General features: G+C 41.0%; 1 protein-coding gene across 1 annotated transcript; it reads left to right on the plus strand.

Annotated features, from left to right (window-relative positions):
• The first annotated feature begins 7213 nt into the window (after window positions 1-7213).
• Window positions 7214-49948, plus strand: LOC134205264 (uncharacterized). Its single transcript, XM_062680359.1, has 3 exons — window positions 7214-7875; window positions 41781-42004; window positions 48337-49948. Exons 1-3 carry the CDS (start codon window positions 7599-7601, stop codon window positions 48892-48894), a joined length of 1059 nt encoding a protein of 352 aa, XP_062536343.1. The 5' UTR covers window positions 7214-7598; the 3' UTR covers window positions 48895-49948.
• Window positions 49949-72089: the final 22141 nt, after the last annotated feature.

Consider the following 72089-nt stretch of genomic DNA (forward strand, 5'->3'; position numbering starts at 1 on the left):
CCCATGCGACTAACATTTATTCCCGAACTAAATGATTAATTATTAAATTAAGCTAAACACCAGGATCCGCGTTCAATACGTAAATACAAATTCCGAACATGATTCATATTCCAAAAATTGGGGTATTTGCGCCTCGATACTAAAATTCCCATCGGGTTTTCGAATGGAGGATGAAGATTGCAAACAAAGTCAATATCCCATGGGAAGAACCACGCAAATAAGGTTGAAATAGCCATTTAATGTGAGTTATCGGGATATGAGTCATGTTTGAGATTTTAGTCAAAACGGTATTACTCTTGAAAAGCATACCACAAATCGCCACAGATTTGTCAGAAGAAGCTCCGTCTGGTGGTAGTTCTCTCTTCGGTTGACTCTAACGATGTCTTAGAATGTGTTAGTTTTGTAATATGCACAATAAGAATATAATTATAGCAAATCTTTACTAGTTTTCTGCAAAACTGTGCCGGTTAATCATGAAAATGCGATTTTGAACGATCAACGTCAGGAAATATACACCTGCATAATACGTGTGTAAATATTTGTGTTTTGTAGATTTTTTTAGATTTCGACATCCGCCATTACGCATTTCTGTCATATGTACCTCCTAAGACCAGCAAAGGTACCCCCACGGGTGCATGTACCCCAGGTTGAGAACCGGTGTCTAACCACTTACTAACACTTTGATTTCATAGATAAATGAAAACTTTAGAGATGAAGATAGGTTTTAAGGTTTTGAAGTATTTTCTTATTAGACTAGAAGTGGAAATTAATAGCGTTTTAGCATGCATAGTTCTTCCACTATTTGGTTATTTACCCCTGCGATATTATAAAATTGTGCATTGTAAAGGTGAGACTTTTAAATGCGTTTTTGAAACATCAGAATAAAAAAGCTCTCTATCCCAAAACGTAGTTTGTTGTTCACCCTTTTAACGCATCAAACTTACAGCTCGAATATAAAATAATTATGTTACGAATCCAGTCAGCGCTCAAAGGATGCAGCGATGTTCAGGGGACAGGTTTGGTTCTTGGCTCTTCTGCCTACAATCGCATATTTGTCTTATTTGAAAAGATTGGACTGATATGCGATTACAGGCAGTACTAGTACTTGGGTATTGACAATTACTCGAAAATAAAATTACCATCCTATATAGGGGAACTCCTTCGGGAACTCATCTCATGGCTCCGATATTCACCCCGTCAAAAACAAAGCAATGGAAACCAATTTAATTGTTTCTTATTTTTGTGTTTTTTCAGCAGTGAGCACGCATGTTGACAAAAAGAAGCGACGAAATTGGTGCTGTTTTTTTTTGTTTTTTTTTGCTTCGTGATGAGATGAATATATGTTCATTGAGATGGAAATCGGAACAGTTCCTCTAGCTGTATCACACTATGGGTCCCTAGACCTTCTATTAAAAGGAAAAACATTGTTTCAAAGTTGAATTTGACTCGTTGCGATACAGGAAGATGAATTACTTCGACTACATCATATATTCTCGATAATATTATAGTACAGCCAGAATAAAGAACATCCGGAGAAATTTTGTAGTAAAAGCTACTTCATCACCGATTAAATGTGACGATCATATGACGTCCGTTTCGTTTCATATTTATCAATGGATTATTATTCGCGTAGCAGTTCATCAATGAAGCATGCCGCGCGATTGAGAGGAAGAGAGAGAGAGTGCTTGTGCACTTGTCGTAGGGACTGTAAGCTAGGGTGGATATAAATCGGCGGACAACACGTCACGTAGTATATGACGAAGAATGTTATGTACAATTAAGCACTGATTAATCCATCTACGGTTTATAACGCTTCTCTATAGTGTCTTTTTAAGCCTGGCTCTGAAATCAAACTTTTTATAGAAGGTCCGGATACCCATATTGTTATAGTTCGCTATCGCCTTTTTGTGTGACCGAATTGATATTTGGGTGAACGAAAGGAAAGAGGAAGGGACATTCATAGATAGGTATAATAGAAACATGGAAAATATAAGAACATTTTACTTCTAGTATTGAGCCTTACAAAATTCTTTATTTTACAATGGTATCAATTATTTTAATTCGATGCCTACATACACATATCAAACGTGCAACTATAGTTAAAGATATTTTTTGTTTACACGTAAAAGGTGTATTTTAACCAGTTATAGACCGTTCCGATAATTTTAAATACACTTTGTTCATTGAATAAATTCATTGGTTGTATATCGTTTTATGATTACATAGCTTAATATTCTATTTACTTTTATATGGCATCGAGTTTTCCAGAATGTTTTGAAAATTCTTGAGCTGTTGTCCTTCATTGGTAAATAATTATTGCGGTAATACCAAAACATTTTTTTTTGTCAAAAAATAGAATTTTAAATATTTTTGCTGAATAAGTCATCAGACAACAACCTATAGAATTAATTTTCGGCCAAAAAATCTTTTTGGTATTACCGAGATTATTTTTTACCATGTGGTAAAATGCAATTTATATCTGAGCTATGGTCAAATTTTCAGCAAAATTGGTTCACACGCAGCCGAGGTCTAGATCTCCAACGTTGATAATTTTGTATGTTAAACGGCACATAGGCTTCTTATTATGCCGGTCACTGTACGTGTTCCAAATGACTTCATATTGTTAATTGTATAATTATAAGTTACACATTTTACATGGATCAAAACTATTTTCAGGCAAATGTTGGGGCAATTATTATTTCACCATTGCTACTTAAGAACACTTTCAACTAAATTTTTGATTTAAACCCCTTCGATGTAAAAACGACCCACGACTTGGAACTTTACAATAAGTGCGAACATGATTGTGTTGACTTCCTCTTTGATTTTCCTTGACTTTCTTCTGCGTCTTTCATAAAATCTTTACGTCGCCTTAAGCTGTTTTAAACATTTTCTTGAACCTCACGACAGTTGCTTACTTCTTGGCAAAGTCATATGTATCTTATATTATCATGCCGAAAACATTTCAAAGATAATTTAGGTCAAAACAACGCTGCGCTTGTCAAATCTCCCAATTAAAACTGGCCTTTTCTGACAGGCAAATGGTTTCAAAAAGGGACAGTGAGATGTCTTATCTCATCTAAGGTTGGAACGTTAAGATTGCAGTACCAAAATATCGACGCGGCTACAAAGCAATACCATGCTGAGGGTGGCTGGGTTCGATTCCCGGTGTCGGTCTATGCAATTTTCGGATTGGAAATTGTCTCGAATCCCTGGGCATAAAAGTATCATCATGCTAGCCTCATGATATACGAATGCAAAAATGGTAACCTGGCTAAGAAACCTCGCAGTTAATAACTGTGAAAGTGCTTAATGAACACTAAATAAGCTGCGAGGCGGCTCTGTCCCAGTGTGGGGATGTAATGCCTATAAGAAGAAGATTTCATAAAAGATCTGTAACCAATGTTCCATTGTCCCATGTTGAAGAAATGTTGTGCTTTTTCGATATTCCATCGACGAGCGAAATGGCGAAAAATTAAATTAAATGGGGAGTCCTGAAAAACGGGATATTTGTTTCTCTGTAGAAAACTAAATTCAACCAAGCGTAATTTGTAATTTGAGTCAAAACAGACATTTTGAAGCAAGTGCTCGTAAAATTAATCAAAAGGTGTCTGTAAGGGTGAGATATATTAGGAGTTGGGCAATCCACTTTTAGATATAAAGTAAATAAATAGCAGGCCATGACTTCGCCTCTTCCCTCGTGGGTCAACGAACGGAGTCGCACGAGCGATTAGACAGCACACCCCGTGATAGCCCGTGATAGCAGAACTAGGCCGCACATTTGGCGATCCTGCCAGTTTGTTCCTGGTTGGAAATAATTGTTTTGTAAGTATCCTGTGGGCGTGATTGGGACATTTTTTCATCGGTTTCGACTTGTCTAAGACGCTCTGGAAAAGCGTCGGATTGAAAAATTTGCTCATCAGTTTCAACTTGTAGTGTCAAAGACGCTCTGGAAGAGCGTCGGATTAAATTATTTGCACATCGGTTTCGGCTTGTGATGGCGAAGACACTCTGGAAGAGCGTCGGATTGATAAATTTGCTTATCGATTTCGACTTGTAGTGTCGAAGACGCTCTGGAAGAGCGTCGGATAAAATGATTTGCACATCGGTTTCGACTTCTGATGTCGAAGACGCTGGATTGACAAATGTGTTATTTCTCAACGTTTTTGAGCTGGGAACCGGCTTCGAAGTGCTGGGAAAGATGCGCCAACGCGTGATTGGGTGGCAGCCAATCAACGCAAGGATGTGCAAGCTTAGGATAAAAGGCCGTTTCTTCAACTATAGCATCATCAACGTGCACTGCCCACACGAAGGGAGATCCGACGACGAGAAAGAAGCGTTCTATGCGCAGCTGGAGCAGACATACGATGGATGCCCACTGCGGGACGTCAAAATCGTCATCGGTGACATAAACGCTCAGGTAGGAAGAGAGGAAATGTATAGACCGGTCATCGGACCGGATAGTCTGCATACCGTATCGAACGACAACGGCCATCGATGCATAAACTTTGCAGCCTCCCACAGAATGGTAGTCCGAAGCACTTTCTTCCCCCGCAAGAATATCCACAAGGCCACTTGGAAATCACCTAATCAAGAAACGGAAAACCAAATCGACCACGTTCTAATCGACGGTAAATTCTTCTCCGACATCACGGACGTACGCACTTACCGCAGTGCGAATATTGAACCCGACAACTACCTCGTTGCAGTATGTCTGCGCTCAAAACTCTCGACGGTGTACAACACGCGTCGGAGTCGTCCGCCGGGACTATACATTGGGCGGCTACAAGACGGTAGACTAGCCCAAGACTACGCGCAGCAGCTGGAAGTGGTACTCCCAACGGAAGAGCAGCTGGGCGCAGCGTCTCTTGAAGATTACTGGAGAGATATTCGATCCGCCATTGGAAGCACCGCAGCCGCTGCACTAGGCACGGTGCCCCCAGAGACGGAACATCTGTACCGCGCTAATAACGCACGAAAGTTCTATGAAAAGTTAAATCATTCACGTAAAGGCCACGTGCCACAGCCCGATATGTGAAAGGACATAAACGGGAACCTTTGGCTAGAGAGCTGCACTGGGTAATTACCAAGGTTCGGGAGGATGAGGTTCTGCCACAGATGTCGTGTGTCCCATCTACAAAAATGGCGATAAGCTGGATTGTAGCAACTACCGCGCAATCACATTGTTGAACGCTGCCTACAAGGTACTTTCCCAACTAACCGACTAACACCAATTGCAAGATAGTTCGTGGAGGACCAACGCGCACTGGGAGTTTTCGAAAGGAAAGCGTTGCGTACCATCTATGGTGGGGTGCAAATGGCGGACGGTATGTGGAGGAGGCGAATGAACCACGAGTTGCATCAGCTGTTGGGAGAAACATCCATCGTTCACACCGCGAAAATTGGATGACTGCGGTGGGCCAGGCACGTAGCCAGAATGTCGGACAGTAATCCGGTGAAAATGGTTCTCGACAACGGTCCGACGGGAACAAGAAGGCGAGGAGCACAGCGAGCAAGGTGGATCGATCAGGTGGAGGACGACTAGCGGGCCCTCCGTAGACTGCGTGGTTGGCGACGTGCAGCCGAGCTGAATGGAGAAAACTTTTTTGTACTTGTGTCTTGTATCTGTGGAAAAGGGGCCTATTTGGCCTAAGGTAATTCGACATGAAGGGCATTTGGGATAATTATGAACAGCATCAGAAAGCAAGCTTTTGCTGGGTACAAAACAATGATAATTGTTACCCTTCATCGGAATAATGGTTTGCCCAGTGAGCAATGATTAATGTGTTTCCTTCTGGATGGTGCATGTGATTGCTTCTTTAAAAATATGCGTTTGCCCGGAGTAAGGCATCGGTGGATGTTTTTCCTTGTTTAGAAATAGACGTTTGCCCGGAATAAGGCTATTCAAACTCACGACCCCTTCAATGTTTCGAAAACTCACGATCAGTCAATGTTTCCAAAAGCCTTCTTTTAATAAAATGATGAAGTATCAAAAAGTAAACACAATTACCCTGTTGACCAATTGGTTTTATCATTTTCCGATTGTCAAAAAAACTGCGAAACAAACTGACAGCAAGGCCGTGTACATAAAGCTAGTGGTTGATAAACCAGTGTTTCAACCTTAAAGCTTGGGTCCAAGAAGGTATATTTGAACAAATTTAAATAAAGTTTTTGAATAGGAAAAAATCATTTTTAAACTAATTCTTTTGTTCGATGCATACTATGCACTTGAGTAAACATTTTGATTACTAAAAATAAAACAAAATTTTTCCACCGAAAAATCATCAATGCCCCTCAAAGATGATTAAAATTGGGTTCCATTTCACTTTTCATTTCGAAATTGAGAAATATCAACATATTTTTACAACATAAATATATAAGAAAAATGAGTATCTTAATGTTATAATTTTGAACATTTAAAAATTGGAAATGATTGGTTTAAAATACCTACGATGCAAGATCAACTCATATTCTTTTTATCGAGCTAACAATACCCGAAATCGGATGTAAGACGGTGAAAATAAATACGAAAAATATAAATATGAAAATACGACCAATAACTTTTGCCTATTTTGTTCGAGGGCGAACCCAAACTTTTGGCTGGCAGAGTACATAATTTCCTAATCACATCTTTTCAAAATAACATTATTTCAAAAACCTTCATAAGCTTCGAAATCTTATTATGAAAATTAGCCATTTAACAAAAATGTCGTAAACTACGGAAAAACTACGACGCCCTGGAATTTCATAAGATTTTCAATTTCAATTTTCTTCTTCTGGATATCGTCAGGTAGCAATTATACATCTTGGGAAATCCATTAATTTGTATTAATTATGACGAAAGTTGATGAAATTTAATCCACATCCGTTCATTTCAATCCACACGCCAAGCCCTTTCCACGATCATGATTTGATTTTTATTTTTAACCCTACCAGCGACACCGTGATAACACATATAAAGACATTGCACTGGGCAGTACTCGATTGATCATGAATCAACACCATCGGCATGGTCAACAGTGTCGATCCGTAGAGTAAATTTATCCTTCTTTGCTCGCGCTTCTCTCTCACTAATGCTGCCAGTGGAGCTTCGGCTTTTCCACCGCGCGCCGCTATCATAGTGGGGTGTGTTGTGTGTTGGTAGTCAATGAATGGGACATAAAAGAACATGGTGCAAATATTCTAACAATCATTAACTGTTAAGGAAGAACAAGATACACACATCGATAAAAAAGCACCCGAGTGAAGCATTGCGCTGGAGGAAGAGTATCGGTAGATAGTGGTGTGAATGGAAATTGGTTGAACTGCAGAGACATGAGCGATGATTACCTTACGGAAGGAGTTATTCACCAAACCCATATTAGTGGTTGGATGTGCGAATTAGTTTAGTATTAATCTGCTTGTCACCGCGTGCAGATCAGCCGGTGAGGATTCTCCAATGGCTTCGTGTATCGGAATTCTGTCTATTGTCAGTTGCCTATGTGAAAGTTAGTGTCCTGTGTTTGGCAATTAAAAGAAAAGTGAAAACTTACTGATTTAGCTGCTGTGATATCTATCTGTTGAAAAGTGCAATAGTTTTGTACAACTTTGTTTTGTTTATGTTCTATATTGAAAAAGAAAAATTGTTTAGTGAAATTCAAATTATGCATCAAATCATGTACACGTGCACTAGTGCTCAGAATGGGCATGGTACAAGTGACGCAATGTACAGATTAACGGACACTTCCCAAAACAGCAGCAAATTAATTAAAAAGTGCGATTGTCTAGCAATCGAACACATCGTGAGGCCGATGCGATCTTCCCGAAAGCGTGCTGCAATGAATCACATCAAGAAAAACCAAAACTCGATTCACCGAGTAACACGTATGACTCCCGGTAAGCAGTGGCAATCGTTTATGGTGGCGGTGTTTTTCTTATTCATATGGCCGTATTCTTCATATGAATTGCATAATATTTGCTTCTATTCTGTAGTAGCTCAGTAGATTTGCAAAAACAAAACAGCTGCAGCAAAATCGTCGAATATTAACGTTTTGCTCGTGTACCAAATAAATTTAGTGGAAATATTTGTCAAAATTGACTTTCTGTAGGGATTACTGTTAAACAGAGGCTAAATATTATTACTCGTATTATATTGACTTTCAATACAAAATATGTGCAATTGCGAAGAAGATCACATATACTCTTTTACAATGGGTAACATTATGAAATGCACCGGAATTTGTTCTCTTTCTTATGCAGTAGGATGCCGCTTGTCATTGCCAAAGATCCTGAGCATGATCGTAAATCTAACTCGTCGTCTCCGGATATCTAACGCTTTTACGCACAATGCTTTTTTAATCTTTCGTTTTAATTGGGCGCATTTGCCACATTTTGGAGCTGGAAACAATTGAATGGTTTTCTTTAAATATTTAAAAATTGATGTCATATTACAGTTTTGATAATTCGAAGGGATTTCAATTTCAAACATATACAATAGGAAAAGAAGGTGTATCAACATTCTTAGATTATTGGTTGTGTTGTGTAGACTTGTTTTGGTGTGAAATTTCGATTCGGCGTGCTCCATATTTTATAATTATTGTCTTTATTAACTAGATTTTCGGCCCTAGGCCGGTTCACCTCGAGATGCTCGATATTTTGATATTTGCAAACACAGAGCTTGCTGACCGAAAGCTCTATTCGAAACATTCATGCATTTGGCGTGTAGATTGAACATCTTCCGACAGAAGATTCAAATAAAATTTCATCTCACGTTCAATCCTTTGCACTATGTCCTCTTCAATAGATCAACCAATTCGTCGCAGCGGGAAATGTACCAAACAGGAAAACATGTCCTCAAAAATAACTGCATAAGAATTAGAGTGCAAATCCATACTGTCTAGAGGACAGTTTCCCATTACGGTCAGGGGAATTTCCTCAACAACGCTGAGAACTCCGCACAAGCCACATAATATATGAATGTGAAAATGGTAACTATGGGTTATATCAGGTAATATTGAGTAACATGATGTCATAGTTTACACACCTTATTCACTCTAGGAAAAGTGTATGTGACGTTTTACGTCCAAATACTCTTACATGATGTAACACATAGTCTGACATGGTTCAAATATAGTAGTTGATAACAGTGTTCTTATTGAAAACTTTGCTCTTCAGCACAATTTCGTTGTACATATGTACAACGTTGTAGGATATGTTTTATGACCATCGATAATAGCTGATAATAATTCGAGGGAGGATAATGAATGACTGCTGCTGCTGCTGACAATAACACAGAATTTTCTGAATGGATAGTTGATAACAAATTGGGGATTAGTAACCATGAAGCGTGAATTGAATTTGACTTCAGCAATAATAACTATAAATCGTTTAACATAGTTAAACTATTAATTATGTAATAATAATAATAATAGTCGATAATTGCTTATTTGTTACTTTATAAAGATGCATCCCTTCGCATGAAGGTCGTTTGGCAAAATCTATGTATGAAAATTAATTGGTTTGTGTTCGTATCCGCATAACTAGAAAACGGTTGAATAGATTTTCTTCATTCTTCATCAGTTTTATCGTCTATCATCATGATAGCTTATCATTATCAGCGCGCAAATGATTCTTTCGGGCTTTTGATCTATTCTAAAAATATAGACATTTGTTACATAATTCGTTCGAATTGATTTGTCTTTCTAATGACAAAATAGAATTCGATTTTTTTTTTATAGAATCGTCTGAAATAATTTACTTGATATTTGATGGGCTGCAGCTCCTTCCCGATGAGCTTATGCCGAATAGAGTGCCCTGCACTCGATCTTGAGCCAATTGTATACATGTCCTAGCACGAAGCTCACGGCCTCTCCCGGTTCTCTGCTGAATATTATCTTCGCTTGACGCTCTTCTGGCATACGAACAATGTAACCAGCCCACCGCAGTCTGCCGTGTTGTATTAGCTTAACAATTCCCATCCGTTTATGCACCTGGTATAATTCGTGATTCATCCGACGGCTCCATCAACCTCCTCCAGCGCCCATGTTTCATGGCCGTATAAAACCACTGTCTTTTCAACTCGCGGGTAACATCATTATCGCACGTCACTAATGTTCCAAGATACACAAATTCTTCTACCACATCAAATTTTTCACCATCCAGTGCCATTTTACTACCACCATCACTAATGAACCCACGTAGATTGTCAGCGATCATGTAGGGGAACTGTTCCGATCTCAATCTCACTGTACATATATCCATCTCATCGCTAAACAAAGAAATACGGCATCAAATTCGTCGCTTCCTTTTGTCAACATGCGTGCTCACTGCTGAAAGAAATCACAAAAATAATAAACAACCCCAATTCCTTTCCATTGCTTTGTTTTTGATGGGATGGCAATAGGAGCTATGAGATGAAGTGGCGAACCGTTCCCCTACTTTTGCTTGTATTGATCGTGAGTCCAATCCTCGCTGTCTCCCTCTTAAAAGGCGCAAAAGCCTCTTCCACGCCACGGCGATCAATCCCGCTAATATCGATATCGTCCGCAAATCCCAGGAGCATATGCGATCTTGTGATAATGGTACCGCTTCTTTGCACACCAGCTCTCCTAATCGCTCCCACAAGTGCTATATTGAACAGTAGATTCGAGAGTGCATCACCCTGCTTCAATCCATCTATGGTAACAAATGATGTCGATATTTCATCCGCAACCCTTACACTTGATTTTGATCCGTCCAACGTTATACGAATCAGCCGCATCAGTTTCGCCGGAAAACCATGTTCTAGCATAATTTGCCATAATTCATTCCGTTTCACTGAGTCATACGCTGCCATGAAATCAATAAGCAGATGATGTGTCTGCAAGTTGTACTCCCGAAATTTATCAAGTATTTGCTTAAGGGTAAACATTTGATCCGTCGTTGATCGGCCCTCACGAAAACCTGCTTGGTATTCGCCGACGAAGGACTCTTCAAGTGGTCTTGTCAATATGTTGAACAGAATACGGGACATAATATCGTACGCCGAATTAAGGAGGGTTATTCCTCGGTAATTGGCGCACTCCAGTCTGTGTCTCCGTCTCCGTCACTTCCACTATTCAACAAACTTTCGAAATGTTGCTTCGCCATTTCGATTTTATCTGTCAGCCACTTCGGTTTTATCTGTCCCTTCTTGGTCGTTGCACATGACGGGAGATGGCGCTGTCTTTCTCCGCACGCCATTGACAGTCTCATAAAACCTCCGCATATCATTCTGCTACATTTTATCCTGCGAGCGTCGCTAATCACTTGTTCTTCATAGTCCTTTTTCTTCCTGCGGTGGGTTCGTGGGCTGCTCTAGCTTCCTTGTACCGATCTCTATCCGATCGGGTACCCGACACCAACATCCGGCTTCTGGCAACGTTCTTCTCGTCTTCTCTCTGACGCTCCACATCGTACCAACCCGTCCTGGATCGCCTCTGTGCAGTGCCTACCACATCTCGTGCTGTTGTGCTCACCGCTCCATGGATCGAGTCCCATAGATCGTTGATGTTGTCGCTAACGTTGACTGCACTTATCCGTTCGTCGAGCTTCTGGCGGTACTCAGCCGATACTCCTTCCGCCGACAATCGCTGGATATTGTAACGCATCGTTCGCTGTGATTTTTCGTTCGATACAGTTGACAACCGTGATCGAATTTTACTGGAAATGAGGTAGTGATCAGAGTCAATGCTCGGACCTGAATGCCCGCACATCAATAACATCCGGGAAGTGGCGCCCATCCACCACAACATGGTCTATTTGGTTGCAAGTTTTACCATTTGGGTGTCTTCAGGTGTGCTTTCGGATGTTCTTTCGTGCAAAGTAGGTGCTATTGATGGCCATCCTTCTGGCCGCAGCGAAATTTACTAGCCTTAGGCCGTTGTCATTGGTAGCGGAGTGAAGGCTCGACTATGGGACGGAAAAGTCCTCTTTACCGAGCGTTAGCGTCTCCGATAACAATTTTCACGTCATGCTTTGGGCACTCACCATAGGCTTTATCAAGACATTCACGTCGTCGGATTTATCGTTTGTCCGTGCGTAAATGTAGATTAGGCTGTAATTGAAGAATTTGCCCCGTATCATCAACACAGAGATTCGTTCGCTAATGGGTTTTCACCGAATCACTCGCTTCATCTGCTCGCCCATCACTACGAAACCAACTCCATGCTCAGTAAGCTACCTCACTGGGGTCGCGTTACCTACATCTCCCTGGTGAGGCTGCCATATTAGGTATAGCTGACGCGATACAGCTTTTCGTTAATCAGCCGCTGGGTACCAGGCAGACGCTGTTTGCAGTCCCCCCCCCTTTCTGGTTAATAGACACTCGAGACGTACCTTCTCACTCTAGCTGATGTCAGAAGGACAACAGTGCCCAGGCTGCACTACGAGCTAAGTGACAACCTAACAACCCTTAGCTGGCGGTCTTTTGTCATCGGACGACCCGTGGAAGAGTGATATTGACGATTAAAGGTTGCATGAAGAAGAAGAAGTCGAAGGGTGATATTTGAAAAATATTGCATGGGGAAGCATACGGGAAGTTTTTTAAAACTCTTCTCAAAAATTCTAGGAGCAATTTAATTAAAAACGGTTAGCAGTACGGGGTTGGACTATCCTTCTACTGCATAATAAACGCAATTTTTCGATTTCAAATTTTATTTTATGATATCACCCTTGATACACAGTATAAGAAAAGTCCAACCCCGTACTGCTTTCCGTTTTTAATTAAATCGCTTCTAGGATTTTTGAGAAGAGTTTTAAAAAAATTTCCGTATGCTTCCCCATGCAATATTTTTCTAATATCATCCTTCGACTTCTTCTTCTTCATACAACCTTTAATCGCCAATAGGAGACACTGTTTTTTTCTTCCTGCGGTGGGTTCATTGTTTGACAGCTCTTGCTTCCATGTACCGATCTTTTTTCAACCGGTACCCGACACCGACTTCCGCCTTCTGGAAATTTTCTTCTCGTCTGTCAATCTCTGACACTCTACATCGAACCAACTTGCCCTGGATCGCTTTTGTGCTTTTGTGAATCTCATAGACTGTGACTCTCATAGATCGTTGATGTTGTACCGATACTCCGTCCGCCGCTGGATTTCGTAACGCGTCGTTTACTATGATCTTTCGTTCGATTCAGTTCCGTGCAAGAATTTTACTGACAACGAGGAAGTGATCAGAACCGACACATCGATAACATCTGAGAAATGCCGCCCATCTACAATAATGGGCCAAACACAATTGGTACGTTTGCGTGCGTTTTGACAGTTTTTCCATGGGAAAACTGTCAAAACGCACGCAAACGTATCAATTGTGTTTGGCCCATAAAGAACATGGTCTATCTGATTGCAAGTTTTACCATTGGGGTGTCCCCAAGTTTGCTTTCGGATATTTACTAGCCGTACATCATTGTCATTGGTAGCGGAGTGAAGGCTCTTCCTACCGATTGTGGGATGGAAAAGTACTCTCTACCGCCCTAAGCTTATGCGTCTCCGATAACAATTTTCTTGCTTCGGGCACTCTCGATAGACTTCATCAAGCCATTTATAAAACGTGAACTTTAAATCATCAGATTTATCGTTCGTTGGTGCGTCCTTGGAAGCGTGAGATAGGAGTGAGGACCACATTTGTACTGGACATTCCATCCTTGATGTCAACATCGTCTGGAAAATGATACACAGAGCAGTAACGCAATGTGAAAGGAAGGGCGTTGATAAACAAAGAGGCCTAGTACTGATCCATGGGGGTCACCAGATACTATCTCTTAAACATGATAAATTTGTATTACTGAAAACAGCTTGAGAACGATTGGACAAGTATGAACGAAACAGTTTAACAGCTTCGTGAGAAATAAAATACAGATTACTTACCTTGGACAATAGCTTATGATGTGAAACACGATCAGAAGCTTTTGCAAAATCAATCAGTAACAAAATCGCTACACTTTTTTCTATCGATTACTTTGACAGTGTCCTCGTGAGCTTTCATTGGAGCTGTACCCGGGCAGAAGCCATGAACAGAATAACAAAACATGATATGGACTTGATTGATATAAGAGATAAAAGAACAGGCAACAATATCAAAAATTTGCACCGAAATATCATTTAAATATCAAAATATGCTATGGATAAGAACAAACTAATTACACTTGATATCGATCACTTATTACAAATAATATATCTTGATATCCTCATGATATTTTAGTGCAAAATATTGATATTGTCGTCTGATCTTTTATCTCTTATATCAATCATGTCCATATCTCATTTTGCTATCTTATCATTATTTGATATTATTGAGCTATTTTCGTCTACTCGGGTATTAGTAAAGTGACCAGACGTCCAGACCAGACCTGCATTTTCAACTTGATTTTTTAATATAATGTAATATAGTGCTAGTGGTTACTTATTGGGTTTCCTTTAAGTTATAAATGGTAAAATAGTTAAAACGCCAGAAATTACGCGGCGTGTGCAGAGGTGTTTGCTGAGCGTGGATATATTGGCCGCCATTTTTATTTTTTATCTTTGAAACAAAATGAAGATTATAGAGCACGACTTAATTGACATTTTGTAAGAAAAATCAGATCACTAGTTCTGTGAATGAATGAATCCAACATTTGGGTCAAAATTACCGGACTCTTCCCTTAAGTAGTTTATAGTAGAGGCCTGAATAAGAGAAACGCGGATAGGTATGTGCCGCCAATCGAACCGTCAAAAAACAGCAGCCAATCGAGCAGGAGACCTGTCAAGCAGCCAAAATGTTGGCTCAAATACTAATAACGGTCAAATTCGATTTTATGCCATTTTTTAAATAAACAAAATTGAATGTATTTTACATTAGTTTGCAATAATATATGCAAGTCATTTATAGATTATGAAATGAAATTCCATTGTTTATTGGATTCTATTGTTATGTGATGTGGACACATAAAATAGCGGATTGTGAGATTTTATCTACATAAACCATTTCTTCCTTTTCATGTGTTGTTCTTTGATGAAGAAGATTGAATGCAGTGTTGGCAGAGACATATTTTCTATCCGCGTTTCTCTTATTCAGGCCTCTAGTTTATAGGATATATTCTACACCCGTGGAAAGCTTGAAAATTTTCCATACTAGAATCGAGCTCTCTTCATTATGGTCTGTGTTGTAGCGCACGCCTTCTTGACGTTATTGCCTTCTCGCACACTAAGTGTACGTAAAGGCTATAGGATCACTCCAGAAACTAACTTTTTATAAGAGGCTCTGGGATTTTTTGACACTTACTCTCAACCGATTTTCTCGCCACAAGTCGCAATCCACAGGGAATCCTAACCCATTTTCAGTATTTAGAAAATGAGCTAAATCGTAGGTTTAAAAATTAAGACCTAATAACTATTTTTTGAAAATAATTTGCGAGAAAGGTAGCGTTACTGATAGGTGGAACATTAAGTTTTTTTAATCCAAATTCTAGAAACCTAATAATCTTAGTTTTACTCATTACTGATTAAGTATTTGACAAGTAGATAAATTATTAGCAGAGAACCAGCTAGGCCCATTAAATGTGCACCTAGCTAGACAACGGACATAAACATAAAAGAAATAATCACGAGACTAGGTCTAGGAGAGAGGAAGTAAGTCAAAAATACCTAGTTTTGACGTCATACAGTTTTTATGGCTGTAGTTTTTATGACCTATTTTGGTCTTTTAGTCAATTTTGCCTCTTTCGTACTTGTACCGAAAGGCTATTAGATTACGCATGTATCTGTAACAATACAATAAAAAAAAATTGGAGTGTAAATTTATTTGCTTTTATTTTTTGTGATTTTTTCAGCAGTGAGCACATATGATAACAATCACAAATAGCTCAGATCGAGCCGAAATTGCAAAATCAATTTTGCGAATATTATTAATATATGAGCATGTTATAATTGATGGAACAAAGAATCGACGAATTGATCAAATTTTTATCTGTCTGTATATATGTGTGTATATGCGAGTAACCGGCGTACAGTTATTCTTAACCGATTTTCCTGCATTATGTTTTCAACGGAAAAGGTTAGTTTGGATTGGTAATTTTGTTCAAAACTTATTACGAAAACGAAATTTTAGCCAATAGTTAGGCTAAGCCAAGTGGACAAATAAAATTTGGACAAAATCATCTGGCGGTTGTATCCGGTATGTTGCGGTCGGTGGCTGCGTGAGTTCCTCCCAGTTTACCATTCAAGAGGTAGAAAACATTAGCACTTATCATTTCGGCTTTGAAAAGCATGGAAAAATATTTGTAAATAAATTAAGCATTAAAACCATTTTATTATTCGCTTTTCGAAGACAATTATGAAATGATGGGATATTGATCTCATTTAGTATCCGTAAATGAAATACAATGTTCGTCATGAAGAAACATTGTTTCATAAACCCCTTTCGCAATGTGAGTTAAACTTGAACTGCCCTGAGTATCAGGATACTCAAATGATAAATATCTTTTCAGATCTTTCAGGGCAGTGTTTCCCAACCGGTGGTCCGCGACCCCCTAGGGGCCTGGATAAGACATTTTTTGATGGTCAATCTCAATGCAGGTGAATGGCTGAAACGTCTCGCTCACTTAAACTCGCTGAACTTGAAGTTACAGGGCAGTAAAATCAATCTGATTCAGTTCAGAAACAATTAGCAAGCAAAGGATAAAAACTGACAACGCAAAGTCAGTTTAGGAAATATTACAATGTTCGATGAACTGTGAATTTTGATTGAAAAGGATTAACTAATTTAGTTGCAGATCTCAAATTGGAAATTATGGCTCATCTTGACTCACTGAAGCAACAGTTTGATCGATATTTTCCTGAGCTGGCTCAAGAAGATACTTCCTTAGTTCGCAGTCCGTTTTTGTTTACATTGGACGTGGCTAGCTTTGCCGATGAAATGCAGACTGAATATTTGAATTTGGAATATTTGGCGGAATAGTTTGTCATCTCCTGATTTATTCAGTGTAAAAAAACTTGAGCCAGTATTGATGAAGACCAAAGCGAGAAACAGATTGAACATTGATTCGAGATCGGCTTTATCCGACATGCAAACTCGTATGCTGGAGCTGGTATCACAAATGCATGTACAAAAATCATACTGAATGAATTACTGCTGAAGAATGTCATATTAGATATTGAAATAAAATGACTTGAATATATGGGTATGTCCTTGATTCAATCATAGCATATCCAGGAGGCCGTGGGTCACTTGGCTTATCATAAAAGGATCGCGATCCTGAAAAGGTTAGGAACCACTGTTTTAGAGATAATATCTTGCACAATGCATAGACAAAGTTAAACATTAGAAGCATAAGAACTAGAATGCTACTGGAACTGTTAGCATTAAACATGCTTTCCCAATTCAAGCTTCAATAGGTTAAATAAGACACTTCAAGTATCGGTACTTTGGCTGCCAGGCCGTGGCAAACTAGATGTTGGTCACGCGACTTAAAGCGATATTAGCAATCTTATATTGTGCCTTGTAGTAAAATGAACAACTTTCGTAATCATTTTCCAAGGCTTTCATAGATGTGGAAAATTTATTGCCAGAACAAATAGCACGTGCTATCAAAGTATTCCTCGCCACGATCCACCGCGTGGCTGCCGAATTTTCAAAAATATCAAAGTATGTAGCTTTTTTTCTGGAGGTATGTTTTTTTCTAGCGACTTTCTGTCGCTCATTTCTTGTTGCGATTTAAAATAAACAGAGCAGATTGTATTGCAATGCCTGTTATAAATAGATGTCAAACAACACCTAAAGTTTGAAAACACATTTACACCCAATAGTTTTTACTTACTTAATAGTTTTTACATGGTTGGTATTTATTAATTTCTCGGGTAACCTAAACTTTCACAGACTTCTAAATAGGGGAACTGTTCCGTTTTCCATCTCACTGAACATATATTCATCTCATCTCAAAACAAAGAAATACAGCACCAATCTCGTCGCTTCTTTCTGCTAACGAGTGTTCACTTGTGAAAAAAATCACAAAAATAAGAAACAAATCAAATTCCTTTTCATCGCTTTGATTTTGATGGGATTGAATTAGGAACTATTGGATGAAGTGCTGAACCGTTCACCTAACACCTGAATTTTCTTCAATTTATTGTGATTTTTTTTCGTGGTGTTAACTTATAGTTGCATTACCCCAAGGGTCTTAAGCGACTAAAACCCAACCGTGTAAAAAAAGAACTGGGTGATTTAATTCAATATATTTCTCAAAAACAAATAATTGTTTTAATTTATCTTAGGTAACATGTGATCTCATCAATGAAAGATAAAAAGATAAAAAGAATTTCATGCTCAATATTTTGTATGAGACATAGAAGGAATATTCTTACATTCTACAGTGGCAATTCAAACCCACGCATTCTAAAAAAAATCAATATCGGAATATAAAATAGTTTTCCGAATATAGTTCATTGTTACTGAATTAATCTAACTTAATTCACCACTAGACTATTCAGTTGAAGTTTCCTAAAAAACAATTGTTGAATTTGTCATTCGAAATACTTAAATGGAGAAATTTCGAGTAATCGGAATATTGTGCTTTATTATGCAATTGAATACTCTTGTACTTGTAAAATTATTTGAAGTGTTTTTGATTTCTTTTGTAAAAAATGATAAATCACTCTGTGGCCTCATTTCATAATTTTTACATTCACAAATCAATTAAATAGTCAGAGCTTTACTACAATCTTGCATTAATTGCACTTACAGTTTGTCAAAATTTGCGACAAATGCACAGATTGCATTAAGATTAAGTTAATCGCAAGGTTCCCGGTCACATGAAAACATGAACAGAGTATGTGTTGGTGTCTACGTTGAATCTATATTTGCAACACCAAAGAGGACAGAGATTCACTGCATATATCGCCAACTTTCATTTGTTTACAAAAAAATATATATATTTAAATACAAAAAAAGACGAGCATTGTCTTAGCGCTTCTTGACTGACGCGCTAGTCATCTGGACTAAATACCAGGTGAGAGAATCAGTGACCAAAGACTATCATAATCCACGTACTGTGTTATATGAATGTGATAATTATATTATCTAATCTCAAGTTGATGGGTAACCTCTTGAATGTCAAAAATAAACTTTTCGGAACTGGCTAGGTCGCCATTATCAAGCGCAAAATGGCTCGTATTCTATAAAAAATAAAAAGTCGGTCAAAAGAAAGATAACACGTCTATTATCTACAATCCTGCATCTTTTGAGTACCAGGGAGCATGCTAATGTGGATGAATATATATTTGATTAATATTCAATCAAAACAAATTCGATGCTCTATATTCATGTTGGCATATCCGGAATGCCATATCCTTGCTTGATTGATAATAGAGTGTTACTCACATTACGAACCAAATCCAGTACGCTTAATCTAGGTGGAGTACATCTATTGGCCATGTCATTTTCTAAGAAGCTGTTGGTGAAACCAAAATTCTAAATTCAATACTCCAGCGGTTCTCAACCTTTTCCTTCGGTGGTACCCCTTCAATCGTTTGCATAGCTGGAGATACTTCACGGATTTTTTTTGAAAATTTATCTGGAGGAATGTTAAAGTAATAATTTCGTATTCGATTCTCAAATGCCTTATATCAAAGCGATTGAATTTTCAAAAAATAATTTTGGGCTTCCGAAGAATTTACGTAATTCGACTTCGCTATTTTGAACTTTGCTAACACTAAAAATTGTCTTAATTGAGTCAACTTTAAATTGTTTAGGTTTAGATCTCACTCTCCACATGTTCCATCGTTCATCTTTTTAACGGTGGATTCAATATTTGAAGGTGGTCGATCGGCCACCGATAGCGCATCTATCGGTTTTGCTTGTGTTGAAGTTTGCTCACTACCGCCACCTGGTTACTGCTTGTCCTCATACAGTGCATTTAGCATTGGGCAAGAATGTTTCCGTGACGATGATTTTGATTGCATTTTGTTCTAAGTGAGACGTCTGTTTTACTGTGCTAGTCTTCTGATGCAATACCATAGTGAAGGGTTCGATTCTCGGTTCGCTCTTTATTTTTTAACCATTTACTTGTGCATATGAGTTTCATCGTGCTAGCATTCCAATTCCAAAAATAATAACTTGGTTTTGAAACATCGCAATTAATTATGCCGATGATGATGAATAAATTATATTCCGGAATGATATTGAAATTATGACCTTTCAATATTTATTAGTTCAATATAATATATTAGTACAATATTTGAATTTTTTAGAATATTTTTAAAATATGGGATTCTGAGTAAAACATTGCAATTCTGATCGATACTCCAGGATATTGGAGGATATGACTAGGAGTCAGCTTCTGAGAAATTTGATTTCCTGTTCTCAGCAATGTGATAGAATTTGTTGATAGAGCTTTTGAGAATGAATTATTGGCAGCAGCTGGTTTTCTACCCGCCGCTGCCACCATCAAAGCGCTATCGTATATGTGTAAATCGCCGGCATGAGTTAACCGCAAGAGATTTGTATGGCGAAAGACATCTAGCGCAGGTTTCCTCAAAATTAGGAACTTTCCATGAAAAACTATTTGGTACCTGTTATGTAGGAAGGTGTCCGCTACTACGCCTATCAAATCTTTTTTCGATGAAGGTGCTTAATTTAGAGAAATCGAACCTTAGATGCATTTCGCCATACTGATTTCAAAAAGTTAACTCCTTGTGTGCCGCTGTAAGCACGCTCAAAGTAGGCGATTCATTGAGGATCCTGGAATTTAAATTGAGAAACAGAAATTATAATGCTGTGATGTCCATGCGAAGCTATGCAGTCCATAGCTCACCAAAATTATACATTGCTACAAAGCAGATCATGCTGAGGTTGACTGGCTTCGAGACCAGACCCGGTTTGGGCTAGTAATTTTGCCTAGGGGTTGGACAAAAAAGGTGAGATATGCAAAAATTTAAGGAAACTCAATACCATCGAACGTAGAAACTCTTCTATTTTTCCTATCCTTTACCTAAATCATCGATTTACGAGCATTGGATATTTTCCAGGTTTTTCGAGTGTTAGAAATGCATTTTTTTGTTTATCATTGTGACGTGAACCTTCATAGTAATTTATGATTTATCATGAATCTTAAAACTAATTTTCCGGCTAATGGTAGCTCTATGTCAAAAATCCATTCTCAAAAATGTTTCTGTAATCATCTCGCAACTTTGATATTCGGACTTGAGGAATTTCTGCGTTTGAGTATTCCAGCTTCATTAACATCGGATTGTCAACCTTTTTGTCTTATTCCTGTACATTAGAGTTTCCATTTCCCGGCCATTTTTGTTGTCCCGGGATTCGGGATGAACTTACTCGTTTATCCCGGGAAATCCCGGGATCCCGGGATTTTTCGATGTTTTCTTAGAAAATTTATGTTTTGATTTAAAAACGATTTGATTCAATGTTCAGGGGTATAGTTCATATTTTAAAAAGGCCAGATAATACAGAGTTCAAATTGATATATTAAATCAACGAGTACTCGATAACGATAACGTTAAATCAACGCTCACTTTATCGTCAACGAAACATCATCGTACAACCGTTATCGTTATCGAAGATGGCGTTAAATTAACGACGATAATTTATCGATTAACAACCCTGGAACAGATTCCAGGAAGTCCAGGAAGATTTCGGATCTTAAACATAGTGTCGATGGATTATCTACAGAAACGTAATCGCAGTCCGGGATTCATGGATCGGGCGCATAAGTCTCATGACATACTGGGATCATGCTTCTTCTTCTTATTGGCATTACATCCCCACACTGTGACAGAGCCGCCTCGCAGCTTAGTGTTCATTAAGCACTTCCACAGTTATTAACTGCGAGGTTTCTAAGCCAAGTTACCTTTTTTTTGCATTCATATATCATGAGGCTAACACGATGATGCTTTTATGCTCAGGGAACTTGAGACAATTTCCTATCCGAAAATTGCCTAGACCGGCACCGGGAATCGAACTTTGGGAGTGGGAGGTGGGAGGTTCGAACTTTCGGTAGCTTTCTGGTTGGTCAGTAGGAGTCCAAGCGAAGCTTTGGTCAGGAGCTGGTCAGCAGCAAGAACCAAAAAAAGTAAGCAGACCATCGGGGTCGGACTACTTGTACTTGCGCATGTGCTGGAAAGTTTGTTGTACGAACGTCGATTGGAAGGACATTGGATCAAGAATTGTTTTTAAAGCAAGAAGCTCAGGAAGACTGACTCAATGTTGGGCGGCGCGAGGAGTTTAGCAAGGCGAATATCAGCTAGTGTACACAACCCCGCTGTAGACGTGAGATGAGTAGGGAGCAGGCACCATATAGATGTAGCTGATCTTGTACTGTAGATACTTGTCGTTTGATTAATAGAGAGCTGTTGCTGCTGGAAAAAATATCAGTCAGTAGCCATTGAGTGGTATAGGGGAATCTTATATTTTTTGTGAAGGTGTTCACTAACTATCTCCGATATTTTCATGTCTGTTCCTCTCTTACTAATTTAATAATAATAAGATGATATCGACTGTGCATCACAAAGAACCTTGGCTCCGTATGCATGCATGATCCTACCAAATAAACAAACTTGGAAACTAAATCATGTCTGATGGGAGGTTAAAAATGTGATATGAGTTTATCACCTAAGTTGGGTTTCGCGTTCAAAACAAATAACTTTTGCAAGAAGAAAAATTACACTATTTTTGCGAACCAGGAATGAAACAGTATTTTTTGTCCCGGGTATCCCGGGATATTCGGGATTTAAAAAATAATATCCCGGGAATCGGGAAATCCCGAATTTTCCCAAATCCCGGGATTATTTGTCCCGGGATGTCCCGGGATGGAAACTCTACTGTACATCGATTGCTTATTGTTTTGCCTCCACAGACCGATGTGGCTAGTAGAATTCGTAATTAGTGTGCAGCATCTGAGAGCTCTTGAGATATTATGGACTTCTTGAAAACCGTCATCCATGTGGCCAAATGTGACGATGTTTCAATTTTGAAGGAAACTCGCGCTGCACTCCTCTCTAATTGGCGCTCTGATGTTGCATGAAGAAGAAGAAGAAGAAGCAGAAAGATGATAATCGAAAAAATCTCCACGGGAAAGCATATGAAGAAGTTTTTAAAACTCTTCTCAAAAATTCTAAAAACAATTTAATTAAAAACGGTTAAATGTAACGGTTGTACTGTGTATTAAGTGTAATATCACAAAACAAAATTGCGAATAGAAATATTGTGTTTATTATACAGTAGAAAAAGTCCAACTGCTTACCGTTTTTCATTAAATTGCTTTTAGAATTTTTGAGAAAAGTTTTAAAAACTATACGAAGAAGTTTTCCTGTAAAGATTTTTTCGATTATCATCTTTCTACCTCTTCTTCTTCAGACAACGTCAAAGCGCCAACAGTGTATTGAAATGGACGTCCAGTTGTCACAAGCAGACCCATAGCTAGTTCCTTTTTGGCCATAAGGACGTGATGCTTGTTATAGAATCTGCCTCAAACTCTACTGAGCGGAACTAGTTAAGAAAATATGATTTAGTAAACATGCTTGTTACGTTTGAAAACAAATATATCAATTGATGGACCTTTTCCAAATGGGCGTAATCTATATTGGCCATAGGCTTTTAAAGAGCGATTCTAGAATCTCTCCAAATCCCAAACCCTAGGATTGTGCTCTTTATTCAGGACGGCAAATTTCCTCAGTAGAACAAAAAGCTTCCGTTATATCTGGTATTTAGTAAATAAACAAAATAGACTGAATAAATGAGTACCTACTAGTCGTTTGAAATTTCGAGGTCAATCATGAAATTAGTTTTTTTTGCAATTATAATATAATATCCGCCATTACGCATCTTTGTCTCAGGTACCCTCAGAGACCAGCGAAGGTACCCCTAGGGGTGCATGTACCCCAGGTTGAGAACCGCTGCAATACTCTATATAACGTCAAAGAATTAGTCAATTATGGATGTTATCATGTGGATAATCTCATAAAGAGGGTTTAAGAAGTTGGGGGTGGGGTAGTTCATCATAACAAAACACGTTCATGAAAACGCACAGTAAGTTGGAAAATATTCAATACTAGCAGACCCGACGAGCTTCGCTCACTAAAATTTATAAAAAAATTCTAAAATTTGTTTTATATTCGCAATTTACATAGAAGACAATTAGGGGATGGGTCTCGAACTACTATAGAAACAATTCTTGTCTTTAAAAACCTTCATATACTAAATTCGGTTCAATTTTGTCGAGTTACATATGTAGAAATTTGTGTTTCATTTGTATAGGAGCCCTCTTTTCCAAATGGGAGAAGGGACACGAGACACGAGTCATCAAAAGAATCTTCGGCGGTTGCAAAAACTTTTTTTCACGCTGATCGTTTCAGTAGTTTCCGACTCTACAAGGGTCAGACAGACAGATAATGAAGGAAAAATGTTCACTGAGCACCTTTATTCTTTCATCAAACAAGCTATTGGAAATAGATTAATTCCCCTCGAATAGATCAAAACTAATACATTTAAAAAGGGGGATCAAGTCCACCCATCTTTTCTAACATCAATTGTTTGGTTTGGTTGAACATTTTTTATTTCAAACTATAGAGATAAGCCAGCCTAGCAAGTATCCTAAATAAAGACAATAAATCAATTAATCTATTCCAAATAAATGTTGTACAAAGTATCTTAAAATGGATTTTCCGCCTACACAATGGTACATGTATGCATGGCGAGAAAGTTGTCATCGCTCACACCGGATTCTAATAATACGGATCCTCAAAATTAAGTTATACACCCTACCAGCTGTACTATACTCAAAACGAGATGTTGCCGAGTAGTCTGAGGATCTCACCCTCATTAAAGGTTACTTGTGATGCTGTGTCACGATGACTCGTCCACGAGCAAGTACACATGACTCAAACTGTAGCACTTTTTTTTATCTACAAACGACCGGAACTTTTCTAAATTCCAATCAATACTCGTTACTTAATATGACGTACAACGTCATGGTTGCAAGGTTGTTCGGCCAACCGGCCAAAGTTGAGAAAGCGCTGATTTATACGCCAATACGCAAACCGATTCGGCAGATCCAGTGATTCATAGAACTGAATGAAAATGTTGCGTTCACGAAACATGCACAACCAAGACGCTTGACTCATGCTTATCAAAGATGATGAAATTGTAAAGAGCGAAATTTAAGGGTCCTAACTCTAAAATTACAAAGTCCAAACCGCCGTACCGGGGGGAATCTAACAAAACGAAGTAACTGGTAGAATACTATCGAGCTTTTTTTGTTAAGATACATCTTTGCATTGAGTAAGGTTCACAGCTCGTTTCTCGTGGATCATGCTGTGTTTTATCAGGAATCTAGTCTCTAGTTGAACCCAACACCTCAAAGCTCCGCGCGCTGCAGACATGGGAAACGATATTTTATATGCCTTACCTCCTCGTTTGAATTTGGCGACTGCTTCTTTATTTTTACCAACATGTGTCGCTCCAGCACAGACTGCCTGTTCATTGGCGTTGCAAGGAAATTATTTTTATTTATTTGGAAATATTATATAATAAGTTTAATGTCAAGTTGCTTCAAGATTTTGCTTATTAGGTATGAGACTTTTGTTGCCATGACTAATAATTCAATTTGAGTGAATGTAAGAACCTATTTCTATATGAAAACTCGTAGCTTAGGTTTTCAGATCGGGTTATTTCAGCAGCTGCTCATCCGGTCATTTGCCATCAAGGACGGTGTGGCGTCGTCCTCGAGGTATGGTTCAATTGGGAACATCTTTCCGATGGCCAGCACTACTGAGTTCTACGGAACAGAAAGGCGGATAGATGGCGCATGGCTGCGATATAGATACGCATTACTCGAGATGCAGTTGTGGCATCCGCAAATGGGAGGAAATTATATTGTCGTTAGAGCTCACTCTGAATTAACTTGAACTATAATAGTCGTAAGTCCAGCGTTACAGAACAACTCACAGTGGCCACGGGGAAGATCAAACCCTTGGAAATCCTTACTGCCCCCTAGTTTATGTCTATATGTGCGTGTATGTAGGTATGTATTTTTTTTATTTATATGAATTTGGATTTTTTTTTATCGGTTCTTCACTTGTCGAAGGGAGCCAGGGCAAATGAAACCTCTGGCAATGGAAACGGCCAAAAAAAGCAACCATCAGGTCCAATCTAGAGACTAGAGGTGTGTGCTGGTCCAGAACTAATCGGCGGCGGCGTTTGCCGTGATTCTGCTCGACGGAGACGGCATTTGATTCTAGTCGGCGTGGTAATATTTTATTTCATTTGATTTCGGGGAATTTTTTAAAGATTTTATGAAAAACCTTCGACATTTCTTCGACAAATCCTTAGGGAAATCCTGCAGAAGTTTCTCGGCAAATTCTTCGGAATTTTCTCGGGACATTTTTCAGAAGTCTCTTAGTATATTATTTTAAATTTTTCGTTTTTCCGAAATTTCCTCTGCAAATTTTTCGAAATTTCCTCAACAAATTCTATTTCATTTTTTATAAACTACCTCGGCAATTTTTTCGGGATTTCTTTAACAAATTCGTCAAAATATACAATTGGTTCCTCCTTGGTTCCTTTTTAAGGAAAATTCTTTAAAGTTCCATTGGAAAATTCTTCGGAAATTGTAAATAATAACCTAAATTATTGGTAATAACCTAGAGAAATTCTTCGGAATTTCTTTAGGAAATTCTTGAGAGTTTCCTCAGGAGCTTTATCTACATTCAATTCCTCTGGAATGTTTTCAGAAATTTCCTCGGACATCCACGAGAAACTTTATTTGACTTTATTGAGCCCTTCCATAGATAACATAATATAAATTAATTAACAATAAGGAATATAGAACTAATATTTTAAAATACAATAAAATCTGGTTTTGGAATTAAATGATAACCGTCGAAGCCAATAAAATGCTGAGTTGCAGAATCTCCGCCAGGTTGTCCTATAGAAGACGTAATCAGGATACTCTGGATTATTTAGAAGATGTGCTGATCTTCGGATATATTGTCGTTACAGCCTGAAGGGAATTCAGTAGAGAATACTTTCCGAGAGGATGACACTAATCAGGGCGCCAACTTGGCGTGATTGCACTGAATAACTATAAAACAGCTGCATACATTCTTGGGTGTTTGGGAGCTTCTCTTGGATTCCTATTTTAATAGGAAAATGGCCGTTGAACAAATGGACGGATGGATTAGAAGATGCTTATTAGGGTTTGGGTAGCAAACCCTTCCCAGTTGCCTTGATAAACTTTGCGATTTATGATACAGAAGGGTCTTATGGCCCTGATAGTCCGGTCATTGCGGGTGGGGCGTAATTAACACATTGGAAAAATCAGGGAAGGCCTGCGCTTCTTCAATTGCGCTTCTTCAATTGTAAGCAGTTCTATTACCAGGAACTTCGCAGTGCGCTGGGATCCAGGCATATGTGTTCAGGAGCTTGTTGGCGAGGCTGCTCTGGATCCATAGATGCTTAAGCTGCTCGTTCTGTAGCATGAAGATAACATTGGCTGCGTTTGTGAAAACTAAATCTGATTTTGTTATTCGCTACGTATTGGTAAGTTTCAAATTTCGTTAGAAAAAAATGGCATTTAACGAAATGAAATGAAATTCAAAACAAATTTGATTAATTATTTTCTGTCTGCCACCCATTTGTTCGCCAGCAAATTTCGAGAAGTTGTCAATACTCGATTTAGAGCTTTTCAAAGTAGTTTTCAAGTAGGCGAAAGTGGATTTGCTTTATAGAATAGCACCGGCTCTCAACCCCCTGAACTTTTGCATTAATTGAAGTACCACTATGTTTTTTTGCTGTAAATGAAAATAAGCGTAACTCATAAGATATATGCAACATGGACCTGTAATCTAACGAAATATCACCCAACCAGAGATTGCAACATTTTATTGCAATCTCGCATTAGTTTCGTGTACAGTTTGCCATAATTTGCGACATATGCAGAGATTGTATTAGGTAAACGGCAGGGCCTTCCATTAGGTCTCCGGTCACGAGAAAATAAGAACTGGTTATGTGTTGGTGTCTACATTGAATCTAATTTTACACTCCCCCATCGAGAAGTGAAATGCTGTATACTTCGACAACCTCAGCAACCATACAAAAAAATTCGGTCAAAGACGGGAATTGAACCCGGACCCTCCACACTTAGAACATCTAGACTGACGCGCTAACCATATGGACTATTTACCAGATGAGGAACGACGCGACCAAAGGCAATCATAATCAACGTTTCATGCTATGCGGATGTGACAAGTGGAAGGGTAACAAGGATAGCAATGAGTGATACGAGAGGAATAAGCACCATGCATATTTGTGTCCTTTTCCGTTATCAAGCTAAATGGAATCATGAAGATTGTGTGGGTCAAAGTTATATTGCTGTACACGATTCATATACTTGTTCTAGGAGGAGCCAACGAGATTTGTTTGGATGTATTGATCGAAACCAAATAAACCGACTTAATGCAATGAGCTGTATTAACAAGTGTGACATTCTCTGATCGGTTTGAATGCGAGATTTGATACAAAATGCTTAATACAAAGAATGTCACACAGAATTGTTTTGGGTGTAGATCTCCATAAAGTAGCCTGAAGGCTTCCAAGTATCTTGAAAGTACGATTGCACCCCCCTGAAAAGAACCTTTAGAGCCTCTTGATAGGAGGCTTCCGAAGCTCTTGAAAGACCTTCTGAGCCATATTAAGGAAGGCTTCCGAGCCACTCGAAAGGCAGCTTCTGAGTTTCCTGAAACAACGTTTATGAGGCTATTGATGGGAGGTTACCTAGCCTCTTGAAAGAAGACTTCCAAACCACTTGAAAGGAGGCCTCCGAGTCTCTTGAAAAGAGCGTTCCGAGCCCCTTGAAAGGAACTTACAAGCCTCTCGATATGATGCTTTCGACCTTATTAAAAGGAGCTTTCCGAGCATTTTAAAATAAGCTTCCAAGCCTCTTGAAAGGAGTCTTCCGAACCACTTTAAAAGAGGTTTATGAGCCCCTTGAGAGCAGGCTTACGATACGAGACTTTTGAATGACAGATTTCGAGCCACTTTAAAAAAGACTTCTGAGTATCTTGAAAGGAACACTTCTGAGTCTTTTGAAAGTATGGAGCCTCTTTAAGAGGGCTTCCAAGCCTTTTGAAAGGAGGCTTCCGGGCCTTTTTAAAGTATGCTTCCGAGGCTCTTGAAACAAAGTTTAATGGAGACTTCCAAACCTTTTGAAAGGAGTCCTCCGAGCTGCTTGGAAGGAATCTTCCGAGAAGCGTAGAAAGATACCTTCCAACCTATAGCCTCTCGCAACGAAGCGACGGAATTTTTCAAATTCATGTCTCTCAAATGGAGGCTTCCGAATCTGTAAACACTAGATTTAAGTTGAGAAGCGACGTTTTGTCGGCAAAACATACTTTTGCATATAAACGATAAAGACGGATCCATAAAAAACTGGAAAACGATCCATAAATAACATCTGAATGTTCCTTAAAATGCTACCATAAATCCATAAAATAGTTAATGAGATTCCATAAAGAATAATTTTTCGATCCATAACTAAGCTAAAATTTAGCAATTAATTGGGAAATATGTTCCATTAACATGGTCAAGAAAAACAATACAATTCTTGCTATTTTCCCATGAAAATATGACAAATGATCCATAAATCTTTGGAAAATGATCCATAAAAACTATATTTTGATCCATAAAACTTCAAATTTGCGCATTTTTTTATCGTGATGATGATCCATAATTTCAGTAATATGATCCATAATTTTAGTCATATGATCCATAATTCTGGCCATTTGATCCATAACTTTTCAAATGATCCATAGTTTTGGTGATATGATCCATAAATTTTGATAAATGATACATAGATTTTATAAAATGTGTGGATCAATTAACATAGTTTAATTGGCCTTCTTTCCAAGCATTATGGATCACATTATCAAAATTATGGATCATCATCAGGATATAAATTGCGCAAATTTGGAATTTTATGGATCAATATATAGTTTTTATGGATCATTTTTCATAGTTTTATGGATCATAAAAATATTCTTTATGGAATCTCTCGAACTATTTTATGGATTTATGGTAGCGTTTTATGGAACATTCAGATGTTTTGTCTTGATCTTTTGTCACCTTTCATCTACTGTGCTGGTTGTGGAGGGCACGATTTACTGAATTCTATGCTTATCATGTACAAAACAAAGGAACAAACGATTTACTGAATGCTATGCTTATTATGTACAAAAAAAGGATAAAAATACAAGTTTTGATTTAAATTGTAGTTCATCCGCCATTACGCATTTTTGTCCAAGGTACCCCCTAGGGCCGGCGAAGATATCCCTAATTTTTAGAAGTGGCCACTTCCCAATGTGTTCCGGATCTTTCGGAAGGACACTTAGTGGCTATCCGGGGTTAATGCCTAGTTACTTCACGGCTCTGATCTTGCTCTATTAAACGGCGAAGAAAAGATCGTCAATCAACGGTTAAGAAAAGTCCGTAATCAAATTTTGGAATGCAAAAAGCGATTTAGTGTCGACAGGAAAAGTATAGTATAATGAATGCTATCGGAAAATTTGCCAAACATATGTAACACCATATTGTAAGAAAGAAGGTGAACATGTAGAATTAGAGGCTTTTAAATGTTAAACCACACTGTGAAAATCATACTTGTTTATGTGTCCTCCTTTTTACCCATCCGTAGAACCAAATGTCTTTCTTTCAAACAATTTGTTCTGGTAAGCCTAAACCAGTGCGTATAATACCAACTCCGTGGCTTGATACAGACCAATCGGTAAACCTGTGTTCACAGTTTTTGTATTCGCAAATACAGGAGTTCTGCCACAGTTTTTCGTAGTGCCACTGAACTATGGGCAATCAAGTAGCCGAAACTCAAAAATCGACTTTCACCGACTCATAATTTAAGTTGACCTACTAAAAGCTAATGCTTCGGAGCATTAAACGCCGGGATATCAGCAATCTACGCCATATAGTTATCGAGAAATAGCACTTTTTAGATTTTGAAAAACCAATGCATTGTTCAACTGCCAATATCTTCGGGTACAGTAACTTTTTTCCAACTCTTTAAACAGTTTCTGGAAGCTTGTTTCATGGACTTTCGAATAGCGGGTAACATGCGGAAAAATAAGTAGCAAAACATCCTAAAGGGTTCGATGAAAAAATTAAAATTATTTCATACAAAATGTGCTATTCACAAAAAGTTTCTCAAAGTTTCGCTTAGGGACTACCACTAGGACTTTCTTTGGATTTCCAAGCATGCATTACAATCAAATCCAGCTGCTTATGGCTGCAAATCTGTGATTCCGATCACTTTTTCGAAAAAAAGTGAATAATTTTGAAAATGGGTATTCTTATAATATACGGCAGACTACGATGGGCTGGATATCTATTCCATACGTGTACTAAAAAGCACCGAAAGCAGCTTAAATAGAGAGAGTATATAACTTGGAATATGCTGTATGGTTCGTGATTGGCTGTGTACACGATGGCTTATGCAACTGGCAAAGTATACTCCATTAGGCGTAGGTTCACCAAGTGGAGGCAGCCCATCATCTATCATATAATCAAGTAAGTAAATGTGAAAAACAATGAACTTATGAGTGTAAATATTCTAAGAGTTCAAAAAAGTATATATCGTTTTTCGACCTTCTAGAATATTTACCCTCAGATTGGGACAGAGTTTAGATTAGATTAGATAGGGACAGAGATATGGACACTTATCGAATATCTCCATTACTCGCATGAATGTTATTAAGTGTCTTCTACACATATCTTACCAGATAGAGTTTAAAAAGTGGCAGGTATGAAAGATATCAAAGAAAGAGTGGCTGAAAGGAAAACAGCTTATACATAAAAGGCTTTATAATAGTTCCGGAGCCAAGGCAATGTGGAGCAAGATCAGGTACAACTGGGAACATATTGATTAATTATGATTAATTATTTTAGAGCGTCTAAGGGGAAATGCTACAAGGTTAAAATACTATTATTCTTCCATTTACTTCCACTATTAACTTTTTTATGTATCAACAAGCAGATACGTATTTCGTTTCCTACTTGGAAACTTCTTCAGTGTTTGTTATCGACATATGGAACATATGTCGACGAGCGTTTTCGAATCCAAATATGTACTACTTGAATGGAGAAACGCAGAATAGTGCTCTCAATTGTATCCTCTATGGAATCGTTGCACTATGGAGACTATGGAGCTGTTGATGGTGGCTGCCAGCTCCTCGATCCATGCCAGTGGACCCGAGCCACTGGGAGTGGGAGGAGACCGACGCCGGCCATCGTACGCAGAATACAATCCGCTTGGATAAGGAGAGGGGTCCTGTGATCTCCAAAAGTGGCGAATGAGGCGGATTTGTGGCAGATGGGTACCAAAGCACGAAGGCGGAATGGCAGGATGCCTACTTCGGGACACACAGCATCGGTGGAGCGGTTTAGCACATGACCACAACCTTTAATACGCAGGATATCAGGGAGATTATCCGGTATTTGGAGGTATCTCGGGAGGAGACTGTTCATCAATAAAATAATGACGATACTTAGCCGCTATTCTTCGATGCTGGTTATAGACTGTTATAGACATAAGACGGATGTGGTTATAGTCAACAACCGCGAGTAGGTTCAACATGCAGTGATTCACGTGAGTGAAGTCGCGATCGCATCAAAGCGTAGTTTGAAGCTCCTTGGGGTCGTAATAGATGACAAGCTGACCTTCGCCAGTCATGTCGACTATGCGTGCAAGAGGGCTTCGACTGCTGTTGCGGCATTATCGAGGATGATGTCCAACAGTTCCAAGGTAGGACGTAGGCTACTGGCAGGCGTTGCCGTATTTATTGTTAGGTACGGTAGCCCGTCCTGGGCGAGAGCTCTGGGGGTAACCTGCGGAAGCTAGAGAGCACGTACCGCTTGATGTGCCTCAGATTGATATCTGCCTACTGCACGATATCACACGATGCAGCCTGCGTGATTACGATCATGATGCCAGTCGGGCTGGTCATCCGGGAAGACGAGAAGTGTTACGAGCTACGTGGCACCACTTCCATCTGACACAATTCCTGTCAGGCCAAGGCTGCTTCCGGCAGTACCTCCACAGGTTTGGGTACGCTCTGAGCCCCGTCTGCCCTGACTGCCCAGGTGTTGATGAAATTGCAGAGCACATATGTCCTCGTTTGGACGTCGAAAGAAGAGCTATGCTAGACGTTTGAGGTCGGGACACAACCCCGGATACCATTATCCAGAGGATGTCAAAAACAAGAGGAAACCGAAGACGTCAAGGGCCGAAAAGAAGGCACAGGCGAATGAGGGTAGCAAGAAGTCTAGGGTAGGCGCCAATCGCTCCAGGGGCGATGCCCTAGTCATCACGGCGGACGAGGCTAAGTACTCAGATGTTTTGAAGGCGATGAGGAGTGACGTCAAGCTCGGTGAACTCGGCGCCGACGTACGTCGAATAAGACGTACCCGGATGGGCGAGATGATACTCGAGCTGAAGCGGGGCGTCTCGCAAAAGGGCGCCACCTACAAGAAGTTGTCGGAGGAGGTCCTAGGCGAGACGGTCAAGGTGAGAGCACTCACGACGGAGGTGAATCTAAGGGTTAAAGACTTGGACGAGATCACTGAAGTCGAAGAGCTCGTCACGGCACTGCGGCGACAGTGTGAAGTGGAGACGCCCACCGCAGCCGTTCGGCTACGGAAAGGTCCGGCAGGGACGCAGGTAGCATTGGTTCGGCTATCTGCAGCGGACGCCTCAAGGAAGTCAAGTTAGGGAGCGTCAAGGTGGGATAGTCGGTGTGCCCTGTAGGCATACACGAGTAACCCGAAGTTTGCTTCAAGTGCCTGGAACCGGGGCACAAGCAATGGGACTGCAAAGGCCCTGACAGAAGCAATCTCTGCCGACGCTGCGGATTGGAGGTACATAAGGCACAATGCTGCACGAACCCTCCCAATTGTTTGATTTGTTCCAGCAAAGCTGTGAACAGCAAGCACCCCATGGGGGGTTCAATGTGACCGGCGTTTAAGCGTGCTGCAAAATCAAAGTGCAGGTAACGCAGCTGGCTTGCTCGGCCTCGCCCGAGTGTTTGGTGTGCGCAGGTTTAGAGGAAACGGCGGAACACGTGTTGTTCGTGTGCTCACGTTTTCGCGCAATGCGTGACCACATGCTTGCCACATGTGTTCTGGACACTACCCCGGACAACCTAGTTCGGAGGATGTGCAAAGATGAAGTTGGCTGGAACGCCGTTTTATCGATTATCGCCCAAATCGTCTCGGAGCTACACAGAAGGTGGCGCGTGGACTCAAGGATGGCTAGTTCAGGCGCAAATAAGAGATGGTCCAAGGGATCGGAGTCGGCTTCATGGGTCATACCGGTGGTCATGCTCTGTGGTCGAACTCGATCCTTTTATCGAACAAGTGGCCGCGCGAAGAACAACATGGTATCGTCGCTTTCGCGGCGTCGGTCAACCGGGCGGGTTCCGAGCCCGAGGACGGAAAGGGGTCCTCGTCAAGGCTGGGGCAGGCGTAGGCCTCGCGTCGGCAAGTCCCTCTGTGTGCTGGCGAATAGGCCCTATCGCAGAAAGGTCAATTTTGGGTGCACGCGGCATCATCATTCTTGATACCAGTCGTGCAGAGGGGATCCCTAACCCCGCACTTCCTGGTCAACCCAGGATGTCTGTTGAGCAGATTCCCCCTCCATTGTTTAGGAAGAAAAAAAAAAGAGGATGTGCCAAGCGGTGGAGAAGTGGAACGCAATTTCGAGTGCAACCTCTCAGATTGCCTGCAACTTGCAGAGAACCTGGCGCGCCGAGCAGCAGTCGACAAGCATGACGAACTTGTAATTGGTTAGTTAGAGCAAAAGCAGGTTGAGCGCGGGGAAGTGAATGAGAGGTTTGCACATGTCGAGGTAAGAGTGTCGCAGCGGGTGACAACCGCAGTCGCCACCACGAGGCATGGCAGAAGAGTGAGCGCACAGGTGTTAGTATGGACTGCACATGGCGAGGTAGGAGGGTCGTAGCGTAGAACTGTTGGTACCTATCGCTATCGACAGCTCGAGGCATGGCAGAGTGAACATCCAAGTCAGCCTTACGTGGTAGGTAGGTAGTACATTAAATACTGCCTATCTCTCAGAAGCAATGCTGGGAGGCAGTTCCTGGGGGAACCTGGCTAACTGTTCCCATTCTTCTTTCCATATCTCTCATATTCATACTATCGAAAGCAAACAAATGTAAAGAATTTTTATTTATTTATCATATTTGAAAAGTAAGATGGAGTTGAGAACTTTTCTACCACCATACGAAATATTCCACCTAGAACATGACACCAATTTTGGTGATATTTGTGATCAGGGTATAATAAATTACTAAAAATAGTTAAAATCATGTTGCTTCTGTGTTGTCTTTTAACTATATTGTAAAAAAAAATACGACAATTAACTATGACGTTCTAAGTTCTCCAAATTGTCCTGAAAATTTAATCATATATACACAATCATCATAACAAACCCTACAGACAGATCGGCTTAAGTAGCTCGCTCAGTTGCTTATGTGAATTCATTATCACCAGGTAACGTCGTCGCCAAGTACAAGATACTGAACACCGCCTCACGGTTGATGTCGAAATACGTATTTGTAAAGATTACAACGTGGTAAAAATAAATGGAATAGTAATAACTCGACTAAATGAGCTTAATAATTTTATTTTAAGTGACGAATGTATTATGAGATTTCAATGACTCAGAATTTTGGAAAATTACTGGAAATCTACTCTAACTACGCCTATGGGACTACTATTTCCCCAAAATTAACGCGGGAAGCGGGCAGCTTAGAGAACATGATGGCAGTCGTTAAAGCAGGCCGGGAACCTTTTTCTTCTGTTCGTGCGTCGTCCTCCCTGTTGTTTATGGTGGTAAAGTTTTATTTATCTTTCAATCTTTGATCGCCGGTTTCGCGCTCGATCGGAAGAAGTTGTTCTTGTTTTTTTGTTGTATTATTTTGTGCGTTTTCTTTTGTATGCCGCCGTCCTGTGCACTGGGGATCGCTCGCCCAGAACGAGTCATTACAGCATCGCACGAGTTTGCTCCCGCAAAATCGCGAAATATTCGATTTACAACAAGCCGCGATTTATCAATTAGCGCCGGAGTCTAGTGCGAGCAATATTAATTACACATAATTGATTTTCTTGTACCGGAATTACGCGAGAAAATTTCAAAACGAGGGAAATATCACATAGAGCAGTATGTGCCCGGCCTCACAACGCAGGTAAATGCAGACATTCGACACAACACAGACGACACGGGAGAAAAATCGCTCCACGCAGTTAATCTACCATAATTGCCTGATAAAGAGTAAATGGATATAAAACAAAACGAGACAAATTATCTGTAATAATGAACGGCGAGCGCGCGGAGTGGTTGAGCCGAGAAGAAAATACTTTACCTCCCATGTCATGAAAATGTGAAGAAATGTCATTAAGTAAGAAAAATTCTTTGGTTTTTATTTTCCTGTGTTAGCTTTTTTAATTAATTTAATAAGAATAAGTAGCGAAACAGCTTATTCTACTGTTGATGTACATGTACACACTAAGTCAGGGTTCCGCTGTTCGGTAATTATTTGTACAGTTCTAGTTCAAATTATGATTTTAATGGGATATCAATTGGGTATACTAATCAATCCTTATCAGATAATCCGCGATCCAGGTGGTGCTTTTTGTTGATTTGAAAAAAAAACTGTTCATCCGACTTATTCTACGGATACATTGCAGTCACAGAGATAGAACATTTCATTGAATAAATCAAATGGGATGTTGGCCGTACATTGTATTTCGATTATCGAGAGTAATGAAATCTCGCTTAACTTTTCAAAAGGTCCTAAGTGACATTTTTTCATGAATTGATTTGAGTACTGCAATCAAAAGCTTTCATGATGTTCTGTTGATTGCGCTATTCAAATTAATTCATGAAAAAAATGTTATTTAGGTCCTTTTGAAAAGTTAAGCGAGAAATCCATCCTTCTCAATGCAATGTGCATTCCGGTGCTCAAATAATGCATCGTTTAACGGTGAGTCAATGCCTCCCCTCAATAGTTTAAATACGAAGAGAGCATGTGATACATTTCGTTTGTGCTCCAAGATCTCGAATTCAAGTTAGCGGTAGACGTTCTTGATATGGTAGTAAGTATCTTGGATCCCTTCATATAAGATTATTAAGTACGTGACGTTCGAACTTTCTTTGGCAATCTTCAACAATAAATTAGCTATAATAAAGAACTCCGCATTAGAGGCAATAAAACATAGTTTTTCTCAAGCTTTCAAAGAAGGATTTCTTTTTCAATACAGCCTTTAGGTTCAGATGACCTGCGTGCACTCGTCTACCGGCGCCAATAGCCCGAATGCATAAACAGAAAACGTCACAAGATTGGTAGCAACATATCTTTTGGCGAAAACCCATGCTGGTCGGTAACTATGTGCTGCGTGCAAGCATTTGGTCATCGGTTTAATGTTTGCTTGAACTTTAAATATAAGTCTAGTCTAAATATAGGATTTATGAGTAATCTACAGCATTCTAATATAATAGATAAATATTTGTATTGCTGGCAAAAAGTACACCATGGGCCTGATGTCGGTGGCTTATCAACAACTAATCCTAGCAATGACTCATCAGGAACTAAATTGTCGATCCAGAGGGCAAATATTTCGACAAGGTTTTGAACTCATCTAACAATATCTTGTAATTTTAAATATATTTTCATGCACAAATTTGGAACAGACAAACGCAACAATCAATCAAGTTACTGCCATTTAAGTCAAAATGATGTTAAGCTATACGTTGGCTTGTAAATATTGAATATTTATTAGTTCGCTGGAAGTAGTTGTTTTTTACATGTGTAACAGTATTTATTATTTTTTTAATTTTTTTATTTTTTTTAAATTTATTTATTGGGAGCAGGGAAAAGCCCGCTTGAGTTGAACAATTAAAAATTCATCAGCTCCCACTCAAGCGGGCGCAAAACCTCCTCATCTTTCCTATGCATCAACAGATTACAATATCCAAATGATACAATTCGGCTTAAAACTACATCCAACAATAAACTTAAATCTAGGCCTAGCTACTACTGATTGTCTTTTAGAAGGTGAGAAAAGTTCGTACGGAGAGTGTTACGAGATGAATGGAAATCGAATCCAATGAAGCAGTTATTGAATATACGACACATGCTAGTAAATGGCTCGTTGTGACCATAATTAGTTCGTGCACCATGAAGAAAGAGGAGAGAACGAGAGCGAAGACTCCTATGGCTGATGTTAACATTGATGTTTAGCATGGAAAGCAGTGGGGAACAGTCGATTCTCGATTGCAAGAGGTCTGCAATGAATATCGCCCGAGAAGTATTGCGACGGACTGTTAAGAGCTCTAAATCTATAAGCTTGCAACGGTCTTCATAGCTGGGTAAATTTGAAGGATCTCTCCATGGAAGGTAATATGGAGCCCACATTGCGGAACAATATTCTAAAATCGATCTGACTAAAGAACAATAGAGTGCTTTGAGGCAGTGGACATAATCGAAATGCTTTGCAATTCGGAATATAAAGCCAAGGGTGCGAGAGGCTTTAGAAGTTACGTATGCTAAATGCTCTCTAAACGTTAGCTTAGAATCTAACATCACCCCGAGGTCTCTGACAGAAGATTCTCGCCTGAGACTAGTGGAACCGATTTTGTAGTCGTAGCTAATCACAGAACGTTTGCGGGAGAATGACATCAAAGAACATTTGTCAGCATTGAGTACCATGTAATTTAAATCACAACAGTTTGAAAACAAATTTAGTTGTGATTGTAGGAACAACGCATAAACGAGATTTTTTATAATCCAGTACAGCTTGAAATCATCGGCAAATGAGAGCTTGAAAGACTTGAGCAACAAATTGATGTCGTTTAAATAAATGATAAAAACAAGTGGCCCAAGATGGCTACCTTGGGGCACTCCTGAAGTCATCGGAAAATAGGATGAAATGCAATCTCCAATTTTGATTGCCATTTCTCGATTGCTCAGATATGACTGAAGCCAGTTCAGGAGAGGCCCGGAGAATCCGAGACGCTCGAATTTGGCTACGGCGATTTTGTGCTTGATTTTATCAAAGGTTGCTGTAAAGTCCGTATAAATGTTGTCCTTTCTGAAAAGCCTTAGTGATGGTTGACGAATAAATAAGTAGGTTGGTAGATGTTGATCGTTTGGGGATGAAGCCCTGTTGATCCTCTGATATATCTAGACCAACATTTGAAAAGGGCGTAACAGCCAAAATTTATTCCTTCTGATTCTTCGTGCACATATATAGCTATATATGTAGGCGAGGAATCAGAAGGAATAAATTTTGGCTGTTACGCCTTTTTCAAATGTTGGTCTAGATATAACTCTGGCAGTTGTGAGAGTGTCATAAATTATGTTTTTTAATTTTAACAAGGGTTGTACAAAGTAGCACAAAAACGATGATTTTCCCCACCGATTATGTTCTTTTTCTGCACTCAAAAAATCTCTGAACTGAAAGAGTTCCCACACAAATGTATGACGCAAAAACCATCGTTCAAGCGAATATATCAGCAACCAATTTGCTAAGGGTCGGCTATCCAGATCGCTTTCAAGATTCATTGACCCCTGGAATATTATACAACTTCGGGAGGGAGACAAATAAGTATGAGGAGTTTGAGGAGTTCGGAAAAAAAGGAGGTCTTCACCCGCCGAATAAAGTTGTTGGTGTGGGTAGGGGCGATTTTTTGACCTTCACGAAATCACTTTGTGATTCGCGTAATTTCTGGCGATGATGGCCATAGAATCTCGCGCTTTGATCTGAGGATATCCAGACTTAGCTCGTTCACTTCGTTCTGGTCTACGGAAGAGGCAAGAGCAGTCCGAATTTTCTAAATCGCGTCGTGGTGTGTTCTTGAAGGTGTAAAATGTGAAAGTGCTCCAACTTAGCTAATTTAGATTTTTCCCTTCATTTCTCTATAGTAGTTAGTTAAACCGTAATTCAGTGGTTAGTGCATTCTGGCGGTTTGGTGGTAGGTAGGTGATGGTAGACTTACGGATAAAGCGGTAAGACTGAAGACCAAACTAGGTGCAATGTGTGGTGTTCAAAACTGTTATGGGTCCTCTTTTCTCTAGCAGATTGGGGCAAGTTGCAAGACCCACACAGTTGGTGTCTGCTTTTTACCCCGTTTTCCGGTTGCGAAGGACGTCCCGGCGGTACACGTGGGCCGGAGAGGGCAGCGCACGTTTTCCCCCTTCTTTGGCGGCAACAGGGTTAGGAACCGGTAAATAAGTTTCAACATCTTATCTCGTGAGCAGTCCGAGAAAGAAACCCAGTCACGGTTTCCGAATCCGTGACCAAAAATATACCGTGAACTTGTTAGTTCACGAATTTATGAACGCTTTTTTCGGCGTGTAGAAGTAGAGAAGAAGTGAATACCGCACCGCACCATAGAGTTAACACCGCCAATAGAATCGAGAAGACAGACAGAGCATAGAGGAAAACAAGTAAGGTCTAGATGTAGTTTTAAGCAAAAATGAATTATGTCGGTAAAAAAGAATCGATTGAGTTAAATTAATAACTGCATTTTCCTTACACTGTAGTTCGATAGTTTCTGGATTGATGAGAGACATTTGAAGAGGTGAAGTAGGAGTTTCGGTCGTTTCTTAACCTTCGGGGACTGGCGCCGTTGTGAAAAGTACAAAACCTACGAAAAAAGCACGCTTCTCGTTCACAACAGAAGCGGGACTGCGTGAACAAGGACCAAGCGAGTCCCGTAAGGATAAGGTTTCTTTTTCGTTCTTTTCTGGGGATCTTTATCCGACCGAGGATCCTCTCCCTTTGATCGTGGCTTGTTTGAAGTGTTTTGGTTTATGTCTTCCCATGATGAAAACAACCGCAAATATTGCTTTGTTGCCGGTGGAAATCGCCTCTTTCCACACCAATCATTTTATTTGCTTGACCTTACGGTATGAAAGGCATTCAATTTTCCTTGATCAGCCTGCTCGTCTTCCGCCCAATCTCTTAGGGAAAAACATTACCCTCCCCTGAAAAGTCTCACAAGGTCGGGAAACTTCCAAAAAGTTAAATGGTCTCCTCCGGTAGTGGCCATTTCTACTGAATAATGGGAAACTTGTTAGGCTGGCAGGTTTCACATGTTGGATTAAATTAAATTTAGCCTAAAAGCCAAATATCAAAGTTTGCGGATAAACGTCATGACACACTTGAACGTGAAACATTTGGAACTATTTGAAAGATACTATTAAAAGTAGTTAGCTGTCAGATCGAACGTGATTTCATCGAAACTTTTGGTATCTATGGAGAGGTGACACAAGTTTTGAATCTTGTCCAGTGAAGTAAATTGATTGCGACTGGTGATTATATTTTGATTCCCGCCCCTCGACGAAATGTTTGGCATCATACAAGAGGTATCACTATGAGATATGAGATGAATATATATTCAGTGAGATGGAAAATGGAACAGTTCCCCTATATGATTATATGTTGCTCAATTAGCCTAGTTCAGCGGTCGATTAGTGTGTCTTCCACGACATAAGCAGTAAAAAGGGTTTGAAATGAATTTTCTATATCTTGTGTATGTCAAGATTTCAACTAGAAAGACTAGTCTTCTTCTAATTTACTTAAGTTTTGTGTACCTATGCTAACCACAGATTTAATATGAATTTCTATATGTATATTTCATCATCATCAAATTAGTATAATGCCCCTAGTTGAAGTTACCACAAATATTGCAATAAATGTTGCTTTCCGTTTGTTTTGCAGGGATTTACGATGTGCTGACCGTTTTACTTTGCCTCATTTCAATAGTACAAACTCGACCAAATAGTGGTTCCCCCATTGTCTACTGGTACAACAATCCGTGTCATCATAACAGCAACCAAAATTACGAATTTACGCGATACAGTGTCACCAAAGATGACATGACAAGAATAAAGGAGCAACTAAACACCTCACTTGGATCTGTGGAGGAATCCGTCAAAAACTTTGTAAGTATACATTCGAATACGCAGGCAAAAATAAATTTTATAGTTTTTGTTAAGCTATAGCTTTCAAGAATTGCTTTTAACTATATAGGATCTCTTTTCACCAGCGCTTAGTGTGGAAACATTATAGTCAATAAAATGTAAAATTTAATTTTCCATATCAATTTTCATGCAAACTTGAAATGGCTTGTGCTCAGATTATGTTTATGCAAATGAATTCATTCAAATATTCGGAGGACACTTAGAACCTGTGCCAGAATCGAATGAGCGGTGTAAGAAAACATCGCTTTTGATGACTATCCAGCGCTACCGGTTAAAAGCTTAGATTATGTTCATGAATGATAAACTCGTACTAGTTTGTGAAGGAGTGTAAATGAAAGATGATTTATTAAAAATGTTAATAATATGGAATATTACCTGTTGGGACACTCCACAAACAACATTCGAAATTTCGTTCAAAGTAATCAGCAGCTTTCAAGATCTAATTTTTAAAACAAACTGGCAAAAAATCATACAAATTTGATGATAGTGATGTTTCCTTTTATTTTGTTCAAACTCATGTCTTGAAAAGGTTGCATTACGAACGGACGAATAACAATGTTTGCTGAAATGTGATAAAATCTACTTACGATCAACCAGCAATAGTGTAACTAATAAATAATGTTCGAATCAAAGCACTAATGCCGAATTATTGTACGTGACTCGCCTATCAAAAGTCGAAGCCTAAAGCCATTTGCCGAAATTCGTATGATTATTCTTACACTATACCTCCGGTTTGCGATGCCTTCCATCATCATCATTGCAAGTATTGATTGTCAGCCAAAAGCGCACGTATTCTTTCATTCAGTTGTTTGATACGTTGGGGTGATATGCAATTGCAGAAGTCTTTCCCGTGGGTGTGGATTACTTTGAAGCTGCTATAAGCCAAACATTGCCACATAGCCTTCCTAGGCAGAATGTGCGTCACATCAAAAAGTGTGAAAGAATTTGAATGTTGCAATACTTTTACTGCAATTCCAACCATAGGAAAACAACAACTATCGATACGACCCGGTGAAGCGCGTTCACTGAGTAAGTAATTGAAATTCCAGAAGGTACAGGCAAATAATGGGCATGAAGTGTAAAGCGGGAGCAACGTGGAATAACTTCGCGCAAAATCCATCGGATGTCTGTTTCGCTTCCGAAAGGAAGTTCACTATCTTAATTTATGTATAAAACGCTAACACGAAGCCCACAAATTTAGAACGATTGTTTTCTTTTTATTCTGCGTTGTTGTACAATACTGTTGTGATTTTCGTACTGTTCCGCTGTGAACTATTAATATTCTAATAGGAGTATAAAATTTTAGTCCCCTACTGTTTAGTGGTGTGATCAATCAATCATCGTAGCTGCAGAGTTAAACCTTCATGTGTGGCAATATATGTATACATTATACCAGGAAAAAGTAGCATCCCGAGCAGGAGCGACGACCTCGATAACAGATTTTGGTATGAACTTGGGATGCATTAAGAGTACCAAAAAAATATCAAAAGTAAATAAGCAAAATACTTTAGGCATAACATACTCAGGTATTTTATTACCAAATAAATAATAATTGGTTACGCGTTTTGTATTGTAATAACAGAGTATGTTATGTTATTAGGATATTAATTATTTGTATTATTTTTTGAGTAATTCACTGTCTATGCACCCCAAGTTCATAACAGTGTAGAGTATAAAGAACAGAATTAGATATTATTGAGTTATTTTCTCAAATCAAATCGTTTGTCAGATATGGCCAGTGCTATCGGCAGGTGCCTTGCTACAAAAGATGGTAGTATCATCATCATCATCAAATAAATAATAATTGGTTACGCGTTCTCCTTCTATGCACTCCAAGTGTAACGAAATTAGGTATTATTGAGTTATTTTACCGCTCGGGATTCTTCTCGATTGAACATCGATGTGCTGGAGACTATCATTTCATTCTACAGAAAACAGCATGCTCAAGGTCATATACACTAGGGTTTTCTATAAGATAATATTAAAATAAAATGTTATTCCTGGAAACTAGGGACTAAATATTCGAGCAACGCCTAACAATATACCTTTTGCAACAAGAACCCGAACTCAATATGACAGCGGTTCTCAACCTTTTCTCTTCAAACTCAAGCTTTCATTGATGTACCCCCTATTTCATATGTAAATGAGTAACCGTATTTCATAAAATATTTTTAAAGCGAACTACAAAACTAACAGAATATTATTTTTTTATTCCGTTATTTATTTGTTAGGCACTCTGTGTTACTTAACCGCTACTGTTCCGAGATCTACTGTGGTATTCTGCTGTACAGAATCCACACAGAATCTATTTTTAGATTTCCATTACAGTCGGGATTCGCTGGTTGGGATTTTTATACTTGGGTCACTTTTTAGTTGGGCCTCCGGTGGTTGGGCCATGGCACAATTAAAAAGCAACCGTACGTCAAAATTTAATGTAAACACGGAAAACGGGATTGGGCGTCACTGGTCATCATTCGTGATGTTCAAGTCGAAATACACGTGTTCAAATGGCTGTCAGTTGACCCAACTAAAAAACCGAATTCGTTAGTTGGGCCGAGGTCATGTCCCAACCAGCGAATCGCGACTGTACTCATTATTGTTTTCATTGCCTCATCGTGAGTCCATTGTGTCCGTTTGTCCACGTCATGTATCCAACGATCGTTGCGTTGTTCGGATGCCATTCATCCGGTTAACGTTGGAGGAATGCCTCCGAGAAGAACAAGTTGTCAGTCGTCATCAGGCAGCCGGGACGGTAGGGCGCGTACCCCAAAACGCCACCGTTTGGGCTGCTGATCCGGCGACTGACGAGGGTTTGGTGGAGGGCTGGGAATCGAACCCATGATCATCCGCTTGTAAGGCGAACGTGTAGTCAACTACGCTACGGGACGCCCCAAACTAACAGAATATATGGCTCTTTATAAAATTGTCTGAAGTTTTCGTTATTCTGTGCAATTTCCGATTCGAGCCTCTTGGAGGGTAGCTTCCAGCCCTCCTGAAAGTAGGACTACGACTTACGAGTCTGTTGATAGGGGGCTTCGGAGTCTCTAAAATGGAGGCTGAAAGAACGCTTCTCAGCATCTTGAAAGAAAGCCTCTTGAAAGAGTTCCGAGCTTCTTTAAAGGAGGCTTCCGAGCCTCTTGAAAAAAGGCTTCCGAGCCTTTTGAAAGAATACTTCCGAGCCTCTTGAAAGGAAGCTTTTCAGAATCTTTTTCTTTTTTGTTGCTGACAAAAAATTTCGGATCTTTTTCATTACTATCTCTTACAAAAACAAAGCTATATCGTTGGTTCTCTTTTGTCGCTTCCCTAGTAAAATTTTGGTTTAATACTGTTTTATAACACTCTTAAAGAGTAAATTATGGTCTTCAAGAGCGTTATAAAACTGTGAAATGTTACTTGGGTTGTTTTGCATGCGCATCCAAGGAAAATAGATTCCCTGCTGAAAACCTAACGACTTTTATCTAACATATTTTATGTTCTAGCGAAGTGTTTTGTTTACTCTAAAAATCATCAAAAAACCATTTCTTTTAATTTTCTAGAGAAATGCTTCTTATTTACCAAGGAAACATTCTTCGCAGTTTCCAGGAGAATTTTGAACCGGCTTTAGGCTTTAACTAAGATTCTAGCCGGCTTCAACCGGCTTGAGAGATTATAGATCATAATATATTATTTAGATATAGTTGCGCGCCAATACAAACATTAAGCGCTGGTGTGACGCAAAAAATTATCGGCGCATGTTTTTAATCGAAGTAGCATCCCCCACCGATAAGGTATGACTCGTTCTTATTTGTTTGCCTTTTGAGATAGTGATTTGTTCACACAGCTGTGGAACACAAATCGAATTACATTATCGGCAACTGTGTTCTTCGATTTTTGAGTATTTGATAGTAAGTACAACACTGTACGTACACCCTTCCGGTTGTGTTCAGTTTTGTATCAGTGTATAATTGATGCCTCTCAGGATATGATTAGGTATTATTTATTTAATCAGACTAAGGCCGAAGTGGCCTGTGCGGTATATAAGAGTCTTCTCCATTCGGCTCGGTCCATGGCTACACGTCGCCAACCACGCAGTCTACGGAGGGTCCGCAAGTCATCTTCCACCTGATCGATCCACCTTGCCCGCTGCGCACCTCGCCTTCTTGTGCCCGTCGGATCGTTGTCGAGAACCATTTTCACCGGGTTACTGTCCGACATTCTGGCTACGTGGCCGACCCATCGCAGTCGTCCGATTTTCGCGGTGTGAACGATGGATGGTTCTCCCAACAGCTGATGCAATTCGTGGTTCATTCGCCTCCTCCACGTACCGCCCGTACCGTAGTAGTAGTAGTAGTAGTAGTAGTAGTAGTAGTAGTAGTAGTAGTAGTAGTAGTAGTAGTAGTAGTAGTAGTAGTAGTAGTAGTAGTAGTAGTAGTAGTAGTAGTAGTAGTAGTAGTAGTAGTAGTAGTAGTAATGAATGATGAGTAGTAGTAATGAATAGTAGTAGTAGTGATAATGATAGTAGTAGTAGTAAGTAGTAGTAGTAGTGATAGTAGTAGTGATATAATAATGATGGTAGTGGTAGATGTAGTAGTAGTAATTAGTATTAATGATGTAATAGTAGTAATAATGTAGTAGTAGTAGTAGTGAATAGTATTAGTAGTAGTAGTAGTAATGATGGTAGTAGTGGTGGTAATTGATGATGGTAGTAGTGATGGTGGTGGTGGTGGTGATGAGTGGTAGTAGTGGTGGTGGTGGTGGTGGTGAGGTGGTGGTGGTGGTGGTGGTGGTGAGGTGGTGGTGAGGTGGTGGTGGTGGTGGTGGTGGTGAGGTGGTGGTGGTGGTGGTGGTGGTGAGGTGGTGGTGGTGGTGGTGGTGGTGGTGGTGGTGGTGGTGGTGGTGGTGGTGGTGGTGGTGGTGGTGGTGGTGGTGGTGGTGGTGGTGGTGGTGGTGGTGGTGGTGGTGGTGGTGGTGGTGGTGGTGGTGGTGGTGGTGGTGGTGGTGGTGGTGGTGGTGGTGGTGGTGGTGGTGGTGGTTGGTGGTGGTGGTGGTGGTGGTGGTGGTGGTGGTGGTGGTGGTTGGTGGTGGTGGTGGTGGTGGTGGTTGGTGGTGGTGGTGGTGGTGGTGGTGGTGGTGGTGGTGGTGGTGGTGGTGGTGGTTGGTGGTGGTGATGATTGGTGGTGGTGGTGGTGGTGGTGGTGGTGGTGGTGGTGGTGGTGGTGGTGGTGGTGGTGGTGGTGAGGTGGTGGTGGTGGTGGTGGTGGTGGTGGTGGTGGTGGTGGTGGTGAGGTGGTGGTGGTGGTGGTGGTGGTGGTGGTGGTGGTGGTGGTGGTGGTGGTGGTGGTGGTGGTGAGGTGGTGGTGGTGGTGGTGGTGGTGGTGGTGGTGGTGGTGGTGGTGGTGGTGGTGGTGGTGGTGGTGGTGGTGGTGGTGGTGGTGGTGGTGGTGGTGGTGGTGGTGGTGGTGGTGGTGGTGGTGGTGGTGGTGGTGGTGGTGGTGGTGGTGGTGGTGGTGGTGGTGGTGGTGGTGGTGGTGGTGGTGGTGGTGGTGGTGGTGGTGGTTGATGGTGGTGGTGGTGGTTGGTGGTGGTGGTGGTGGTGGTGGTGGTGGTGGTGGTGGTGGTGGTGGTGGTGATGGTTGGTGGTGGTGGTGGTGGTGGTGGTGGTGGTGGTGGTGGTTGGTGGTGGTGGTGGTGGTGGTGGTGGTGATGATGGTGGTGGTGGTGGTGGTGGTGGTGGTGGTGATGGTGGTGGTGGTAGGTGATGGTGGTAGTAGTAGTAGTAGTAGTAGTAGTAGTAGTAGTAGTAGTAGTAGTAGTAGTAGTAGTAGTAGTAGTAGTAGTAGTAGTAGTAGTAGTAGTAGTAGTAGTAGTAGTAGTAGTAGTAGTAGTAGTAGTAGTAGTAGTTTCGCTTTAATCACCTAAAAGTATAAATATTGTACTCATATTGATCATGGACTCAGATGACCACTCAATCCACTATGAACGCCTCTGAGCAACACAGTAGCAACAGAGTATGTTGTTTCTATTTTTCAGCCCTCCTGAAATATTAATTTCGGTAGCTTATGTGGATGTAAATTGGGACGAACATGGGAAACGCCGATACTGTGCAGTATCTCTGTTTAAAGATAATGCAAATCAAACCACAGACGCTTTCACTACTGCTTCCTATCAGCAAACCCCAATTCGCTATTGAGATCTTCTAAGTTAGTTAACTCGAAGCCTTCTTGAAACATTTGAATGAATTATAATTTTATGTGTGTACTGTCTATAATACACTTAATTTTATTAAATACTAACATATATGATTATTATTTTAGACTACCACCATATTCGGAAGCTCAATAAAGGATTTTCTCGACGAATGGCATAACTCCGGCTACAGCTACGTCCAATCATTGCACAAAGGGTTGGTCTCTCCGAGAGCGTTCTCCAACAGCTCCTTGGACGAAATATTGAAGGACATGGAGATGAAGGAACTAACAGCAGTACACGAGGAGTTTTATAAGCTAATGAAAGATTATTTGAAATACTACCGTCGCGTGGCAAAGGCTATCGACCAGATGAAGCATGAAATTCAAGAAAATCGTATCAAATATGACCAGGAACGCCTGATGCTATTGAACTATATCAGGGAAGATGTTCGAATAAATCTCAAACAAGTGTTGTGTGAAATCTACGAATGCGTACTTAAAATAGATCAAGATTTTGTACTGAATATTATAAAAGACGATGAGGTTTTCGAATGGAAAGACGATTATTCTGACGAGATGAATCGCCATCTTCGCGATGGTTTCATATATGGTGATGTTGTCAATACGCTGGAACATATTTTGCAGTTTATGAGAGCATACGAGAAAATTTGGAACGGAATTTAAATCCCTACAACATCATGCCTGCCGTTCCTATCTTGCACAATTTGGTGAGCCTAGAACATCACAAATTCAAACTATGAGTTTTTAATTAAATATTATTTATTTTTAATTGTGACGCTTAAAGCTCTTATGTGATTCATCCCAGTTTTTTAAAAACAATTTTAATAGTTTGTAGTTTTTAGACCAAATATATAAATTTTGTAGAAGTTTATAATACGACGTTTCGACAAAAAAGGTTCTTTTTGATTACTTTCTCTGTAGTTGATAACTAGAATGATTTAGTCGGTGCTTATGAATAAACAAAACGAAAAATAAGATAAAATGTATCGATTTAAATGCCAAATACATTCGGCAACAGCTTTATTAATTAATTGTCATCATAGGCATACGTGTTACTAGTTGATTCAAAATGATGGTTGATTGAAATATGGATTAAATATTTGTGGCTATTTTGAGTTACTTTGCTACAGAGTTAGGGGCAAATTTTCGCGATTCCTAACACCATACTTTTAACATAAGGTTATCCATATTTTTATACAGAGCCTCACTCACATTTCAGTCCCGTATGAACAGAAAACCCAACAGTGCTAGGACTGACACATCAGTAAACTTGTGTGACAAATGAGTCATAATCGAAACATTTGATTTTGTGAGATTAGATGAGAAAATAAACAAAAAGAACCGCACTTTTGCAAAATATGTCCGGTAAAAAAGTGTTCGTGAAATAAGACATTTTGTAAATATTCATGAGATAATCGTTGTAATGTATAAGCTTGAGAAGCTTTGACACGAAATGATAGCATTTAGTAACATCCCTCGCTGATCTATTGTAAACTATCCCGTTTATAAGTTTAAAGAAACTGCAATTAGGTATTTATCTTTATTAAATTATTTTATTTATTCACAACTATTTATGTACAAAATGAGCAACTAGATGCAAACGAACAGAATGGACGCTTGTAGCTTATACTGCGTTGAGGTCTCTATTAGAGTTGTTGGTGTGAAAGAGAAATACAGCAATGCAAATGTGTACTCATAATAAAGAGGCTTTAAACATTATGTTATTTTTTATTAGCTCAATTAGACTTAGAATAATGAAGTTGAGTTTATACAAGACAAATTGGAAGCCAAAGAAAATACAATTTGAAGAATGGTCAAATACATCTCTATCACGAAAAATGGACGGTTAAACAAGTATGATTGGAATGATAAAAAAATATGTGGAACTATTTATTTCAACAAAAGTGTTCATTTTTATTTACAAAAGGGTTATCACGTCCTTGTTCTTGTTATTCGTTTCTCAATCTTCTGCTTCTTGCCATTTATATTTCGAAACAGATAGAAACATTGCTCTGCCGCATAACTAAATTATTGGTTTCAAATGACATTAGCATATAGCTTCTGTGTATACGCATACCTAATGTTCTCTCATTTGCCGAATATTGCTAATTCTTGTTTTGGCAAAAAACAAGGCAAATTACGTGAACGGAACCCATAATTTCTTGTCAAAAAGGCTTACAAAATTCTTGACAGGGTACTCAGAAAATCATAATTCATGAAAATCATTACTGTTTGCGGTATTATTTAGAAAAGTAAGAAGAACGACTAAGATCGGGTTGAAAACGTGATAAAATCGGAGGTAGACGAAATCAGGGAATGACAAAATCGGGTAAATACTGTATAAGTTACATAATGTTTGTGGCTAATGCAATGTAGGGTAGGATGGGGCAAGATGGGTCGCCCATTGTCCCATTCGATTTTTCACCGATTCCTAAAACAACCATTTTGGGAAGTACCAGCTGAAACAACGCTATCTAGCAATACTATTTCAAGAAAAAAAAAACAAGAATAAACTTTGAATATTCAGGCACTATTTTAAACAATTCACTCTTGCTCGGTCTCCTGACGAAAGATTGCCACATATTGTCACAGACAAACGAACAAATAAAACTTGTTTTTTCGTGAAACCCATTGTATAGTAACAACAAACCGTTTGAAGAGCATATTTCTAGATTGCTTTGAGAATAGGTCGTATGTGCAAAAGAGAGGCTCTCTTTGTTCACGCTCTCTTTCGCTAATAGATAGGCTAGTTATGGATTTTTAGTTATTTTATCACTCCAGCACGCTAGTCAAAGCTATTGAATTTAAATATCTACCAAGAAATCCGAAGTGAACTTTAGTATATTGTTGTAATAATCGAAAGAGCGGAAGCAAAGAGAAACTCTCGTTTGCACATACGACCTATTCTCAAAGCAATCTAGATTTTATGATTAACTACTTTGTACCAAAGGAATGAATATGGTGCGTGTTATATTGGATATATATTATATTTTGACCTCAAAGGATATTTATAAATTGTTACATCTGTTTGTCTGTCTGGTTAACTAGTACCTAGACTAGTACCAGGCAACTTTTATTATTTATTATTTATTCAGACTAAGGCCGAAGTGGCCTGTGCGGTATATAAGAGTCTTCTCCATTCGGCTCGGTCCATGGCTACACGTCGCCAACCACGCAGTCTACGGAGGGTCCGCAAGTCATCTTCCACCTGATCGATCCACCTTGCCCGCTGCGCACCTCGCCTTCTTGTGCCCGTCGGATCGTTGTCGAGAACCATTTTCACCGGGTTACTGTCCGACATTCTGGCTACGTGCCCGGCCCATCGCAGTCGTCCGATTTTCGCGGTGTGAACGATGGATGGTTCTCCCAACAGCTGATGCAATTCGTGGTTCATTCGCCTCCTCCACGTACCGTCCGCCATCTGCACCCCACCATAGATGGTACGCAGCACTTTCCTTTCGAAAACTCCCAGTGCGCGTTGGTCCTCCACGAGCATCGTCCAGGTCTCGTGTCCGTAGAGGACTACCGGTCTAATTAGCGTTTTGTAGATTGTCAGTTTGGTACGGCGGCGAACTCTATTCGATCGGAGCGTCTTGCGGAGTCAAAGTAAGTACGATTTCCAGCCACTATGCGTCTCCGAATTTCTCTGCTGGTGTCATTTTCGGCAGTCACCAGTGAGCCCAAGTACACAAATTCTTCTACCACCTCGATTTCGTCACCACCGATGCAAACTCGCGGTGGGTGGCTCACATTGTCTTCTCTTGAACCTCTTCCTATCATGTACTTCGTCTTCGACGTGTTGATGACTAGTCCGATCCGCTTAGCTTCCCTCTTCAGTCTGATGTAGGCTTCCTCCATCTTCTCAAAGTTACGTGCCATAATATCTATGTCGTCGGCGAAACCAAATAGCTGGACGGACTTATTGAAAATTGTACCACTCGTGTTAATTCCTGCTCTTCGTATTACCCTTCCAAAGCGATGTTGAATAGCAAACACGAAAGACCATCACCTTGCCGTAACCCTCTGCGGGTTTCGAAGGGACTCGAGAATGCCCTGAAACTCGAACTACGCACATCACCCGATCCATCGTCGCTTTGATCAACCGTGTCAGTTTATCCGGAAAACCGTGTTCGTGCATTAGCTGCCATAGCTGGTCCCGATCGATTGTATCATATGCGGCTTTGAAGTCGATGAATAGATGATGTGTGGGCACGTTGTATTCGCGGCATTTCTGCAGTACTTGGCGAATGGCGAACACCTGGTCCGTGGTGGAGCGTTCGCCCATAAAACCCGCCTGGTACTGCCCCACGAACTCCCTTGCAGTTGGTGCTAGTCGACGGCATAAAATTTGGGAGAGGCAACTTTTATGATTGTTAATTTCTCTCGTTGCTTCGATCGAATTTTGTTTATATTACAGTCGCCTCTCCACATCTCGATATTGAAGGGACCATCGAGATAAGGAGAGATCGAGGAATGGGAGGAAAATTGAAATGGGTACTAGATTTGAAAAATCTCGTTGCTATGAAAAACGACAACAAAACAAATGTCATATCTTGCTGTTGATGTATTTGTTATTGTCTAAAAATGGTCTATCTCCATCCTGAGCGTTGCCCTGCTATCGCTTCAACCTGTTGCCAGGTTAGATTTCGGCCAACTTCTTTTATTTCTTTATTGAGGCTTCGCCGCCATGAGCCTCTGGGTCTGCCTCTGCTGCGATGTCCCGCTGGGTTCCTATCTAATGCTTGTTTACAGATTTCGTTTCCGCCCCTACGTAGGAGTGTGGCCGACCCAACCCCACTTCCGATCCCGAATTTCTATTGCTATCGGCCTCTGGTGACAACGACGATGGAGCTCGTTGTTTGAGATCCAGTTGTGAGACCACCAGGCCCGAATTATATACCGCAGGCATCTGTTAATGAACACCTGCAGCCGTTGAGTGTTCTCCACTGATACACACCATGTTTCGCTAGCGTATAACAGAACAGATTTCACGTTAGAGTTGAAAATTCGTATTTTGGTGCGTTCACTTATCTGCCTGTTTTTTCAGATATTTCTTAAACTCGCAAAGGCAGCCCTTGCTTTCTTGATCCGTGCGCCTATGTCGATCTTGGTACCGCCGTCTGACGCCATTTGGCTACCAAGATATTGGAAGCTTTCAACATTCTCCACTGGTTGCCCGGCTACTGTGAAACAGGAAGGAGTCACAGTGTTTACATCCAACGATTTGGTTTTGTTGACGTTGATGACTAAACCTGCCGAGGAGGAGCGCTCGGCAAGGTCGTTGAGCTTACTCTGCATATCACAGCGCCGTTGCGCGAGGAGTGCAACGTCATCAATAATTCGAAGTCGATTAGGTGCTCCATGGTTATAGGCTGCCATAACAGCCCGCGGTTTGGTTCACGGTCAATCTAATCTACCAGAATCTCATCGATTACGATGAGGAACAGTAACTGTGACAGAATACATCCTTGCCTCACATCAGCTACGACCCGGATAGGGTCGGACAGGACCCCATTGTGCAGCTCTCTACACGAAAAGGCCTCGTACTGTGCTTCGATGAGGCCGCTGATTTTCTCAGGAACCCCTTGCGTCTCAGGGCGCCCCACATATTCTCGTGATTGAGACGGTCGAAAGCTTTTTCGTAGTCAATGAATACCAAGTAGAGGGACTCTTGGAATTCGTTGATCTGCCCCAGAATGATGCGGAGCGTGACAATATGGTCCACACAGGATCTTCCGGCACGGAATCCGGCTTGCTGCCGCCGGAGAGTCGCATCGATCTTCTCCTGAATCCGGGCTAGGATAATTTTGCACAGAACTTTGAGAACGGTACACAGCAACATAACTCGCCAGTTATCGCATACAGTCAGGTCACCCTTTTTGGGCACCTTCACTAAGATATCTTGCATCCAGTCGACCGGGAAAGTTGCGTTGTCCCAGATATTACGAAATAAACGATGCAGTAGTTGAGCGGATGTCATGGGGTCAGCTTTGAGCATCTCGTCTGATATGCGGTCGACCCCTGGGGCTTTATTCGATTTCATGCTTTGGATGGCTGTTTGAATCTCTAGCAGTGATGGAGCTTCGGTAGTGACGCGTGTTATACATCGGATCCTAGGCAGATCATGCCGAGGTGGTGATGGCCTGGCTGGCACTTGAAAAAGTTGTTCGAAGTGCTCGAACCAGCGTTTCAGCTGGTCAGTTGGGTCAGCCAATAACTGATCATTCGCGTCTTTCACAGGCATCGTTGCATTCATCTTCGCACCGCTTAAGCGTCGTGAGATATCGTAGAGGAGGCGAATGTCCCCGGTTGCGGCGGCTCTCTCCTTCGTCGGCCAGAGAGTCTGCCCACGCTCGCTTGTCCCGTCGACATGAGCGTTTTACTTCCTTCTCAAGAGCCGCGTATCGTTGACGGGCTAAGACTTTGGCTCCTCTGGTTTTCGATCGCTCTATCGCGGCTTTGGCTTCTCTTCGCTTCTCTATCTTCCTCCAGGTCTCATCGGTGATCCATTGTTTTCTCTGGGTGCGTAGTTCGCCCAGATTGTTCTAGCTAGTGGCGATGAAGGCATTCTTGATGGCGGTCCATTGGTCTTCCACGCTGCCACCTTCCGGAATATCTGCAGCACGCGTCTCCAGTTCTTCAACGAAGGATTGTTTCACCGTGGCATCGGCGTGTGTTGAATCGTCGTCCAACTCTTTCCTCCTGCCGACGAATCCGCGCAATGCGCAGGCGTATTTCGCCGATGAGGAGGTGATGATCAGATGCGATATCGGCACTACGTTTATTCCGTACATCAAGAAGGCTCCGTTTCCATTTTCGGCTGATGCAGATGTGGTCGATTTGATTTTCTGTAAAGCCGTCACGGGAGACCCACGTGACCTTGTGAACCGGTCGATGAGGGAAGAGCGATCCCCCGATCACCATGTCGTTATTACCACAAAATTCTGCGAACAGCTCTCCGCTTTCGCTCATTTCTCCGAGACCATGGCGTCCCATATATCTTCGCATTGAAGTCGCCGAAACAGATCTTGATATCACTCTTCGGAATTCTATCTACGACGGCATTGAGTTGACTGTAAAAGTTCTCTTTGTCTTGCAGATCGGCTGCATCGGTTGGCGCATAACATTGGATTTTAGTAAGATTTCGGACCCGTGCTCTAAATCTGGCAACGATTATCCTTCCACTTATTGGTTCCCACTTCATAAGCGCAGAGTGTGCGTGAGCGCTTAGTAGGAAGCCAACTCCGCGATGCCGGGGAGCGTGTTCACCTCGTAAACCAGAGTATAGCAGAACTTGTCCCTGTGTTCTCCAAAGTTTGGCCAACGGACTTCACTTAGTCCCAGGATCTCAAGCTTCATGCGGCGTGCCTCAATTTACCCTGCTGGGCTAGGGTTAAAACGTTCCATGTTCCTATTCGTGTCCGTTGTTTCGCGCTAAGAGTCGTCGCCGTAAAATCAGTCCGTATTCTTTCATTATCGGATTCTCGAACAAATTGATGTTTCAGGAACAGTAGATTGTTGGCCCAAGGTTCCCTATCCACCGGGATGGGGCTGCCATCATAGGTATAGCTTCCGGGGAATAGCATTTCATACTCAGCCGCTGGATGCCAGAAGAGACGCTGTTGGAGCCGCACCTCTTTGGTGGACAGACGCTCGACGCGCTTTGAGTGGCACACGGTCGCTTTGATAGGGCCTGCTTGGGGACACATGCAGCTTTTTATAGAAGTTCAACAGAGCCCACTGTCGAACCCCACCACATCCTAGGCAGACCCCACAGGACGCACCCTCTCACTCTAGCTGATGTCAGTCGGACAACAGTGCCCATGCTGCACTACCAGCTAAGTACGCAACCCTTAGCTGGCGGTCAATTGTCATCGGAAGACCCGTGGAAGCGTGAGTATTGGAACTTGCGAGGATCAGAGCTATGTTAGGCGCCCCTTCCCGGATGTCAACTCACCATTTCGCAGCCTAAAATGGTCTAGTAGCCTAGAAATTTGAATATATCAACATAGGGAGAGAGAATCCTGAACAAAATATATGACCAGAACACATCGAGATATAGAGATATCGAGATAGGGAGGTTATCGAGATGTCGAATGCCCAAATGTATGTAGATTGAAGGGACCGAAAAAACATCGACATAGGGAGAGATATCGTGATATAGAACATCGAGATGTAGGGAGTCGACTGTATTGTATTTATTTGAATCTCCAAATATCGAAGTTTGGCATAGTAGGAGAACCGACAGTGGGACTGGTTTGCGGATTATCAGTCGATCAGTTCATAAATTGCGGCATAACAGTCCTACCCAATATTTATATAAAAAAAACTGAACAGGTATTTTATAAATCATCGACAGGTCGTGTAAATTAAAGTATTACACGTGTTGAACGTTCATTTAGAATTATTGTACACGTAAAAAATATATGTTTTGAGCAAGAACAATTAAAATTTTCAAACGCATTTTCTCAATTCAGCGTTTTTACGAATGGGACAACTATGCCGCACACGGCAGTATATTACTTATGATACTTTCACTATATTATTAAAAATGTTTAAATTTTAAACTGAATGACACGTTTTATAGACAGTGTGTTTTGCATAAGAAACAAAGCTGAAAATATTTTACCTTGCCATACTGTACCATAATGAACAACCATAAGTAGCAACTACGAATTGTACAGTAATAATGCTCATACTTATGATTTCTTCTTCCTTCTTCTTCTTTCTCCATTATTAATTTTTCCTCTTTCTTTTTCCTTATTTCTTCTCCTTTCTTTCTTCCTTCTTCCGTCTTTATTCTTCCTTATTTCTTCTTCCTTCTTATTTCTTCTCTCTCTTTTCTTCCTCTGTTTTTCTTTCTTTTCCTTCTTTAATTTTTCTTCCTTCATTTTTTTGCCTTTCTCGTACAGCAAGGTGTAACGAAAAGGCTATATATTCACTTCCAAGACGATTTTGTGATAGAAGGTCCGGAGACCCATATTGTTATATACCAATCGACTCAGCTCGACGAATTCAGATGATGTCTTTTTTTTCTTCTTCCTAAGCAATGGAGGGGGAATCTGCTCAACAGACATCCTGGGTTGACCAGGAAGTGCTGGGTTAGGGGCCACCTCCAATGAGGGAGGCAGGACTGCATCCCCGACCAGCTAAACCGTTTCCATTGCCGCCAAGCCCAACGTCCCTTCGGTACAACCAGAAAGTAATGCTTCAAAGGGGGGCCAGTGCATAACGCACCCTCGAGGTTAGCTGCGTGTCCTTGCAGCATCGAGCATTACCGGCTTTCCAGGTGGCCTTACCACGCCCTATGTCCTCGGAAGGTGGGCAGGGTCGACTTCGCGCCTGCTTCCCTCTGCACGACTGGTATCAAGAATGATGATGCCGCGTGCATCCCAAATTGACCTTTCTGCGATAGGGCCTATTCGCCAGCACACAGAGGGACTTGCCGACGCGGTGCCTACGCCTGCCCCAGCCTTGACGAGGACCCCTTTCCGTCCTCGGGCTCAGAACCCGCCCGGTTGACCGACGCCGCGAAAGCGACGATACCATGTTGTTCTTCACGCGGCCACTTGTTCGATAAAAGGATCGAGTTCGACCACAGGGCACCGGAATGACCCTTGAAGCCGACTCCGAACCCTTGGACCACCTCTTATTTGCGCCTGAACTAGCCATTCCTCGAGTCCACGCGCCACCTTCTGTGTAGCTCCGAGACGATTTGGACGATAGCCGATAAAACGGCGTTCCAGCCAACTTCATCTTTACACATCCTCCGGACTAGGTTGTCCGGGGTAGTGTCCAGACCACATGTGGCAAGCATGTGGTCACGCATTGTGCGAAAACGCGGGCACACGAACAACACGTGTTCCGCCGTTTCCTCTAAACCATCGCACACCGGACACTGAGATGATGTCTGTCTGTGTGTATGTGTGTATGTATGTACGCAAAATAAAACTCACTAAACAAACTTTTCAGCATATATCTTGACCCGATTTGTTTGCAAAATTCGACGGGGAATCCTGTCCCATTGTTTCGTATTGAAAATTGGCCAGATCGGACTATGGGATCAAAAGTTATGGCCAAAATACGATTTATATACAATAAAAACACGCTAAGAAATTCTCACTCAATTTTTTTAGTATATCTGTACGAGGAAGACACAAACACCGCAAGATGGATCAATTAGGGTTTTTATATTTCTTCCTGCAATCTTTTTCGTTTTTACTTCTTCTTTCTTGATTCACTCATCTCCCTTCCCATATCTCATTTTCCACTTCTCAAACCTCATTTCTCACTATTCATAGTGGCATTTTTTGATGATCAGTGATCGCTAATGCCTCGTGATCAAAATGTTTTGTTTAAGACGGTACTTTATGTGTCAGATGTCCATGCTTTTCATCATTATTTATTTTCATTTTATTTTTCAATCCAAAATTTGGAAAGAGGGGAACCCCTTTAAGTGAATTCAAATTGATTTTTTTTATCAAAGAGACACAGAACCTTTTTATCTATTCAAAAACGTTATCTTCTTCTTCTTTTTGGCATTACATCCCCACACTGGTACAGAGCCGCCTCGCAGCTTAGTGTTCATTAAGCACTTCCATAGTTATTAACTGCGAGGTTAAAATACGTTATAATAATAATTTAATACTAAAGACTCAAGCGACAATGAACCATGAACGAGCCAGTCAACAGTAAAAAAAAATCGAATTCTGAGAAGAAAAGCAAACGAAATCTCACTTTAAAATGATAGAGTAATTTTAAAATTGGAAAATATTTTTTTCCTAGAATATCTCTAACAGATACAGGAATTTTATCTAAAAATTTACTTCTGGGTAAAATAAATCGTAGACATTGAAAAATAACATCATCAATATCTTCATAAGATTCACCACATTGACAAAGATTGGAATCAGCAATTTTCGGTATGAATGACCATTACAAATATAATGATTCGAAATTAATCTTGAAAAGGTACATATAAAGTTTGTAGTGTAAAAATCTTCAAACCATGGTTTTGTGATAGGAAATGCTAATGTCATCTTCCAAACTTAGACGTACATGTTCATGATAGAAATAGAGGCGAAAATAAAGATTTGAAAGTTCCGTTAGAATGTTTTATATTATAGAAGTGGATTTGAAAGCGAGCGGAGGGCAATATTTGTGATGATATAGGGGGAGATCCCCCAGTGGCGGACACATAAGCCATTTAACGAAAATCTCACTAACTATACGGATTATGTTAACCGGTATACCATATACACAAAATATGATCATTGGTGAATCATACAAACTATACATGAGCATTTGAACACGTTTTGCGACAATGTATTATAATGTTGAATTTTGGTGGAAAATTTCATCTTTCAGAAAAGCGAACCCTAGTACCGGACACTTTTGCATCATGTTAAAATATAACGAAGTTGCTATTATATGAGTAGAGACATCATTTGGAATAGCAATATTTTTCACTTGCTTTGAGTTGTGGATATTAAAATATAATATTACATTTTTTTTTGGAGCTTATTCGACTCTCCAGCTAAATTTCTCACATCCTACTCCGAATTCTAACCTTCTCTGCCATCTTCAAATCTTCGTTCTACTTATTTTTGTGGCTTCTGCCATCTTCAAATTTTCGTTCTACTTATTTCTGTGGCTTCCTGATACTTTAGTAAGAAGAAACTATTAAATTAAAGTAAGTTTAACAAAACAGGTGTTTTTTTTTCTTCCTAAGCAATGGAGGGGGAATTTGCTCAACAGACATCCTGGGTTGACCAGGAAGTGCGGGGTTGGGGGCCACCTCCAACGAACTGCATCCCCGACCCGCTAAACCGTTTTCATTGCCGCCAAGCCCATCGTCCCTTCGGTACAACCAGAAAGTAATGCTTCAAAGGGGGGCCAGTGCATAACGCACCCTCGAGGTTAGCTGCGTGTCCTTGCAGCATCGAACATCGTGACTCGCTTTTTTAGAAGAACACCATGGTATCGTGCCAGCGCATTGCCGGCTTTCCAGGTGGCCTTACCACGCCCTATGTCCTCGGAAGGTGGGCAGGGTCGACTTCGCGCCTGCTTCCCTCTGCACGACTGGTATCAAGAATGATGATACCGCGTGCACCCCAAATTGACCTTTCTGCGATAGGGCCTATTCGCCAGCACACAGAGGGACTTGCCGACGCGGTGCCTACGCCTGCCCCAGCCTTGACGAGGACCCCTTTCCGTCCTCGGGCTCGGAACCCGCCCGGTTTACCGATGCCGCGAAAGCGACGATACCATGTTGTTCTTCACGCGGCCACTTGTTCGATAAAAGGATCGAGTTCGACCACAGGGCACCGGTATGACCCATGAAGCCGACTCCGAACCCTTGGACCACCTCTTATTTGCGCCTGAACTAGCCATTCCTCGAGTCCACGCGCCACCTTCTGTGTAGCTCCAAGACGATTTGGACGATACGGCTATCGTCCAAATCGTCTCGGCGTTCCAGCCAACTTCATTTTTACACATCCTCCGGACTAGGTTGTCCGGGGTAGTGTCCAGACCACATGTGGCAAGCATGTGGTCACGCTTTGTGCGAAAACGCGGGCACACGAACAGCACGTGTTCCGCCGTTTCCTCTAAACCTACGCACACCGGACACTCGGGCGAGGTCGAGTGTCCGAACCGGTGTAGGTACTGTCTGAAGCAACCATGGCCTGTAAGGACCTGGGTCAGGTGGAAAGTGGCGCCTTTTGACCCACGTACCTATCTCCGGTATCAACCTATGTGTCCATCTACCCTTAGTGGAACTGTCCCACGCACGCTGCCATTTGACCATTGAGGCCAACCTGACAGTCCTACGGATGTCTCTCGTGCCGCGCATTTCGAAGCACTCTATGTCTTCACCGATAACGATGTCAATAGGCATCATACCGGTGATGACGCAAAGTGCATCGTGCGACACGGTACGGTACGCGCTCGCAACTCTTAGGCACATGAGCCTATACGTACTTTCTAACTTCGTTCTGTAGCAGTTAATACGCAGGGCCGTGCCCCAAGCTGGCCCCCCATACCTCAGTATGGACAGAGCAACGCTAGCCAGAAGCTTGCGCTTGCTGGCTAAACCGCAGAGCTATTGGACATCATCCGGGACAATGCCGCTATAGCTGTGGAGGCACGCTTGCAGGCGTAATTGGCGTGGCTACCAAAGGGGAGCTTATCGTCGATCATTACCCCCGAGAGTTTGATGGTGCGTTCAGAGTTGTCCGTGCAGTTGCCTGCCCTTATCACCGCTTGTTGCTCCGACTTTCGGTTGTTAACAACAACCACCTCAGTCTTAATGGTGAGCCAGTTCTAACTTCCTGGAACTCATCCACTCCTCCACAATTGCGATAGAGTGAGCTGCAGTCAACTCCACCTCTTCGATCGATTCGCCGTAGACCTCCAGCGTAATATCGTCAGCGAAGCCGACGATTGCCACGCCCACCGGGAACTTCAACCTCAAAGACACCGTCGTACATGACGGTCCATAACACCGGACCCAGTATGGAACCTTGCGGAACCCTGAGATTATGTCAACGCACTTCCGACCCGCCTCCGTGTCGTATACCAGTACTCGATTCTGGAAGTAGCTTCCGAGAATCTTGTACAGGTACTCAGGAATTCAAGACGCAGGAGCGCATCTGCAATAGCTGCCCAACTGGCACTATTGAAAGCATTCCTCACGTCGAGAGTCACTACTGCACAATAGCGAACTCCCCTCCTCTTACGCTGGATAGCTATCTCCGCGGATTTGGTAACCGACAAGATAGCGTCTACGGTTGACTTACCCTTTCGGAAGCCAAACTGGTTACTCGATAGACCATCCGCACCCTCCGTGCGTATCAACAACCTGTTGAGGATGATCTTCTCGAGCACCTTCCCCGCCGTATCAAGCAGGCATATTGGTCTATATGCCGACGGATCTCCAGGTGGTTTTCCCGCCTTTGGCAATAGGACAAAGCTCTGCCTTTTCCATTCTTCATGGAAGACTCCCTCGTCCAGGCATGACAGATCTGAACATCTCGGGAGCCTCGGCAATGGCCGCTTTGATGGCCAGGTTCGGAATACCATCCGGTCCTGGCGCCTTACCTACACTAAGGGACTGTGCAATCCCCGCAAGCTCCGCCACCGTTACTCTTCCCTCGTCGGCCACCTGGCCCGTGGCAGTTCCACGAAGGGAGGCCAGGGACTTGGAGTCGTGACGTGGGAAGAGCCCGCGATGATTCTCTCCAGCATCTCTGGAGACCGCTCTGTAGGGGCCATCGCCCCACGTGCCTTGGCCATTACGACCCTATAGGCGTCACCCCATGGATTCGCGTTGGCACTTTGACACAGGCCCTCGAAGCAGGCTTTTTTGCTTGATCTAATCTCAGTCTTCAGAGCGGCTCTAGCAGCCACGAACGCCACCCGTCGTTCAACACGCTCCTCTTCTGTGCGCGCTCGCTGCATCCGCCTCCTTGCCCGTAGGCAGGCGCGGCGCATGTTCGCAATTGCTCGAGTCCACCAGTAAGCCGGTGGTCTCCCATTCCTAGGGTGGACTTTCCTAGGCATGGTGGCATCGCATGCACGCGAGAGTACTGTTACCAGCTGCTCGCCGCTCAGACCGAGAGTATTGTGCTCGCGGCGCTGAATGCTGGTCGTATAGTCGTTACTGTAGCGAACCGCCAGGTGGTCGCTGTGAGTGTAGCCATCATCTACCCTCCAGTTCGAACTACTCGTTTGGCCAGGGCTCCAGAACATAACGTCGATAATCGACTCGGCACCGTTCCAGCTGTAGGTACTTTTGGTACCGACATTAGCCAAGTCCACATCCAACATGGCCAGTGATTCCAGCAGGATCTGCCCCCGTTGATTCGTGGATCGACTTCCCCATTCCACGGCCCAAGCGTTGAAGTCCCCCGCTATCACCACCGGCCTACGCCCCATCAAGTTAGCCGTCAAACAATCTAGCATTCGACCGAACTGCTCGATCGACCATCGAGGTCGCTGCATCGAGCAGCTGCAGAAGAAGACCCAGTTGATTTTGGCAATGACGAAGCCCTCGTGTGTCGAAGACACCAACTCTTGGACTGGGTATTTCCCCGTTGTCTATATCGCCGCCATTTTAGACCCATCGGTGACCCAATTAACGTTCCTGGCGGGTACCCGGTAAGGATCTGCTATGACGGCGATATCCGTCCCCCATTCAGCAACTGTCTGACACAGCAGTTGCTGGGCTGCATCACAGTGGTTCAGGTTTAGCTGCGTTACCTGCACTGTGATTTTGCAACACGCTTAAACGCCGGGAACTTCGAACCCCCCATGGGGTGCTTGCTGTTCGTAGCTTTGCTGGAACAGATCAAACAGTTGGGAGGGTTCGTGCAGCATTGTGCCTTATGTCCCTCCAATCCGCAGCGTCGACAGAGCTTGCTTCTGTCAGGGCCTTTGCAGTCCCATTGCTTGTGCCCCGGTTCCAGGCACTTGAAGCAAACTTCGGGTTGCTCATATATGCCCACAGGGCATACCGACCACCCCACCTTGACGCTCCCTAACTTGACTACCTTGGAGGCGCCCGCTGCAGGTAGCCGAACCAATGCTACCTGTGTCCCTGCCGGACCTTTCCGTAGCCGAACGGTTGCGGTGGACGCCTCCACTTCACACTGTCGCCGCAGTGCCGTGACGAGCTCTTCGACTTCGGTGATCTCGTCCAGGTCTTTAACCCTTAGATTCACTTCCGTTGGGAGTGCCCTCACCTTGACCGTCTCGTCTAGGACTTCCTCCGCCAACTTCTTGTAGGAGGCGCCCTTTTGCGAGACGCCCCGCTTTAGCTCGAGGATCATCTCGCCCATCCGGGTACGTCTTATTCGACGTACGTCGGCGCCGAGTTCACCGAGCTTGACGTCACTCCTCATCGCCTTCAAGACGTCCGAGTACTTAGTCTCGTCCGTTTTGATGACTAGGGCATCGCCCCTGGATCGATTGGCGCCTACCCTAGACTTCTTACTACCCTCATTCGTCTGGGCCTTCTTTTCGGCCCTTGACGTCTTCGGTTTCCTCTTGTTCTTGACCAGGGTCCAGGAGGCGTCCTCCCCCTCTATTTCCCTGGTCTGGGGCGGCTGAGAGCTCTCAGCCTGCCGTAACCCCTTACCACCGTCTTTCCTGGGTGGACGGACCTTTCCAGGTCCTTCCTCCCCCGGTTTTGGAGGTACCTGACCGGGGTTCAGCTTCCCAGCCCCACTACTCTTGTTCGGGGTAGTAACCCTCCGCGTTTTGAGGCGGCCCCCAGGGAGCTCATCCCCTGGAGACTGTCTCCCCTGTTTTTGTGTCTGCTCCGTTGGAGCAGCCACCCCCGACATGCCCGCGAATACTTGAGCCTCAGTCTGGGTAGACTTTGACACCACCGTCTTCGCTGGCACGCCCTCGGTCGATTCGACCTTGCCCAAATCCGCGAATTCTTGGGCCTCAGTCTGGGTAGACCTCGACTCCATGGATTTCACGGGTTCGCACTTGGCCGTCCCGACCGCCGTTTCCAGCTTGGCGTCCAACATCGACTTTCGAAGTTTCAGCAAGCTCCTCTTGAGGCCCTTACTGATATTATGCTTCGATGACGCAAAGTCGATGATGGCGTCCAGCTGTTCCGTCGCCACCTCGAAGGCCGAAAGCCCATCGCGTTTGCGGTTCATTGCCTCCACAAGCCATGGGCCGTCAATAACCTCTACCGGCGTTTTTTTAGCCGAGAGGAAGGTTAAGTGACCCACGCTGGCGCTGCGCACTGAGCTTCCGACTATTGCCTCTGGCCTCCTAGGCGGAGACCTGAACAACCCACCTCTTGCGAAGAGGTTGTCGCCTACACTACTACCACAAGAATTGCCTTGGTTTTCCATTTTGGTCCCACGAGTTGCTCGGGAAAAGAGGTCCACCACGCCAGAGCCCAGCATGACGCGGTAAGGGACAATAACTGTGGAGGGTGCCCAGGTACCCCACAGGCTCCGTTAAAGGCCTAGCTTATTATTTCACCCCCCTGGCCATGCATCCCCTCGGCACGGGTCGCTTGACGCCTTGGGATTAGGGGTTAGGGACGATGGTCCCGGTCTAACTCGCAGTGGCCATGGGGAGGGGTCGTCAAGCCCTTGGACAAAGTCCCTGCTGCCCCCAAAACGAAACAGGTGTAAAAATCACTATTTGCTTACATAAGAATCTCACTGTCCGGACAGCTGGGGGACAGCTGCCGGATAGACAAAATTGATTTTGCACCACAATTACATAACATATCTAACAAATCATGATCGTTATTCAACATATGGCTGATATTGACCATCTCTACATGATTAGAATGCTTTCGACCGAGTTTGATCTTGTTGATTCAAACCTTCTAAAGTAAGGTAAAACAAGAAAATTTTGACCACTGTTTTTAACCCCAAATTTTGAACAAAGGCTTCAACCTAAAGATCAATTTTTTTTCTACAGGTAAAGGACTTTGAAATAGCTATCCTTTGGACTACATTAAAGACCTCTGCAAGTATCGTTTTGAGAAGTGTCATGTGTTGAGAGGTGTCCGGCGCTGGGGGATCTCCCCCTACATCTAACGACCTTCCTTCTGCCAAACTCCCGTATGAAGAGGGAGGGAAGAGTATCAGTGTGGAAGCTGATATCTCTCTACTGGTCATAAGATCATATAATCATACAATGAGTTTTAAAATTAAAACAAATTGAATTAATTGCATTAAGGCAACTCTGGCTATTAGTGCATATTATAAATAAACCTGGAGATCTATTTTTGATCAATTTTCAGGCAAAATATAAAGCAATGTTTATAAAAATATGTTGAAGAAGAATTATAAATCCCAAAACCAGCAACATTTTGAATAAGAGATCCACCTGAAAAATAAGATTTATCACTATCAATACCTATGAATTTATGTTGAAAATTGGATTTATTTCTCGTAAAAATTTTAATAGGGGAAAAGACGGTTTTGGCAGGTTTTGTTCTATTATTGTCAGGGGGGTTTTTGTCGACCAAATTTTATGAAATTTGGTAACAATATTCTTTGATATGCAAAGAATGTTAAGCCCAAATTTGAGCATAATCAGTCATAAAAAACCCCCCTGCCAATAATAGAACAAAACCTGCCAAAGCCGTCATTCCCTTTACTTGGAAACAAGCAAAATAAAACTAATAAATAACCTTTATGCGAAATCCGGGTTACTATGGTTGAATTATGTTGGTCACTAGAGTGGCCCAGCCTTGTATGGGGAGAAAAAAAAGTTGTCAAATTCTATGGGGCACCCCTCAGGATTGTGCCTTTGGATAAGAAAATCAATCTCTGAAAATTTCATCTCAATCGTTTGTTGCATAAGCTGGCGCATTTTATTTGAAGTTTGTATGGTGGTTTTAGCCAAAATGCATAGTAAAATGCACCTCCGTTACTCTTTCGCTCAGGAAATTGGATCGGTATGCCCGATTGAGCTCAGAATTGCATCAAAGGCAGTTGATATGTTAAAGATCAATTCCACAGAACATTATACGATGATTAAATTACTTTGTATAAAGTTTCGGATGATTTATTAGGAGTTGGGCTGTGCACTTTGGAATTCATTGATTGTCATGAAAAAAGTGTGCATGTTATCAAAGGTGGCTTAGATATGTGCTGTAGAACGCGTTCCTCTGCATATGTTTGAGCGCGCGTGAAACCACACATCGCAGGCATCTTCGATGGCATGGGTATGTTTTTCATGGCAATCAAAGAATTTCAAAGTACACAACCTAACCCCTAATAGATCAGCCGAAAACTATAGAAAAGTTCATTTAATTATCGTACAATACATTATATATAATGTTCTGCGGAATTGATCTTCAACATATCAACTGCCTTTGCTGCAAATCTGAGCTCAATCGGGCATACCGAACCAATTTCCTGAACGAAAGAGTGACGGAGGTGTATTTTCCTATGCATTTTGGCTAAAACCACCATACAAACAAATCAAATGCGCTAGCTTATGCAACAAGCGATTTAGCTGAAATTTTCAGAGATTGATTATCTTACCCAGAGGCACAATCCTGAGGGGTGCCCCGTACAATTCGACAACCTTTTGTGTACAGAGCTGGAAACCTCCCTCTGAGGAACGGGACGGGAAGTGATTTATTAGAATGTTCTTATATGTACACTCATCTTGTGAATTATAAAGATCTACACTAATTTTTAAGTACATCTATTGAGACTTTTTGTGCGGAACTCATCATTCGTTATTGAATATGTACAAGTGATAAAGTATATGTAATGTCACAAAGTTTTTATCTTCTTTGTCCCAATTCACTACACGGCATGGAATTAACACTAAGCCTTTATTGAACATAGTTAAACTGTCCTTTATTCAAGGCCCTTTATAAGCAACAGCAGCAATGTTTTTCTATTTTGTTTTAACGGTTTCTAATCCCTTTGCCATTCATAACACCATTTGTTCCGTGTGGATAGGAATGTCCTTGCGGCAAGCGATGTTAAAAGCGGGCTCATCTATTTTATTTATTTCTTGTTTTGCTCGGTGAACATGAGTTGTAAATGTGCTACATCACTGCTGTGGGACACCTTTTATCTGGACAGTGCGAAGGATTTAATCAGTAATGAGTTGGCAGTTTTCTTGAAGAAAAAAGAATGTGTTTTTGAGGATTAGGTGAGAAGGATAAAATCATTGATTGAAACATGAATGCTTATGCTATTTCACCACCTCCGGCCATGTATTGTCCACTCCAGCCAGTGTCCATGCTCACTAGGGTGACTCACGATTGTTCACTTTTAAGTAAAGCCTCTGCCGCTAAACGCACATTAGAGTAAATAACAAGTTAACTATTAAGAAAAAATCGCCGCTTCAAAACTTAAGCAATTCCACGGTTATTAATCGCGAGGTTTCTACGCCAAGGTGCCCTTTTATGTTTTTTGCGTACACAATAATGTAGAACACAAAGAAGTAGAGAAATTTCCGAACTGAAACTCAAATTGTTGTATAAACTAATCAACAGTAGTTCATCATTGCCCCTGAGACATAATCTGCTATCTTCAAGCAAGTCATACAATTATACTCCCCGTGATCTGATAAGGCATTTCGGTCGGGTACCTTATCATCTGAAACTCGGTAAACTCGGTACCTTACCATCTGAAACTTCAACAGGTTCAATACATTACTAATTACTAATTCGTCTTATGACAAGGGTTTAGATCAAAAATTTGGTGAGTGCAATGGCAGGTTTCGGGCCCGCTTCCAGAAGTCTAAGCATCAAAGCATTTGGTATCTGCTTTAGAACTGGGTAATCAAATTATTAGTATGCATAGTTATCAAATTAACAAATTAATATCCGAAAATTCTATCTATGCACCTTGTTATTGTATTAATCAAAATTAATCCACCCAGTGAAGATGATGTCTTACTCGTGCTATATATAACATGTATTGAGAAAATCGCATAATGGCATCATCCTCACCTCGGCCACAAATGACAACGTAGTATCTGGATAATGTACTTCGTTAGACCGTTTTCACAGGTGCCGACCTTAACAAATTGACGATACAATGGATATAAAATCGTTTCACCCTAAATAATTCAAGTGGAGCTATTAATTCCTTGATTTCAGACCACCCTAATCGTCAAGTTTGTCTACGGTTGGGAAAATTCTTTTTCGTAGAGCTGGGTTCTCGCATAGGCCACAAACGGTAAGGAAATAAGTGTCCCTCATAACGATGTTCAGATGTCGTGAATGGTTTGCTCTTCTTTGCAACAGACGAAAACGACAGACGATGGCGCTCTGAATTTAAATTTATTTTATCACGTCGATTCCTCTGTTTGCCTGCCCATTCTCAGTGTAAAATGATGTTTTGTTGAACTCGGTGGACCTCTTTCCTTTAATCCTCTCCAGAACTTAAACCCGTCAAAAGAAAACATAGAGCGCGACGAGCGGGAGTGGATGGTAGATTGAAAAAATGTGTTATATTTTGTACAAGAGTCAGACACACTGTAACAGTTTGTTTTCTTGTTAAGGTGCTGGCTATCAAAGAGAACCGCTGAATAAACTATAAATATACAGATTGGACCCCCAATGGATGAAAACATTTATTTTTTTCTAACAAAGAGAACGGCGAGCTACCATTTTACTTCTTATAGGTGATCTTCATCAGTTCATCGTTTTGTTCTCATATTGTTGTCATTTTTTATTGGTCTTTTGGATGCTGCCTTTTGGCTGCTCAAACGCAAGATTTAGAAAGACTCACATTAGATAATGATCATGGAATATCTTTTTATTGTTATATGTCTATGGGTCATTCTCTCCCTATTCCGCATTTGTAGCTGCCGCCACCACCACCGCGATCGTCGTTTTCGAGAATGTTGGCTGCCAACAAGCGAGACGAACGTACATCATGAATGGGCCACTCTTGAATGATGATCTACCACCGAGCTGTCGCTTCCTTTTAATCATGTGTGTCAAAACCAATCGATAAATGATTTATGTGCACGACTCTGTAATATAAATCAGTTATTCCGATAGCAACCGATTGTACTATGGGAACAGTATTTTTTGAAAATTGATTTGTCTTTCTGAGCGCTTGATATTTGTTTCTGATCAACTGTTGCTTTTATAATAAGAAATTATAAATTCTTCGCAAATTTATAATATTGCGTACTTATTGAGTCCAGCTACTTTTTTCTAGGCTTTTGACTAGAGTTTCGGATTGTTGCAATTACGGGTTCCTCACGTTACCAGAAGGCATGGCAGGTCCTAATAATGTAGCATCGATCCATTTCACTCCAGGTAGGAGACATTGTTTGTTTTAGACAATAAGGAATTAAGGAATTAATGAAAAAAGGAATTAAGAAATTGAGGAATAAGGCATTTAAGGATTTAGGGAATTAAGCAATTAAGGAATTAAGGAATTAAGGAATAAAGGAATTGAGGAATTGAGGAATTAAGGAATTAAAGAATTAAGGAATTTATGAATTAAGGAATAAGGGATTTAAGGAATTAGGGAATTAAGGAATTAAGGAATTAAAGAATTCCAGATTTAAAGAATTAATTATTTAAGGAATTAAGGATTTAATGAATTGAAGAATTAAGGAATTAAGGAATTAAGGAATTAAGGAATTAAGGAATTAAGGAATTAAGGAATTAAAAACTTAAGGAATTAAGTTTTAAGGAATTAAGGAATTAAGGAATTAAGGAATTAAGGAATTAAGGAATTAAGGAATTAAGGAATTAAGGAATTAAGGAATTAAGGAATTAAGGAATTAAGGAATTAAGGAATTAAGGAATTAAGGAATTAAGGAATTAAGGAATTAAGGAATTAAGGAATTAAGGAATTAAGGAATTGATGAATTAAGGAATTAAGGAATTAAGGAATTAAGGAATTAAGGAATTAAGGAATTAAGGAATTAAGGAATTAAGGAATTAAGGAATTAAGGAATTGAGGAATTAAGGAATTAAGGAATTAAGGAATTAAGGAATTGGGAATTAAGGAATTATGAATTAAGGAATTAAGGAATTAAGGAATTAAGGAATTAAGGAATTAAGGAATTAAGGAATTAAGGAATTAAGGAATTAAGGAATTAAGGAATTAAGGAATTATAGAATTAAGGAATTAAGGAATTCAGGAATTAAGGAATTAGGGAATTAAGGAATTAAGGAATTAAGGGATTAAGGAATTAAGGAATTAAAAACTTAAGGAATTAAGGAATTAAGGAATTAAGGAATTAAGGAATTAAGGAATTAAGGAATTAAGGAATTAAGGAATTAAGGAATTAAGGAATTAAGGAATTATAGAATTAAGGAATTAAGGAATTCAGGAATTCAGGAATTAAGGAATTAGGGAATTAAGGAATTAAGGAATTAAGGGATTAAGGAATTAAGGAATTAAAAACTTAAGGAATTAAGGAATTAAGGAATTAAGGAATTAAGGAATTAAGGAATTATAGAATTAAGGAATTAAGGAATTAAGGAATTATGGAATAAAGGAGTTAAGGAATTAAGGAATTAAGGAATTAAGGAATTAAGGAATTGAGGAATTAAGGAATTAAGGAATTGAGGAATTGGGAATTAAGGAATTGAGAATTAAGGAATTAAGGAATTGAGAATTGAGGAATTGAGGAATTAAGGAATTGAATTAAGGAATTAAGGAATTAAGGAATTAAGGAATTAAGGAATTAAGGAATTAAGGAATTAAGGAATTAAGGAATTAAGGAATTAAGGAATTAAGGAACTAAGGAATTAAGGAATTAAGGAATTAAGGAATTAAGGGATTAAGGAATTAAGGAATTAAGGAATTAAGGAACTAAGGAATTAAGCAATTAAGGAATTAGGGAATTAAGGAATTAAGGAATTAAGGAATTAAGGAGTTAAGGAATTGAGGAATTAAGAAATTAAGGAATTAAAGAATTAGGGAATTAAGGAATTAAGGAATTAAAGAATTAAGGGATTAAGGAATTAAGGAATTAAGGAATTAAGGAACTAAGGAATTAAGCAATTAAGGAATTAGGGAATTGAGGAATGAAGGAATTAAGGAATTAAGGAGTTAAGGAATTGAGGAATTAAGAAATTAAGGAATTGAGGAATTAAGGAATTAGAGAATTAGGGATTCAGGGATTTAGAAATTCAGGAATTAAGGAAGTAAGGAACTAGGGAATTAAAAAAATAAGGAATCAAAGAGTTAAGGAATTGAAGTAATAAGGAATTAAGGAATTAGGAAATTGATAAATTAAGGAATAAGGGAATTGAGGAATTAAGAAAAAAAGGAATTAGGAATTTAAGAAATTAAGAAAATAAGGAACTAACAAATTAAATAATTAAGGCATTGAATATGCGAATCTAACGTTCATTAATTAAATCAGGC

Source organism: Armigeres subalbatus, chromosome 1, assembly GCF_024139115.2.
Source record: "Armigeres subalbatus isolate Guangzhou_Male chromosome 1, GZ_Asu_2, whole genome shotgun sequence".
Taxonomy (NCBI): domain Eukaryota; kingdom Metazoa; phylum Arthropoda; class Insecta; order Diptera; family Culicidae; genus Armigeres; species Armigeres subalbatus.

Excerpts from the sequence above, each read along its gene's own strand:
- LOC134205264 (XM_062680359.1), top strand. The coding sequence starts at position 7,599 with ATGTTCTATATTGAAAAAGAAAAATTGTTTAGTGAAATTCAAATTATG. Across the intron at positions 7,876-41,780 it reads AGTAACACGTATGACTCCCG|GGATTTACGATGTGCTGACC; the intron begins GTAAGCAGTGGC and ends TTTGTTTTGCAG. Across the intron at positions 42,005-48,336 it reads AGGAATCCGTCAAAAACTTT|ACTACCACCATATTCGGAAG; the intron begins GTAAGTATACAT and ends TTATTATTTTAG.